The sequence below is a fragment of the Triticum aestivum genome, chromosome 4A, assembly GCF_018294505.1.
Source record: "Triticum aestivum cultivar Chinese Spring chromosome 4A, IWGSC CS RefSeq v2.1, whole genome shotgun sequence".
Taxonomy (NCBI): domain Eukaryota; kingdom Viridiplantae; phylum Streptophyta; class Magnoliopsida; order Poales; family Poaceae; genus Triticum; species Triticum aestivum.
Window position 1 is genome coordinate 132099000 of NC_057803.1, and position 72089 is coordinate 132171088.

A 72089-nucleotide genomic window follows, 5' to 3' on the forward strand; every position below is an offset into this window, starting at 1 on the left:
TTGCCGGCGCCGCTCCTGCGACCGTCTCGTCCACCGCGCCCTACCGACACCGTCTACCCTCCTAGATCTGCTTCCACGCCACCGATAGCCATCACTACCGTAGCACCGTCAAATTCTCAGCAGATGCGTACACGGCGCCGCACAAGAGGTGGTACTCTATCGTATCTGCTCAACTTATTTATCGGATCAAGAAACTAGATCGCCACTGCTTTACTCTGATTTCTTGTCTTGGTTGCGAAGTTGTCTTTGTCCAGTTTGCACCTTCAGATCCGCCATGGCACGCTCAAAACCATACTCGCAATGCTTATGGTTTTCCCCTTTTATATTCCACAATAGTTAAATCACAGTAGACTAAATTTCAAAATTGGGTCAGTCGATTTTCCAGAGCTCACCGGAGTTCGCCGGTGCAATCGAAGGGGCTCGGGTGGGGATGGTGGTTGTTGGGGGGGCGGTGGTGGGGCCTCGTCGAACGAAGAAAACTCAACGCGGGTGGGGCGGGGGTGGGGGTGACGGAGGAACACAGGCGGTGGGGCCGGTGGTTCGGCCGGCGGCCCGTGCGGTGTTCTGTATGGGAAGCATAGTATGTTCCTTGTTAGGAAGGGGAGCAGGGACATCTGCAGTCAACAGCTGATAGAGCTAGCCTGTACGTGATCGATAGGCTTTTAATTACTAGCGGCAATACAACACCGTAATTTCCAGCCAGTTCCACTTTCCCGATTTATATATCCTGGTTATGGTGTACCCCTGTTATGTACACTATGATCTGCCTAGTTGTTGTGTGCTCTTGTTATCATGGTTTGGCAATAAACTCTCTATATAGTATATTATGAACCTATCACCTGCCAGGTATCCTTACTTCTGGAGCCTATTTTTTGTGTACTTGTGCCAGATTATATAAATGCACGCACCATATTACACCACACATGAGCTCTCTCATCAGAATCCAGTGATAGCACACAAGTGTTTATAGGGGCGCCCCTATATTAGAATATCATCTGCATTACAAAGATAATCTCACAACTATTTATGTTTTCATGGTTCTTAGATATTATACGCAATTACAGTGAATATCAGAATCCGCGCATCAGAAGAATATTGTGGAATACTGCAATGACTTACAAAATTGGCAGCAAGGCATTGAGTGCCATTCTGGAAGTAATGAAACTCGTACGCTCCCCACCTGTTGATTCTTGTTCAGAATATCATCCTAATGACTATTCTAACCTCGAGGAGTCAAAGGCAGATGGCCTATCCTATTCACCCATCAAGGTGCATGTTCTAATTTGGCAAGGTTTTATTGATTGCACGTATCTTGCATATGTTGTCTTGCATTTCTTCTACTTTGTTGCACCGCCATCTGCTTAGTTTACTCATCATATATGTCGAGATGCCATGCCCATCCATTATCAATACATATTCCATCTGTCATCATACCATGTTTTTCCACTCAAATGTTGTTCTTGTGCATCAGACATCAAAAAGAAGAGGGTGATTGCCGAACCTGAAGGAGCACCAGCAAAGTCCTTGAAAAACATGGTGGTGCCGGTGAAATCAGACAGCACCCCACTTATATTGGCTGTACAACCAGTGACACAAAATGTAGGACCGACTCCAGCAGAATGTACCCATACTTCATTGGCCACACCACTAGCCCCACCACACAGGACTTGCACTCCAGCAAAAGGTATACCGATTTAATTTGCCATAGCACCAGCTGTACCACAAAAAAATCCCACTCCAGCAAAAAGTACAGCAAGTCCACCGGCCAAAGACCTATCCCAACTGCAGAGACGGCCAATTCCTGCAGATTGGAACCCCATTCCATTTATTCCCAGTTTAAAAGACAATGCTTTCAATGTTGTTAGGGACTACATGCATATATTCCCAGCATGGGAAGATTATTGTGAAGACAAACACCATTTTCACATCTTCCTGTCCAACTTACGTGTAAGTGCCATTATTCATGGTTATTATTTTCCTGTTTTCTGCTGATTGAACACATCAATGATTTACATTACATTGTTGTAACTAGGAGAGGGTTAATCTGGATAGTCATGACGAGAAAAGCTTGCTTGTGCTTTTCAAGGAGGCATTGTAGCAGTATCGGTGTTACCTGAGGAAATCACACTTTGTTGGCAAGTCTATAAACGAATTTGCGGTGAAGTCTCCTGTGCTAAATTTAGAAGACATTGAATGGAAAAACCTTGTTATGCACTTGTCTCATTCCCAGGATGAGGTACTGTCTATGAAATCACATGACAATTTGAACTTCTACTTTTCCGCATGTGCCTTATGGATCTTTTTTTGCAGGAAATCTGCTCGAAGAAGAATTCCGGTTTGATAAGAACGACATGATATCGCAAATATGTTGCCCGCTGCTTTGCTCTTGTTAGTACCTGTTGTCCTGTATCACTGTACTTGCATACATACCTGGTTCATTATGTGACAGCAGTATGCATGATAGCTTGCTTATCAATTGTTCGCTCCAAATTATCTGATCTGTATGAATGGTTATATTAGTGTAGAATATATCCAATGCCAATGTTTTTTTAGCTCTGCATTGTTCTTGTAAGTACATGTTGTCCTTTATCAGTGTACTTATAATGACAGGTAGTTGTTCATGTACCATCACTCTGCAGCTTATTTTCCTTTGCCCTCCATTTTCTACACATCAGATCTATATTTACTCTAACCACAAGGTTGGTACTGAAGAAGTTTAGCTGTGCATTGCTCTTGGTTGTACCTTTTGCCTGTATCGCTGCACTTACATTTATAGCTACTTGGTTATGTAGCATCACTCTTCATCTTATCTTAAATATTCTCCATTTTTTCGTATATTATCACATCTATATTTACTGTTAACAAAATGTAGAATAAAGGAAATGCTTTTGAAGAAGATTCTGTGGTAAACTTCTTGAATTGCCCCCCTCCCCCATCAGCATGGACAAGGCCTTTATAGAGCCTGTCTTCACCAATAATGTAAGTTTGTCCATCTCAAGCCTTCAAACTTTTTTGTATATATATTTGGTTAGGCATGACTGCAACAGTTGTTTATTTTTGGTGTTTGCATCAAATTGCTTGTTTAAAGTTTATTATATGTAGTTCATAAACAAAAGTTCGTCCTTACTCAATTTAAGTTTTCAGTTGTACAACAAAGTTTCTTCTTCATACCATGTAAATTAAACTATACAGAGCAAGTGATCTTCTTTTGCACTGCATGTATGCTTCTGTTCTTCATCTGTAATCCAGTGGTGTGGTGAACCTACCCACTATAGCACAATGTCATATTCTACAATGTCTTCACTATGAACAATGTCATATCATTCTACTATTATTTAAACCATCTCTTTATTTGCCAATCTGAAATGGTATAAATTGACAGCACACTAACCATTGATACTTATGAGTTCTTGATCTGTAATCCAGTGGTGTCGTGAAGCTGCCAACTCCTTCACAATGTCATTTCCTGCCATGTCTTGACCTGAACAATACCATATTGTGTTAATGCAAATTTAAACTATGTCACTTTATTCGTCAGTAAGAAATGTGATGAATTGTCAGCACTGATACTTTTATGTGCAAAACCTGTCATCTGTCTGCTTGTTTATCTTTCAGAGTGAGGAAGATATAAGTGTTGAACAAGCGCAGTCTCATCATCTTGCTCAGCTGCTTGCGCTGCAGCTCCCCAGCAAGGCTAACCTTTCTTGAACTCTATTGAAGTGATGTCGGTTTTGTATATTATTTTGTCGGCGTGTTTATTTGCACTGGTGGCGATCTTTGATGCCCAGTGTATGTAATCTGCTGCCTGCTTGTGCTTTATTATCATAGTGGTGAACTTTGATGCCCAGTGGATGTAATATGTCGTAATTTCTTTATTGTATAGTATAGGTTTTTTCTTATTCATGATGTTGCAGTTATTTTACTGTATATATATCATGTCTTCGCAATAAACCGGCGAAACCATAAAATTACGGTACATAATCGGGCCGTGATGCAATCACGATGTAGGTTGGGCCTGAAATGTGCTGATCAGCTCACGGGCCAGCGGCAGCCCGAAATGAACCCCGACCCATGATTGTGCGAATCAAATCACGGGCTTTTAACAGGCCGAAAAATTGTCTCGGTCCTTGTTTGGCCCAATCAGATATCGGCTGCGAGCAGGCCGGATGCAAACCGGGCCATAGTTAGGCCCAACTATATGACGGGCTTTTAACAGGCTGAAATTAATATAGGGCCGAAATGTTGAATGGGCCCTTAACAGGCCAAAACTAATATCAGGCTGAATTACTAAGTGGACCTTTAGCAAGTGGGCCGAAAAGCATAGTGTCCAGTTGACGGGCTGAATCTGATATGGGCCATAATTAGGCCCAAAACCTCTTAAAGGGTCGGACGTGATCTGGGCCATAATTTGGCCTATAACATGGTAGGCTTTTAACGGGCCGGATCTCATATGGGCCACTATTAGGCCCGGAGCATGGCAGGCCATTAATGGACCGGATCAAATATGGGTCGGCATTTGGCCCAAAACATGGCAGCCAGTTAACGGGCCAGCCTACTAGTGTCCTCAAAATCTTGTGGGCCTACAGCTGGGCTGGCCCATTAATGTCGGCGAAATCTCGTTGGCCTTTAGCTGGGCCGGCCCATTATGATCCGCAAGAATTTTGTGGGCCTTTACCTGGGCCGGCCTATTATGGCACACAAAAATCTTGTGGGCCTTTACCTGGGCCGGCCCATTATGGCCCACGAAATCTTGTGGGCCTTTAGCTGGGCCAGCCCATTATGGTCCACAAAATCTCGTGGGCCTTTAGCTGGGCCAGCCCATTATGGTCCGCAAAATCTTGTGGGCCTTTACTTGGGCCAGCCCATTTAAACTTGTTGGGTCGTGCCATGTGTCGACGTATGATAGGCGCCTTCTGTCCAGTGAGTGGATGACATCTGTCCCGATGATGAGCCGACACGTGTTTCCTCTAGCCAATGATGATTTTACACGTGGAAAATCCCCATTGGTTGGGGCTGTTAAGGGGTTATCAGATCCAAAACCCGACCTAATAGCTTAACAGCATTCCGTTACGGTGGATGCCACATGTCGGTCACCCTTGACGAAAGCACTTCTGTGACGCGCGATTTATCATCATGGAAGTGGACACTTCTGTGATGATAATTTTGGTAATGTCATGGAACACTTCTACGACAGCACAGGCATGACTATCTTGATTTTGTCATAAATTTGTCATGGATGTACATGCATGACAAAAAAAGCGACCTACTGTGACAAACACGTATCATCACAGAAGTGTATTTTTTTGTAGTGCATCACCGGGAGTGGTCCCGATTATTGTCACTTCGGGGTTGCCGGATCATAACACATAGTAGGTGACTATAGACTTGCAAGATAGGATCAAGAACACTCATATATTGATGAAAACATAATAGGTTCAGATCTGAAATCATGGCACTCGGGCCTAGTGAAAAGCATTAAGCATAGCAAAGTCATAGCAACATCAATCTCAGAACATAGTGGATACTAGGGATCAAACCCTAACAAAACTAACTCGATTACATGATAAATCTCATCCAACCCATCACCGTCCAGCAAGCCTACGATGGAATTACTCACGCACGGCGGTGAGCATCATGAAATCGGTGATGGAGGATGGTTGATGATGACGATGGCGACGGATTCCCCTCTCCGGAGCCCCGAACGGACTCCAGATCAACCCTCCCGAGAGGTTTTAGGGCTTGGCAGCGGCTCTGTATCGTAAAACGTGATAAATCCTTGTCTCTAATTTTTTTTCTCCCCGAAAGCAAATATATAGAGTTGGGGTTGAGGTCAGAGGATCTCCAGGGGGCCCACGAGGTAGGGGGGCATGCCTTGGGGGGCAAGCGCACCCCCACCCTCATGTCTAGGGTGTGGGCCCCGTGGTCTTCATCTTTTGCAAGGATTTTTATTATTTCCAAATATACGTTCCGTGAAGTTTCAGGTCATTCTGAGAACATTTGTTTCTGCACATAAAAAACACCATGGCAATTGTGCTGAAAACAACGTCAGTCCGGGTTAGTTCCATTCAAATCATGCAAGTTAGAGTCCAAAACAAGGGCAAAAGTGTTTGAAACAGTAGATACGACGGAGACGTATCAAGCATCAACACTCATCGGATCGCATACATCAGTATGTATTATTTCCAATAAGTCTGTTGCTCCCTCCGTTGTTGAGGAGAACAGAGTCTTAGTCATCTTGCCCATGAGGCATGGTTCGCAAGCATCAAGTGATTCATAACCAAGTGATTCCAAAAGCCCATCAGTATGGAGTTTCTTCATGCGCTTTACACCAATATGACCTAAAGGGCAGTGGCACGAATAAGTTGCACTATCATTATTAAACTTATATCTTTTGGCTTCAATACTATGAATATGTGTGTCACTACTACCGAGATTCAATAAAAATAGACCACTCATCAAGGGTGCATGTCCATAAAAGATATTACTCATATAAATAGAACAACCATTATTCTCTGATTTAAATGAATAACCGTCTCGCATCAAACAAGATCCAGATATAATGTTCATGCTCAACGTTGGCACCAAATAACAATTATTCAGGTCTAAAACTAACCCCGAAGGTAGATGTAGAGGTAGCGTGCCGACCACGATCACATCGACTTTGGAACTATTTCCCACGCGCATCATCACCTCGTCCTTAGCCAATCTTCGCTTAATCCGTAGCCCTTGTTTCGAGTTGCAAATATGAGAAACAGAACCAGTATCAAATACCCAGGCGCTACTACGAGCATTAGTAAGGTACACATTAATAACATGTATATCAAATATACCTTTCACTTTGCCATCCTTCTTATCCGCCAAATACTTGGGGAAGTTACGCTTCCAGTGACCAGTCCCTTTGCAGTAGAAGCACTCAGTCTCAGGCTTAGGTCCAGACTTGGGCTTCTTCACTTGAGCAGCAACTTGCTTGTCGTTCTTATTGAAGTTCCCCTTCTTCCCTTTGCCCTTCTTCTTGAAACTAGTGGTCTTCTTGACCATCAACACTTGATGCTCCTTCTTGATTTCTACCTCCGTAACCTTTAGCATTGCGAAGAGCTCGGGAATTGTCTTATCCATCCCTTGCATATTATAATTCATCACGAAGCTTTTGTAGCTTAGTGCCAGTGATTGAAGAACTCTGTCAATGACACTATCATCAGGAAGATTAACTCCCAGTTGAGCCAAGTGGTTATGGTACCCAGACATTCTGAGTATATGTTCACTGACAGAACTATTCTCCTCCATCTTGCAGCTATAGAACTTATTGGAGACTTCATATCTCTCAATCCGGGCATTTGCTTGAAATATTAACATCAACTCCTGGAACATCTCATATGCTCCATGACGTTCAAAACGTCGTTGAAGTCCCGATTCTAAGCCGTAAAGCATGGCACACTGAACTATCGAGTAGTCATCAGCTTTGCTCTGCCAGACATTCATAACATTTGGAGTTGCTCCTGCAGCGGGCTTTGCACTTAGCGGTGCTTCCAGGACGTAATTCTTCTGTGCGGCAATGAGGATAATCCTCAAGTTATGGACCCAGTCCATGTAGTTGCTACCATCATCTTTCAACTTAGCTTTCTCTAGGAATGCATTAAAATTCAAAGGAAAAGTAGCACGTGCCATTTATCTACAACAACACAAACATGCAAAATACTATCAGGTACTAAGTTCATGATAAATTAAAGTTCAATTAACCATATTACTTAAGAACTCCCACTTAGATAAACATCCCTGTAGTCATCTAAATGATCACGTGATCCATATCAACTAAACCATGTCCGATCATCATGTGAGATGGAGAAGTTTTCAATGGTGAACATCACTATGTTGATCATATCTACTATATGATTCACGATCGACCTTTCGGTCTCCGTGTTCCGAGGCCATATCTGCATATGCTAGGCTCGTCAAGTTTAACCTGAGTATTCCGCTTGTGCAAAACTGGCTTGCACCCGTTGTATGTGAAGGTAGAGCTTATCACACCCGATCATCATGTGGTGTCTTGGCACGACGAACTGTAGCAACGGTGCATACTCAGGGAGAACACTTATACCTTGAAATTTAGTGAGAGATCATCTTATAATGCTATCGCCGTACTAAGCAAAATAAGATGCATAAAGGATAAACATCACATGCAATCAATATAAGTGATATGATATGGCCATCATCATCTTGTGCCTTTGATCTCCATCTTCGAAGCACTGTCATGATCACCATCGTGACCGGTTTGACACCTTGATCTCCATCGTAGCATCGTTGTCGTCTCGCCAACTATTGCTTCTATGAATATCGCTACCGCTTAGTGATAAAGTAAATAAATTACATGGTGATTGCATTTCATACAATAAAGCAACAGCCATATGGCTCCTGCTAGTTGCCGATAACTTTTACAAAACATGATCATCTCATACAACAATTTATATCATCACGTCTTGACCATATCACATCACAACATGGCCTACAAAAACTATTGGGGAACATAGTATTTAAAAAAAATTGCCTACGCACACACAAGATCCATCTAGGTGATGCATAGTAATGAGCGGGGAGAGTGTGTCCATGTACCCTCGTAGACCGAAAGCGGAAGCGTTTAGTAAAGTGGTTGATGTAGTCAAACGTCTTCGCGATCCAACTGATCCAAGTACCGAACGCATGGCCCCTCCGTGATCTGCACACGTTCAGCTCCGTGACGTCCCTCGTACTCTTGATCCAGCTGAGGCCGAGGGAGAGTTTCGTCAGCATGATGGCATGACGACGGTTGATACGTCTCCAACGTATCTATAATTTTTTATTGTTCCATGCTATATTATATCCTGTTTTGGACATTATTGGGTTTTATTATACACTTTTATATTATTTTTGGGACTAACCTATTAACTGGAGGCCCAGCCCAGAATTGCTGTTTTTTGCCTATTTTAGGGTTTCACAGAAAAATAATATCAAACGGAGTCCAAACGGAATGAAACCTTCGGGAACGTGATTTTCGGAACGAACATGATCCAGAGGACTTGGACCCTACGTCAAGCAATCAACCAGGAAGGCACAAGGTAGGGGGCACGCCCACCCCCCAGGCACGCCCTCCACCCTCGTGGGGCCCATGTTTCTCCACCGACGTACTCCTTCCTACGTACCCCCAAACTACCAGATACGGAGCCAAAACCCTAATTCCACCGCTGTAACTTTCTGTATCCATGAAATCCCATCTTGGAGCCTTTTCCAGAGCTCCACCGGAGGGGGTATCGATCATGGAGGGCTTCTACATCAACACCATAGCCCCTCCGATGAAGTGTGAGTAGTTTACTTCACACCTACGGGTCCATAGTTATGAGATAGATGGCTTCTTCTATCTTTTCGGATCTCAATACAAAGTTCCCCCCTCTCTTGTGGAGATCTATTCGATGTAAACTTCTTTTGCGGTGTGTTTGTTGAGATCGATGAATTGTGGGTTTATGATCAAGTTTATCTATGAACAATATTTGAATCTTCTTTGAATTCTTTTATGTATGATTGGTTATCTTTGCAAATCTCTTCGAATTATCAGTTTGGTTTGGCCTACTAGATTGATATTTCTTGCAATGGGAGAAGTGCTTAGCTTTGGGTTCAATCTTGCGGTGTCCTTTCCCAGTGACAGTAGGGGCAGCAAGGCACGTATTGTATTGTTGCCATAGAGGATAACAAGATGGGGTTTATATCATATTGCATGAGTTTATCCCTCTACATCATGTCATCTTGCTTAAACCGTTACTCTGTTCTCTTGAACTTAATACTCTAGATGCATGCTGTATAGCGGTCGATGTGTGGAGTAATAGTAGTAGATGCAGGCAGGAGTCGGTCTACTTGTCTCGGACGTGATGCCTATATACATGATCATACCTAGATGTTCTCATAACTATGCTCAATTCTGTCAATTGCTCAACAGTAATTTGTTCACCCACCGTAATACTTATGCTCTCAAGAGAAGCCTCTAGTGAAACCTATGGCCCCAGGGTCTAATTTCCATCATATTAATCTTCCAATACTTAGTTATTTCCTTTGCCATTTATTTTACTTGCATCTTTATCTCTCTTTATCATAAAAATACCAAAAATAGTATCTTATCATATCTATCAAATCTCACTCTCGTAGGTGACCGTGAAGGGATTGACAACCCCTTTATCGCTTTGGTTGCGAGGAGTTTATTTGTTTGTGTAGGTGCGAGGGACTCATGCGTAGCCTCCTACTGATTGATACCTTGGTTCTCAAAAAATGAGGGAAATACTTATGCTGCTCTGCTGCATCACCCTTTCCTCTTCAAGGGAAAACCAACGCAGTGCTCAAGAGGTAGCAAGAAGGATTTATGGCGCCGTTGCCGGGGAGTATACGCAAAAGTCAACATACCAACTACCCATCACAAACCTTTATCTCCCGAATTACATTATTTGCCATTTGCCTCTTGTTTTCCTCTCCCCTCTTCACCCTTGTCATTTTATTCGCCCTCTCTCCCTCCTATCTTTCTCTTTTTGCCTCTTTTTGCCCGTCTCTTGTTTGCTTGTGTGTCAGATTGCTTGCTTGTCACGATGGCTCAAGATAATACCAAATTGTGTGACTTTAGCAATACCAACAATAATTATTTTATTAGCACTCCGATTGCTCCTCTTACCGATGCCGAATCTTGTGAAATAAATGCTGCTTTGTTGAATCTTGTCATGAAAGATCCGTTTTCCGACCTTCCTAGTGAAGATGCCGCTACCCATCTAAACAACATTGTTGATTTGTGTGATATGCAAAAGAAGAAAGATGTGGACAATGATATTGTTAAATTGAAGCTATTTCCTTTTTCTCTTAGAGATTGTGCTCAAGCTTGGTTTTCGTCTTTGCCTAAAAATAATATTGATTCATGGAATAAGTGCAAAGAAACTTTTATCTCTAAGTATTTTCCTCCCGCTAAGATCATCTCTCTTAGAAACGATATTATGAATTTTAAGCAACTTGATCATGAACATGTTGCACAAGCTTGGGAGAGGGTGAAATTAATGATACGTAATTGCCCTACACATGGTTTGAATTTGTGGATGATTATACAAAAAATTTATGCTGGATTGAATATTGCTTCTAGAAATCTTTTAGATTCGGCCACGGGAAGCACTTTTATGGAAATCACTTTAGGAGAATCTACTAAGCTCCTAGATAATATTACGGTTAATTATTCTCAATGGCACACTGAAAGATCTACTAATAAGAAAGTGCATGCGATAGAAGAAATTAATGTTTTGAGTGGTAAGATGGATGAACTTATGAAATTATTTGCTAATAAAAGTGTTTCTTCTGATCCTAATGATATGCCTTTGTCTACCTTGATTGAGAATAATAATGAATCTTTGGATGTGAATTTTGTTGGTAGGAATAATTTTGGTAACAACGCGTATAGAGGAAACTTTAATCCGAGGCCGCATCCTAGTAATTCCTCTAAGAATTATGGTAATTCCTACAACAATTCTTATGGAAATTTTAGTAAGGTACCCTCTGATTTTGAATCTAATATTAAAGAATTTATTACCTCGCAAAAGAATTTCAATGCTTTGATTGAAGAAAAAATGCTTAAGATTGATGAGTTGGCTAGGAACGTTGATAGAATTTCTCTTGATGTTGATTCTTTCAAACTTAGATCTATTCCAGCTAAGCATTATATCAATGAGTCTCTCAAAGCTATGAGGATTTCCATTGATGAGTGCAAAGAAAGATCCGCTAGGATGCGTGCTAAAAAGATTTATTTTATAAAAGCATGTTCTTCTAGTTTCCATGATAATAAAGATGAAGATCTAAAAGTTATTGATGTGTCCCATATTAAATCTTTGTTTTGTAATATGAATCTTGATAATGATGGGACTGAATATGATCCACCTTTACCTAGAAAGCGTTCCAAAAATTCGGAGTCTTTAGATCTTGATGCTAAAATTGTTAAAAGTGGGATTGAAGAAGTCAAAACTTTAAATATTAATAAACCCACTATTTTGGATTTCAAGAAATTTAATTCTGATAATTTCTCTTTGATAGATTGTCTTTCCTTGTTGCAATCCTTGCAAAATTCTCCTCATGCTTATAGTCAAAATAAAGCCTTTACCAAACATATCATTGATGCTTTGATACAATCTTATGAAGAAAAACTTGAGTTGGAAGTTTCTATCCCTAGAAAACTTTATGATGAGAGGGAACCTACTATTATTATTAAGATTAAAGATCATGAATGCTATGCTTTGTGTGATTTGGGTTCTAGTGTTTCCACAATTCCAAAGACTTTGTGTGATTTGCTAGGTTTCCGTGATTTTGATGATTGCTCTTTAAACTTGCACCTTGCGGATTCCACTATTAAGAAACCTATGGGAAGAATTAATGTTGTTCTTATTGTTGCAAATAGGAATTATGTGCCCATGGATTTTATTGTTCTTGACATAGATTGCAATCCTTCATGTCCTATTATTCTTGGTAGACCTTTCCTTAGAACGATTGGTGCAATTATTGATATGCAGGAAGGGAATATTAGATTCCAATTAAGAAAATTAAATTACCTTATGAATCTATTATGAGAGCCACTTATGGATTGCCTTCCAAAGATGGGAATACCTAGATCTATCCTTGCTTTCATGCTTAGCTAGGGGCGTTAAACGATAGCGCTTGTTGGGAGGCAATCCAATTTATTTTTATTCCTTGCTTTTTTCTCATGTTTAATAATAAATAATTTATCTAGCCTCTGTTTTGGTTGTGTTTTTTGTGTTTAATTAGTGCTTGTGCCAAGTAGAACCGTTGGGAAGACTTGGGGAAAGTCTTTTTAATCTTGCTGTAAAAAACACAAACTTTAGCGCTCACGAGAACTGCTGCCATTTTATTTGAAAAGTTCTACTTAGTTAATTATTTTTGCATATGATTAACAGATAAATTCCTCACGTCCAGCAATTTATTTTAGAATTTTTGGGGTTCCAGAACTTGCGTTAGATGCAGATTAATACAGACTGTTCTGTTTTTGACAGATTCTGTTTTCCGTGTGTTGTTTGCTTATTTTGATGAATCTATGGCTAGTAAAATAGTTTATAAACCATAGAGAAGTTGGAATACAGTAGGTTTAACACAAATATAAATAAAGAATGAGTTCATTACAGTACCTTGAAGTGGTGTTTTGTTTTCTTTCGCTAACGGAGCTCACGAGATTTTCTACTTTTAGTTTTGTGTTGTGAAGTTTTCAAGTTTTGGGTAAACGATTTGATGGATTATGGAACAAGGAATGGCAAGAGCCTAAGCTTGTGGATGCCCATGGCACCCCAAGATAATCTAAGGACACCTAAAATCCAAAGCTTGGGGATTCCCCAAAAGGCATCCCCTCTTTCATCTACTTCTATCGGTAACTTTACATGGAGCTATATTTTTATTTACCACATGATATGTGTTTTGCTTGGAGCGTCTTGTATTATTTGAGTCTTTATTTGTTAGTTTTCCAAAATCATCCTTGCTGCACACACCTTTTTGAGAGAGACACACATGATTCGGAAATTGTTAGAATACTCTATGTGCTTCACTTATATCTTTTGAGTTATATAGTTTTTGCTCTAGTGCTTCACTTATATCTTTCAGAGCACGATGGTGGATTTGTTTTATAGAAAATTTTGTTCTCTCATGCTTCACTTAGATTATTTTGGGAGTCCTAAAAACAGCATGGTAATTTCCTTCAATTATTTTAGGCATTCAAGATTAATAAAAAAATTTCTTATGAGTGTGTTGAATACTATGAGAAGTTTGAAACTTGATAATTGTTTTGAGATATGGAGATGGTGATATTAGAGTCGTGCTAGTTGAGTAGTTGTGAATTTGAAAAATGCTTGTGTTGAAGTTTGTGATTCCCGTAGCATGCACGTATGGTGAACCATTATGTTAAGAAGTTGGAGCATGATGTATTTATTGATTGTCCTCCTTATGAGTGGCGGTCGGGGACGAGCGATGGTCTTTTCCTACCAATCTATCCCCCTAGGAGCATGCGTGTAGTTTTTTTCTTTGATAAATAATAGATTTTTGCAATAAGTATTTGAGTTCTTTATGACTAATGTTGAGTCCATGGATTATACGCACTCTCACCCTTCCACCATTGCTAGCCTCTCTAATACCGTGCACCTTTCGCCGGTATCATACACCCACCATATACCTTCCTCAAAACAGCCACCATACCTACCTATCATGGCATTTCCATAGCCATTCCGAGATATATTGCCATGCAACTTTCCACCGTTCCATTTACTATGACACGCTCCATCATTGTCATATTGCTTCACATGATCATGTAGTTGACATTTTAGTTGTGGCAAAGCCATCATTTATAATTCTTTCATATAAGTCACTCATGCATCATTGCTATCCTGGTATACCGTCGGAGGCATTCATATAGAATCACACTTTCTTCTAGTATCGAGTAGTAATCATTGAGTTGTAAATAGATATAAGTGTGATGATCATCATTCATAGAGTATTATCCCAATAAAAAAAGAAGGCCCAAAAAAAGAATAAATAAATAAATAAAAAGGGGCAATACTACTATCTTTTTTTCCACACTTGTTGTTGGTGTCAAAACCGGTGGATCTCGGGTAGGGGGTCCCGAACTGTGCGTCTAAGGCGGATGGTAACAGGAGGTAGGGGACACAATGTTTTACCCAGGTTCGGGCCCTCTTGATGGAGGTAAAACCCCACGTCCTGCTTGATTAATATTGATGATATAGGTAGTACAAGAGTAGATCTAGCACAAGATCGGAGAGGCTAAACCCTAGAAGCTAGCCTATGGTCTGATTGTATGTTGTCCTACGGACTAAAACCCTCCGGTTTATATAGACACCGGAGTGGTTAGGGTTACACAAGGTCGGTTACAAAGGAGGAGATATACATATCCGTATTGCCTAGCTTGCCTTCCACGCCAAGTAGAGTCCCATCCGGACATGAGACGAAGTCTTCAATCATGTATCTTCATAGTCTAACAGTCCAGCCAATGGATATAGTTCGGCTGTCTGGAGACCCCATTATCCAGGAATCCCACAGTAGCCCCTGAAGCAGGCTTTCAATGACGATGAGTCCGGCGCACAGTATTGTCTTCGGCATTGCAAGGCGGGTTCCTGCTCTGAATATACCACGGAAGAATTTGAATATAAGGATAGTGTCCGACCCTGCAAAATTAGTTCCACATACCACCATAGAGAGAATAATATTTCCACATATCCAATTTGCTGACTTGTTTTGGCAACACGATATTATGTCACGGCCCCGTGATTATTCGAACCGTTTCCTTTAACTAGCCCCGCACATAACGTGAGGCAGTTTTTTGACACGTCTTGTCAAAGCAGAGATCGTGTCCCCTTATCACGGGTTTCTCATCAATACGGGTGTGGGTAACCCAACCATGCCATTGATTACGGCGCTTAGGGGAGAAGCGAGTTTTACCAGGTTAGTGGGGACGCATAGTTTCGTCCGCCCATATAAAGGGATAAGGATTTACCTTTTCATCCACGCCTTCTTCCTCCTTTTCTCATCCACCTTTGCACACTCGAGCTCCAGCGCCCAAGTTCGCATTTCCCATCTCGACCTTCTCCAACCATGTCCGGAGCGGGAGGCAGGTGGATGGTCTCCTCCGTCACGGAGGGACACGTCAAGAAGCTGAGGAGAGCCAGATACTTGCCCGACGACATCGCGCACCGGCTCCCAGAGGAGGGGCAGCTCATCCCCACCCCCAGGCCCCATGAGAGGGTAGTGTTCCTCACCCATTTCCTCTGCGGACTGGGATTTCCTCTCCACCCATTTGTCCGGTGCCTCATGTTCTACTACGTCCTAGATTTCCACAATCTGGCCCCGAACTTCATCCTCAACATCTCGGCGTTTATCGTCGTGTGCGAGGCTTTCCTTCGCATCAAGCCCCACTTCGGCTTATGGCTGAAGACTTTCAACGTCAAGCCGAAGGTAGTGAGCAGCCGCTAGGCGGAGTGCGGAGGTGCCATGGTGGGCAAGATGCCCAACGTCACATGGCTCGAGGGCTCCTTCATGGAGACCATAAAGGGGTGGCAATCGGGGTGGTTCTACATCACCGAGCCGCGTGACCCTACATGGGTAGCGGCCCCCGAGTTCCGATCTGGCTTCCCCACACGGCTTACCTCCTGGCAAGAGAAGGGCCTATCCTGGGGTACTTCGGGAGAGCTGACCGGACTCCAAACATGTATTCAAAACATGGTGAACAAGAAGCTCAAACTTGTCAACGTAGTCCAGGTCATGCTCTGATACGTCTCCAACGTATCTATATTTTTTGATTGCTCCATGCTATATTATCTACTGTTTTGGACTATATTGGGCTTTATTTTCCACTTTTATATTATTTTTGGGACTAACCTATTAACCAGAGGCCTAGCCCAGAATTGTTGTTTTTTGCCTATTTCAGTGTTTTGAAGAAACGGAATATCAAACGGAGTCCAAACGGAATAAAATCTTCGGGAACGTGATTTTCTCACCGAACGTGATCTAGTAGACCTGGACCCTGCTCCAAGCAACAAAAGAGGCGGTCATGAGGGTGGGGGCGACTATTGGGTTTCGTAGTAATTTCAAAAAAATTCCTACGCACACGCAAGATCATGGTGATGCATAGCAATGAGAGGGGGAGTATGATCTACATACCTAGTAGATCGACAACATAAGCGTTTGGTTGATGTAGTCGTACGTCTCCACGATCCGACCGATCAAGCAACGAAACTACGGCACCTCCGAGTTCTAGCACACGTTCAGCTCGATGACGATCCCCGGACTCCGATCCAGCAAAGTGTCAGGGAAGAGTTCCGTCAGCACAACGGCGTGGTGATGATCTTGACGTACTACTGCTGCAGGGCTTCGCCTAAGCACCGCTACAATATTATCGAGGACTATGGTGGCTGGGGGCGCCGCACACAGCTAAGGAATAAGATCACGTGGATCAACTTGTGTTCATGGGGTGCCCCTTGCCTCAGTATATAAAGGATGGAGGAGGAGGAGGCCGGCCAAGGCAATTGGTGCGGCCAGGATGTGGAGTCCTACTAGGACTCCAAGTCCTAGTAGGAGTCCACCAAGAGGGGAGGAAGGGAGAAGGAAGTGGAGGAGAAGGAAAGGTGGCCGGCCCCCTTTTCCCTAGTCCAATTCGGACCAGAGGGGAGGGGGGGTGCAGCAGCCCCTTGGCCCTTTCTCCTCTTCCCACTAAAGCCCATCAAGGCCCATTGCTTCTCCCATAACTACCCGGTACTCCGAAAAATACCCGAATCACTCGGAACCTTTCTGATGTCCAAATATAGTCGTCCAATATATCGATCTTTATGTCTCGACCATTTCGAGACTCCTCGTCATGTCCCCGATCTCATCCGGGACTCCGAACTCCTTCGGTACATCAAAACTTATAAACTCATAATATAACTGTCATCGAAACCTTAAGCGTGCGGACCCTACGGGTTCGAGAACGATGTAGACATGACCGAGACATGTCTCCGGTCAATAACCAATAGTGGGACCTGGATGGCCATATTGGCTCCTACATATTCTACGAAGATCTTTATCGGTCAGACCGCATAACAACATACGTTGTTCCCTTTGTCATCGGTATGTTACTTGCCCGAGATTCGATCGTCGGTATCCAATACCTAGTTCAATATCGTTACCGACAAGTCTCTTTACTCGTTCTGTAATACATCATCCTGCAACTAACTCATTAGTTGCAATGCTTGCAAGGCTTAAGTGATGTGCATTACCGAGAGGGCCCAAAGATACCTCTCCGACAATCGGAGTGACAAATCCTAATCTCGAAATACGCCAACCCAACATGTACCTTTGGAGACACCTATAGAGCTCCTTTATAATCACCCAGTTATGTTGTGATGTTTGGTAGCACACAAAGTGTTCCTCCGACAAACGGGAGTTGCATAATCTCATAGTCATAGGAACATGTATAAGTCATGAAGAAAGCAATAGCAACATACTAAACGATCGGGTGCTAAGCTAATGGAATGGGTCATGTCAATCAGATCATTCATCTAATGATGTGATCCCGTTAATCAAATAACAACTCTTTGTCCATGGTTAGGAAACATAACCATCTTTGATTAACAAGCTAGTCAAGTAGAGGCATACTAGTGACACTCTGTTTGTCTATGTATTCACACATGTATTATGTTTCCGGTTAATACAATTCTAGCATGAATAATAAACATTTATCATGATATAAGGAAATAAATAATAACTTTATTATTGCCTCTAGGGCATATTTCCTTCAGTCTCCCACTTGCACTAGAGTCAATAATCTAGATCACATCACCATGTGATTAACATCGATAGTTCACATCATCATGTGATTAACACCCATAGTTCACATCGCCATGTGACCAACACCCAAAGGGTTTACTAGATTCAGTAATCTAGTTCAAATCGCTATGTGATTAACACCCAAAGAGTACTAAGGTGTGATCATGTTTTGCTTGTGAGAGAATCTTAGTCAATGGGTCTGCCATATTCAGATCCACATGTATTTTACAAATTTCTATGTCAACAATGCTCTGCATGGAGCTACTCTAGCTAATTGCTCCCACTTTCAATATGTATCTAGACCGAGACTTAGAGTCATCTAGATTAGTGTCAAAACTTGCATCGGCGTAACCCTTTACGACGAACCTTTTTGTCATGTCCATAATCGAGAAACATATCCTTATTTCACTAAGGATAATTCTGACCGCTGTCCAGTGATCTACTCCTAGATCACTATTGTACTCCCTTGCCAAATCAGTGCAGGGTATACAATAGATCTGGTATACAGCATGACATACTTTATAGAACCTATGGCCAAGGCATAGGGAATGACTTTCATTCTCTTTCTATCTTCTGCCGTGGTCGGGCTTTGAGTCTTACTCAACTTCACACCTTGTAATACAGGCAAGAACTCTTTCTTTGACTGCTCCATTTTGAACTACTTCAAAATCTTGTCAAGGTATGTACTCATTGAAAAAACTTATCAAGCGTCTTGATCTATCTCTATAGATCTTGGAGCTCAATATGTAAGCAGCTTCACCGAAGTCTTTCTTTGAAAAACTCCTTTCAAACACTCCTTTATGCTTTACAGAATAATTCTACATTATTTCCGATCAACAATATGTCATTCACATATACTTATGAGAAATGATGTAGTGCTCCCACTCACTTTCTTGTAAATACAGGCTTCACCGCAAGTCTTTATAAAACTATATGCTTTGATCAACTCATCAAAGCGTATATTCCAACTCCGAGATGCTTGCACCAGTCCACAGATGGATCGCTGGAGCTTGCGCATTTTGTTAGCACCTTTCGGATTGACAAAACCTTCTGGTTGCATCATATACAACTCTTCTTTAATAAATCCATTAAGGAATGCAGTTTTGTTTATCCATTTGCCAGATTTCATAAAATGCGGCAATTACTAACATGATTCGGACAGACTCAAGCATAGATACGAGTGAGAAGCTCTCATCGTAGTCAACACCTTGAACTTGTCGAAAACCTTTTGCGACAATTCTAGCTTTGTAGATAGTAACACTACTATCAGCGTCCGTCTTCCTCTTGAAGATCCATTTATTCTCAATTGCTTGCCGATCATCGGGCAAGTCAACCAAAGTCCAAACTTTGTTCTCATACATGGATCATATCTCAGATTTCATGGCCTCTAACCATTTCGCGGAATCTGGGCTCATCATCGCTTCCTCATAGTTCATAGATTCGTCATGGTCAAGTAACATGACCTCCAGAATAGGATTACCATACCACTCTGGTGCGGATCTCACTCTGGTTTACCTACGAGATTCGGTAGTAACTTGATCTAAAGTTACATGATCATCATCATTAGCTTCCTCACTAATTGGTGTAGTAGTCACAAGAACAGATTTTTGTGATGAAGTACTTTCCAATAAGGGAGAAGGTACAATTACCTTATCAAGTTTTCTACTTTCTTCCCACTCACTTCTTTCGAGAGAAACTCCTTCTCTAGAAAGTTTCCGAATTTAGCAACAAAAGTCTTGCCTTCGGATCTGTGATAGAAGGTGTATCCAATAGTTTCCTTTGGATATCCTATGAAGACACATTTCTCCGATTTGGGTTTGAGCTTATCAGGTTGAAACTTTTTCACATAAGCATTGCAACCTCAAACTTTAAGAAACGACAGCTTAGGTTTCTTGCCAAACCATAGTTCATACGGTGTCGTCTCAACGGATTTAGATGGTGCCCTATTTAACGTGAATGCAGCTGTCTCTAATGCATAACCCCAAAACAATAGTGGTAGATCTGTAAGATACATCATAGATCGCACCATATCTAATAAAGTACGGTTATGACGTTCAGACACACCATTACATTGTGGTGTTCCAGGTGGCGTGAGTAGTGAAACTATTTCACATTGTTTTTAACTGAAGGCCAAACTCGTAACTCAAATACTCTTCTCTACGATCAGGTCGTAGAAACTTTATTTTCTTGTTACGATGATTTTTCACTTCACTCTGAAATTCTTTGAACTTTTCAAATGTTTCAGACTCATGTTTCATCAAGTAGATATACTCATATCTACTCAAATCATCTGTGAAGATCAGAAAATAATGATACCTGTCGCGAGCCTCAATATTCATCGGACCACATACATCAGTATGTATGATTTCCAACAAATCTGTTGCTTGCTCCATTGTTCCAAAGAACGGAGTCTTAGTCATCTTGCCCATGAGGCATGGTTCGCAAGCATCAACTGATTCATAATCAAGTGATTCCAAAAGTCCATCAGCATGGAGTTTCTTCATGTGCTTTACACCAATATGACCTAAACGGCAGTGACACAAATAAGTTGCACTATCATTATTAACTTTGCATCTTTTGGTTTCAATACTATGATTATGTGTATCACTACGATCGAGATCCAACAAACTATTTTCATTGGGTGTGTAACCATATAAGGTTTTATTCATGTAAACAGAACAACAATTTATTCTCTTACTTAAATGAATAACCTTATTACAATAAACATGATCAAATCATATTCATGCTGAACGCAAACACCAAATAACACTTATTTAGGTTCAATACTAATCCCGAAATTATAGGGAGTGTGCAATGATGATCATATCAATCTTGGAACCACTTCCAACACACATCGTCACTTCACCCTTAACTAGTCTCTGTTTATTCTGCAACTCCCGTTTCGAGTTACTAATCTTAGCAACTGAACTAGTATCAAATACTGAGGGGTTGCTATAAACACTAGTAAAGTACACATCAATAAGATGTATATCAAATATACTTATGTTCACTTTTCCATCCTGCTCATCCGCCAATCACTTGGGGTAGTTCCGCTTCTAGTGACCAGTCCCTTTGCAGTAGAAGCACTTAGTCTCAGGCTTAGGACCAGACTTGGGCTTCTTCACTTGCGCAGCAACTTGCTTGCCGTTCTTCTTGAAGTTCCCCTTGTTCCCTTTGCCCTTTTCTTGAAACTAGTGGTCTTGTTAACCATCAACACTTGATGTTTTTCTTGATTTCTACCTTCGTCGATTTCAGCATCACGAAGAGCTTGGGAATTACTTTTGTCATCCCTTGCATATTATAGTTCATCACGAAGTTCTACTAACTTGGTGATGGTGACTAGAGAATTCTGTCAATCACTATTTTATCTGGAAGATTAACTCCCACTTGATTCAAGCGATTGTAGTACCCAGACAATCTGAGCACATGCTCACTAGTTGAGCGATTCTCCTCCATCTTTTAGCTATAGAACTTGTTGGAGACTTCATATCTCTCAACTCGGGTATTTTCTTGAAATATTAACTTCAACTCCTGGAACATCTCATATGGTCCATGACGTTCAAAACGTCATTTAAGTCCCGATTCTAAGCTGTTAAGCATGGTGCACTAAACTATCAAGTAGTCATCAGCTAGCCAAACGTTCATAACGTCTGCATCTGCTCCTGCAATAGGCCCATCACCTAGCGGTGCATCAAGGACATAATTATTCTGTGCAGCAATGAGGATAAACCTCAGATCACAGATCCAATCTGCATCATTGCTACTAACATCTTTCAACACAATTTTCTCTAGGAACATATCAAAATAAACATATGAAAGCAACAATGCAAGCTATTGATCCACAACATAGATATGCTAATACTACCAGGACTAAGTTCATGATAAATTAAAGTTCAATTAATCATATTACTTAAGAACTCCCACTTAGATAGACATCCCTCTAATCTTCTAAGTGATCACGTGATCCAAATCAACTAAACCATAACCGATCATCACGTGAAATGGATTAGTCTTCAATGGTGAACATCATTATGTTGATCATATCTACTATATGATTCACGCTCGACCTTTCGGTCTCTGTGTTCCGAGGCCATATCTGCATATGCTAGGCTCGTCAGGTATAACCCGAGTATTCTGCGTGTGCAAAACTGGCTTGCACCCGTTGTAGATGGACGTAGAGCTTATCACACCCGATCATCACGTGGTGTCTGGGAACGACGAACTTTGGCAACGGTGCATACTCAGGGAGAACACTTCTTGATAATTAGTGAGAGATCATCTTATAATGCTACTGTCAAACAAAGCAAGATAAGATGCATAAAAAAGATAAACATCACACGCAATCAATATAAGTGATATGATATGGCCATCATCATCTTGTGCTTGTGATCTCCATCTTCGAAGCACCGTCATGATCACCATCATCACCGGCGCGACACCTTGATCTCCATCGTAGCATCATTGTTGTCTCGCTAATCTTATGCTTCTACGACTATCGCTACCGCTTAGTGATAAAGTAAAGCATTACAGGGCGATTGCATTGCATACAATAAAGCGACAACCATATGGCTCCTGCCAGTTGCCGATAACTCGGTTACAAAACATGATCATCTCATACAATAAAATTTAGCATCATGTCTTGACCATATCACATCACAACATGCCCTGCAAAAACAAGTTAGACGTCCTCTACTTTGTTGTTGCAAGTTTTATGTGGCTGCTACGGGCTTAAGCAAGAACCAATCTTACCTACGCATCAAAACCACAACGATAGTTTGTCAAGTTGGTGCTGTTTTAACCTTCACAAGGACCGGGCGTAGCCACACTCGGTTCAACTAAAGTTGGAGAAACTGTCACCCGCAAGCCACCTCTGTGCAAAAGCACGTCGGGAGAACCGGTCTCGCGTAAGCGTACGCATAATGTTGGTCCGGGCCGCTTCGTCCAACAATACCGCCGAACCAAAGTATGACATGCTGGTAAGCAGTATGACTTATATCGCCCACAACTCACTTGTGTTCTACTCGTGCATATAACATCAACACATAAAACCTAGGCTCTGATACCACTATTGGGGAACGTAGTAATTTCAAAAAAAATCCTACGCACACGCAAGATCATGGTGATGCATAGCAACGAGAGGGGGAGTATGATCTACATACCTAGTAGATCGACAACGGAAGCGTTTGGTTGATGTAGTCGTACGTCTCCACGATCCGACCGATCAAGCACCAAAACTACGACACCTCCGAGTTCTAGCACACGTTCAGCTCAATGACGATCCCCGGACTCCGATCCAGCAAAGTGTCGGGGAAGAGTTTTGTCAGCACGACGGCGTGGTGACGATCTTGACGTACTACTGCTGCAGGGCTTCGCCTAAGCACCGCTGCAATATTATCGAGGACTATGGTGGCTGGGGGCGCCGCACACGGCTAAGGAATAAGATCACATGGATCAACTTGTGTTCATGGGGTGCCCCTTGCCTCAGTATATAAAGGATGGAGGAGGATGAGGCCAGCCAAGGCAATTGATGCGGCCAGGATGTGGAGTCCTACTAGGACTCCAAGTCCTAGTAGGAGTCCACCAAGAGGGGAGGAAGGGAGAAGGAAGTGGAGGAGAAGGAAAGGTGGCCGGCCCCCTTTTCCCTAGTCCAATTCGGACCAGAGGGGAGGGGGGCGCAGCAGCCCCTTGGCCCTTTCTCCTCTTCCCACTAAAGCCCATCAAGGCCCATTGCTTCTCCCGTAACTACCCGGTACCCCGAAAAATACCCGAATCACTCGGAACCTTTCCGATGTCCGAATATAGTCGTCCAATATATCGATCTTTACGTCTCGACCATTTCGAGACTCCTCGTCATGTCCCCGATCTCATCCGGGACTCCGAACTCCTTCGGTACATCAAAACTTATAAACTCATAATATAACTGTCATCGAAACCTTAAGCGTGCGGACCCTACGGGTTCGAGAACGATTAGACATTACCGAGACATGTCTCCGGTCAATAACCAATAGCGGGACCTGGATGGCCATATTGGCTCCTACATATTCTACGAAGATCTTTATCGGTCAGACCGCATAACAACATACATTGTTCCCTTTGTCATCGGTATGTTACTTGCCCGAGATTCGATCATCGGTATCCAATACCTAGTTCAATCTCGTTACCGGCAAGTCTCTTTACTCGTTCTGTAATACATCATCCTGCAACTAACTCATTAGTTGCAATGCTTGCAAGGCTTAAGTGATGTGCATTACCGAGAGGGCCCAGAGATACCTCTCCGACAATCGGAGTGACAAATCCTAATCTTGAAATACGCCAACCCAACATGTACCTTTGGAGACACCTGTAGAGCTCCTTTATAATCACCCAGTTACATTGTGACGTTTGGTAGCACACAAAGTGTTCCTCCGGCAAACGGGAGTTGCATAATCTCATAGTCATAGGAACATGTATAAGTCATGAAGAAAGCAATAGCAACATACTAAACGATCGGGTGCTAAGCTAATGGAATGGGTCATGTCAATCAGATCATTCATCTAATGATGTGATCCCGTTCATCAAATAACAACTCTTTTGTCCATGGTTAGGAAACATAACCATCTTTGATTAACAAGCTAGTCAAGTAGAGGCATACTAGTGACACTCTGTTTGTCTATGTATTCACACATGTATTATGTTTCTGGTTAATACAATTCTAGCATGAATAATAAACATTTATCATGATATAAAGAAATAAATAATAACTTTATTATTGCCTCTAGGGCATATTTCCTTCAGCGACCCCCCCCTACGGTGCGCCCCCTGCCTCATGGGCCCCTCGTTGCTCCTCCGGCGTACTTCTTCCTCCTATATATACACACGCACCCCCAAACGATCAGAACAGGAGCCAAAAGCCTAATTCCACCACCGCAACTTTCTGTATCCACGAGATCCCATCTTGGGGCCTGTTCCGGAGCTCCGCCGGAAGAGGGCCATCATCATGGGGGGCTTGTACATCATCCTAGCCCCTCCGATGAAGTGTGAGTAGTTTACCTCAGACCTTCGGGTCCATAGTTAGAAGCTAGACGGCTTCTTCTCTCTCTTTGAATCTCAATACAAAGTTCTCCCCCTCTCTTGTGGAGATCTGTTCGATGTAATCTTCTTTTTGCGGTGTGTTTGTTGAGACCGATGAATTGTGGGTTTATGATCAAGTCTATCTATGAATAATATTTGAATCTTCTCTGAATTCTTTTATGTATGATTGGTTATCTTTGCAAGTTTCTTCGAATTATCCATTTGGTTTGGCCAACTAGATTGGTAGTTCTTGCCATGGGAGAAGTACTTAGCTTTGGGTTCGATCTTGCGGTGTCCTTACCCAGTGACAGAAGGGGCAGCAAGGCACGTATTGCATCGTTGCCATCGAGGATAACAATATGGGGTTTATTTCATATTGCATGAATTTATCTCTCTACATCATGTCATCTTGCTTAAGGCATTACCCTGTTTTCAACTTAATACTCTAGATGCATGCTGGATAGCGGTCGATGAGTGGAGTAACAGTAGTAGATGCAGAATCGTTTCGATCTACTTGTCACGGACGTGATGCCTATATACATGTTCATGCCTAGATATTCTCATAACTATGCTCAATTCTGTCAATTGCTCAACAGTAATTTGTTCACCCACCGTAGAATACTTATGCTCTTGAGAGAAGCCACTAGTGAAACCTATGGCCCCCGGGTCTATTCTCATCATATCAATCTCCATCACTTTAATCTTGCTTTGCTTTTTTACTTTGCATTTACTTTTTACTTTGCATATTTATACCAAAAATACCAAAATATTATATCTATCAGATCTCACTCTCGTGAGTGACCGTGAAGGGATTGACAACCCCTAATCGTGTTGGTTGCGAGTAGCTATCGCTTTGTGCAGGTACGAGGGACTTGAGCGTGGGCTCCTACTGGATTCATACCTTGGTTCTCAAAAACTAAGGGAAATACTTACGCTACTCTGCTGCATCATCCCTTCCTCTTCGGGGAAAACCAACGCAAGCTCAAGACGTAGCAAGAAGGATTTCTGGCGCCGTTGCCGGGGAGTCTACGCAAAAAGTCAACATACCAAGTACCCATCACAATCCCTATGTCTCGCATTACATTATTTGCCATTTGCCTCTCGTTTTCCTCTCCCCCCAATTCACCCTTGCCATTTTATTCGCCCTCTCTCTCTATCCTCCCTCTCTATTTGCCTCTTTTTGCCCGTTGCTTTTGTTTGCTCGTGTGTTAGATTGCTTGCTTGTCGCGATGGCTCAAGATACTACCAAATTGCGTGACTTCACCAATACCAATAATAATGATTTCCTTAGCACTCCGATTGCTCCTCTTACTGATGCTGAATCTTGTGAAATTAATACTGCTTTGTTGAATCTTGTTATGAAAGATCAACTCGCCGGCCTTCCTAGTGAAGATGCCGCTACTCATCTGAATAGCTTCGTTGATTTATGTGATATGCAAAAGAAAAAAGATGTCAATAATGATGTCGTTAAATTGAAGCTATTTCCTTTTTCACTTAGAGATCGTGCTAAAGCTTGGTTTTCGTCTTTGCCTAAGAATATTATTGATTCATGGAACAAGTGCAAAGATGCTTTTATCTCTAAGTATTTTCCCTCCCGCTAAGATCATCTCTCTTAGAAACGATATTATGAACTTTAAACAACTTGATCATGAACATGTTGCACAAGCTTGGGAGAGAATGAAATTAATGATACGTAATTTCCCTACTCATGGTTTGAATTTGTGGATGATCATACAAATTTTTGATGCCGGATTGAATTTTGCTTCTAGAAATCTTTTTGATTCGGCCGCGGGAGGCACTTTTATGGAAATCACTTTAGGAGATGCTACTAAACTCCTAGATAATATTATGGTTAATTATTCTCAATGGCATACTGAAAGATCTTCTAATAAAAAAGTGCATGCGATAGAAGAAATCAACGTGTTGAGTGGAAAGATGGATGGACTTATGAAATTATTTGCTACTAAGAGTGTTTCTTATGATCCTAATGATATGCCTTTGTCTACTATGATTGAGAATAACAATGAATCTATGGATGTGAATTTTGTTGGTAGGAATAATTTTGGTAACAATGCTTATAGAGGGAATTTTAATCCTAGGCCATATCCTAGTAATCCTTCTAATGATTATGGTAATTCCTAAAACAAATCTTATGGAAATTATAATAAGATGCCCTCTGAATTTGAGAATAGTGTTAAAGAGTTTATGAATTCACAAAATAATTTTAATGCTTTGCTTGAGGAGAAATTGCTTAAAGTTGATGATTTGGCTAGAAACGTTGATATAATTTCTCTTGAGGTTGATTCTTTAAAGCTTAGATCTATTCCTCCTAAACATGATATCAATGAGTCTCTCAAAGCCATGAGAATTTCCATTTATGAGTGCAAAGAATGAACCGCTAGGATGTGTGCTTCCAAAGATGCCTTTATTAAAGCGTGTTCCTCCAATTCCTATGAAAATTAAGATGAAGATCTAAAAGTTATTGATGTGTCCCCTATTAAATCTTTGTTTTGCAATATGAATCTTGATGAAACTGAATATGATCTTCCTTTACCTAGAAGGCGTTCTAAAAATTCGGAGTGTTTAGATCTTAATGATGAAATTGATGAAAGTGTGATTGAAAGAAATAAAAATCTAGATGTTGCTAAACCCACTATATAGGATTTCAAGGAATTTAATTATGAAAGTTTCTCTTTAATTGATTGTATTTCCTTGTTGCAATCCGTGCTAAATTCTCCACATGCTTATAGTCAAAATCAAGCCTTCACCGAACATATTGTTGATGCCTTGATGAAATCTTATGAAAAAAAACTTGAGTTAAAAGTTTCTATCCCTAGAAAACTCTATGATGAGTGGGAACCAACTATTAAAATTAAAATTAAAGATCATGAGTTTTATGCTTTGTGTGATTTGGGTGCTAGTGTCTCTACTATTCCCAAGACTTTGTGTGATTTGCTAGATTTCCGTAATTTTGATGATTGCTCTCTAAACTTGCATCTTGCGGATTCCATTATTAAGAAAACTATGGGAAGTATTAATTATGTTCTGATTGTTGCAAATAGGAATTATGTGCCCATAGATTTCATTGTTCTTGATATAGATTGCAATCCTTCTTGCCCTATTATTCTTGGTAGACCTTTCCTTAGAACAGTTGGTGCGATTATTGATATGAAGGAAGGGAATATTAGATTTCAATTTCCATTAAAAAAGGGCATGGAACACTTTCCAAGAAATAAAATAAAGTTGCCATATGAAACTATCATGAGAGCCACTTATGGATTGCCTACCAAAGATGGCAATACCTAGATATATCCTCGCTTTTATGCCTAGCTAGGGGCGTTAAACGATACCGCTTGTTGGGAGGCAACCCGATTTTATTTTTATTCCTTGCTTTTTTATCCTGCTTAGTAATAAATAAATTATTTATCCACTGTTTTAGTTGTGTTTTTTGTGTTTAATTAGTGTTTGTGCCAAGTAGAACCGTTGTGAAGACTTGGGGAAAGTCTTGTTGAACTTGCTGTAAAAAACAGAAACTTTAGCGCTCACGAGAACTGCTGTCATTTTTATTTGAAAAGTACTATTTAGTTAATTATTTTTGAAGATGATTAATAGGTAAATTACTCACGTCCATAAATTTATTTTAGAATTTTTGGGATTACAGATCTTGCGCTAGCTACACATGACTACAGACTGTTCTGTTTTTGACAGATTCGGTTTTTCGTGTGTTGTTTGCTTATTTTGATGAATCTATGGCTAGTAAAATAGTTTATAATCCATAGAGAAGTTGGAATACAGTAGGTTTAACACCAATATAAATAAAGAATTAGTTCATTACAGTACCTTGAAGTGGTCTTTTGTTTTCTTTCGCTAACGGAGCTCACGAGTTTTCTATTTTGAGTTTTGTGTTGTGAAGTTTTCAAGTTTTGGGTGAATTCTTTTGATGGATAATGGAACAAGGAGTGGCAAGAGCCTAAGCTTGGGGATGCCCAAGGCACCCCCAAGATAATCCAAGGACACCAAAAAGTCAAAAGCTTGGGGATGCCCCGGAAGGCATCCCCTCTTTCGTCCACTTCCATCGGTAATTTACTTGGAGCTATATTTTTATTCACCAACATGATATGTGTTTTGCTTGGAGCGTCTTGTATTATTTGTGTCGTTGTGTCTTAGTATTCCACAATAATCCTTGCTGTACACACCTTTTGAGAGAGCCATACATGGATTAAAATTTGATAGAATACTCTATGTGCTTCACTTATATCTTTTGAGCTAAGTAGTTTTGCTCTATGTGCTTCACTTATATCTTTTGAGCTAAGTAGTTTTTATCTATGTGCTTCACTTATATCTTTTGAGCTAGATAATTTTTCTCTATGTGCTTCACTTATATCTTTTGAGCGTTATAATTTTGCTCTATGTGCTTCACTTAGATCTTTTGGAGCACGGTGGTGGATTTGTTTTAAAGAAACTATTGATCTCTCATGCTTCACTTAAATTATTTTGAGAGTCTCTTAAATAGAATGGTAATTTGCTTAATAATAATATGCTTGGTATTCAAGATTTGTGAAACTTTCTTTTTAGTGTGTTGAATACTAAGAAAAGATTGAAGCATGATAATTGTTTTGAGATATGGAGGTGATAATATTAAAGTCATGCTAGTTGAGTAGTTGTGAATTTGAAGAATACTTGTGTTAGAGTTTGTGATTCCCGTAGCATGCACGTATGGTGAACCGTTACGTAACAAAGTCAGAGCATGATTTGTTATTGATTGTCTTCCTTATGAGTGGCGGTCGGAGACGAGCGATGGCCTTTTCCTACCAATCTATCCCCCTAGGAGCATGCGCGTAATACTTTGCTTTGATAAATTCTATATTTTTGCAATAAGTATATGAGTTCTTTATGACTAGTGTTGAGTCCATGGATTATACGCACTCTCACCCTTCCACCTTTGCTAGCCTCTCTAATACCGCACACTTTTCGCCGGTATCATACACCTACCATATACCTTCCTCAAAACATCCACCATACCTACCTATTATGGAATTTCCATAGCCATTCTGAGATATATTGCCATGCAACTTTCCACCATCTAGTTCATCATGACACATTCATCATTGTCATATTGCTTAGCATGATCATGTAGTTGACATAGTATTTATGGCAAAGCCACCTTTCATAATTTCTTCATACTTGTCACTCTTGATTCATTGCATATCCCGGAACACCGCCGGAGGCATCCATATAGAGTCATACTTTGTTTTAGAATTGAGTTGTAATCATTGAGTTGTAAATAAATAGAAGTGTGATGATCATCATTCAATAGAGCATTGTCCCAATAAAAAAAAGAGAAAGGCCAAAGAAAAAAAGAAGGCCCAAAAAAAAGGAAAATAAATAAAAAGGGGCAATGCTACTATCCTTTTTCCACACTTGTGCTTCCATGTAGAACCATGATATAGCGAGTCTCATATATTATGCTTCAAAGTATCACCATGTTCTTCATATAGAGAGTATCATATGTTGTCACTTTAATATACTAGTGGGAATTTTACATTATAGAACTTAGCTTGTATATTCCAATGATGGGCTTCCTCAAAAATTGCCCTAGGTCTTCGTGAGCAAGCAAGTTGGATGCACACCCACTAGTTTCTTTTGTTGAGCTTTCATACATTTATAGCTCCAGTGCATCCGTTGCATGGCAATCCCTACTCACTCACATTGATATCTATTGATGGGCATCTCCATAGCCCGTTGAGACGCCTAGTTGATGTGAGACTATCTTCCCCTCCTTTTTGTCTTCTCCATAACCACCATTCTATTCCACCTATAGTGCTATATCCATGGCTCACGCTCATGTATTGCGTGAAGATTGAAAAAGTTTTGAAAAAGTTAGAGTATGAAACAATCGTTTGGCTTGTCATCGGGGTTGTGCATGATTTAAATACTTTGTGTGGTGAAGATGGAGCATAGCCAGACTATATGATTTTGTAGGGATAACTTTCCTTGGCCATGTTATTTTGAGAAGACATAATTGCTTTGTTAGTTTGCTTGAAGTATTATTATTTTTATGTCAATATAAAATTTTGTCTTGAATCTTTCTAATCTGAATATTCATACCACAGTTAAGAAGATTTACATTGAAATTATGCCAAGTAGCAATCCGCATCAAAAATTCTCTTTTTATCATTTACCTCCTCGAGGACAAGCAGGAATTAAGCTTGGGGATACCTGATACGTCTCCAACGTATATATAATTTTTGATTGCTCCATGCTATATTATCTACTGTTTTGGACTATATTGGGCTTTATTTTCCACTTTTATATTATTTTTGAGACTAACCTATTAACAGGAGGCCCAGCCCAGAAATGCTGTTTTTTTGCCTATTTCAGTGTTTCGAAGAAACAGAATATCAAACGGAGTCCAAACGGAATAAAATCTTCGGGAACGTGATGTTCTCACCGAACGTGATCCAGGAGACTTGGACCCTGCTCCAAGGGACAAAAGAGGCGGTCACGAGGGTGGGGGCGCCCCCCTAGGGCGCGCCCCCTGCCTCATGGGCCCCTCGTTGCTCCTCCGACGTACTTCTTCCTCCTATATATACACACGTACCCCCAAACGATTAGAAGAGGAGCCAAAAACCTAATTCCACCGCCGCAACTTTCTGTATCCATGAGATCCCATCTTGGGGCCTATTCAGGAGCTCCGCCGGAAGAGGGCCGTTATCGCGGAGGGCTTCTACATCATCCTAGCCCCTCCGATGAAGTGTGAGTAGTTTACCTTAGACCTTCGGATCCATAGTTAGTAGCTAGATGGCTTCTTCTCTCTGTTTGAATCTCAATACAAAGTTCTCCCCCTCTCTTGTGGAGATCTATTCGATGTAATCTTCTTTTTGCGGTGTGTTTGTTGAGATCGATGAATTTTGGGTTTATGATCAAGTCTATCTATGAATAATATTTGAATCTTCTCTGAATTCTTTTATGTATGATTGGTTATCTTTGCAAGTCTCTTCGAATTATCCGTTTGGTTTGGTCAACTAGATTGGTAGTTCTTGCCATGGGAGAAGTGCTTAGCTTTGGGTTCGATCTTGCGGTGTCCTTACCCAGCGACAGAAGGGGTAGCAAGGCACGTATTGCATCATTTCCATTGAGGATAACAAGATGGGGTTTATTTCATATTGCATGAATTTATCTCTCTACATCATGTCATCTTGCTTAAGGCGTTACTCTGTTTTTGACTTAATACTCTAGATGCATGCTGGATAGCGGTCGATGAGTGGAGTAATAGTAGTAGATGCAGAATCATTTCGATCTACTTGTCATGGACGTGATGCCTATATACATGATCATGCCTAGATATTCTCATAACTATGCTCAATTCTGTTAATTTCTCAACAGTAATTTGTTCACCCACCATAGAATACTTATGCTCTTGAGAGAAGCCACTAGTGAAACCTATGGCCCCCGGGTCTATTCTCATCATATCAATCTCCATCACTTTAATCTTGCTTTGCTTTTTACTTTGCCTTTACTTTTTACTTTGCATCTTTATACCAAAAATACCAAAAATATTATATCTATCAGATATCACTCTCGTAAATGACCGTGAAGGGATTGACAACCCCTAATCGCGTTGGTAGCGAGTAGCTATCGCTTTGTGCAGGTACGAGGGACTTGAGCATGGGCTCCTACTGGATTGATACCTTGGTTCTCAAAAACTGAGGGAAATACTTACGCTACTCTGCTGCATCATCCCTTCCTCTTCGGGGAAAACCAACGCAAGCTCAAGACATAGCATGCTCCACCGCCGGATCCTCCCGTGCCAACAACGGGCCTTCAACTTGTGGGAGTTCGACCCGGCGCAACACCGAACGCTGAACAGGCTCTTCGACACAACTCATGAAGATGCCTGGAGGGTGCTGTTCAAGAGCGCCGAGGTCCCCCCTCCCATTATTGAGGATCGCGGATTCAGCGCGAAGCGCCAAGCCAGTGCGGTAAGCTGCTTTACCTCTTACAGGATACTTATTTTTCATAGATTGACTCCATGCGGGATCTAAACTCCCGTACCTTTGACAGGACTGGCAGGTGACGGCCGGACAGATCGACTGTCCGGCTCCTTTGCCCGAAGGCCCAGCAGACGCTCTTCTGGAGAAGATGCTGACTCCGACTCCTTATACGGTGCCGGAGAAGACCAAGAAGGCCAAGGGAACCTGAAAGAGTTCCCGATGCCAGGCGTCATCAGACTCACCGTCCGAGGACACTACGGCGCAATCCTCCCCCGAAGACAAGGAGGCAGAAGAAGATGCTCCCCTCTAGACGGGGGAGACAAGAAAAGGAAGGCCGCCCCAACTGGGGAGGCCGAAGGGTCCAAGAAGGGGAGGACTCTCCTTCCGGACAGCTCTACCACCGCCCCCGACGGCGAAGACGAGTGGCTGCCTAGGGCCACGCCCCTGGGGAAGTTGTAAGTATTCAGATACCAGAGTAACTCATAGTATTCCTTTGTCGCACTACTTCACCTAACACCGAAATATGATTATGCAGGCTGCCCCGAGCCCGTATTGATGTATCATCGGACGGCTCCCTGGGCTCGTCGGATATGGATAGGGATCCAGTCCCGACCGCCACCTCCCCTCATCCTGCGGACGACGCCGAGGTGCTGTCTCACGAGGCACCGGGTCGAGGGGAGACAGTCCCGGAGGCGCCTCAAGGTGGCCTCCCGGACTCCGGGAGCCGAGGGGACAAGGCCCCTGAGAGCTCAGAGTTCAGCCCTCAGCCTTCTAAGAGGGGCGAGACACCTGTGCCGGTGACCTCTGTCCATCCAGAGGCCACGGACAATCTGCTGGAAGCGCTTCGCAACGCTTCCATCGACAAGGAGCACCGCACTATCATGAGTGCGGTGATCTAGAAGGTTCAGTCCGCCAAGAGCGGATTGACTGAAGCCTATGCCAGCCTTCTAACCAGCTTTCAGGTAAGTGTTTAAAATATAGGAAAATATTACCGCATAGATAGTAGCCCCTGATGCTCTGTTCGGTGTTCACAAAGAAAAGCCGAACAGAGGATCAAACAATATCGCAAGAGTCTAATATGAGTATGTCAATATGCATATGCAGGCTTCGCTGCTGGCATCCGCCGCACTGACTGCAGAGGTCGCCGTACTGAAGCAAGACCTTAAAGGGTCCCAGGACGAGCTCGGTTTTGCCAAGAGGCAGCTTGAGGAGAACAAAGGTAAGTAGTACCTAGTCTGTGGATATGTACAAAAAGAGTGCGATGGCAAAATGACAGGATCATAATGAATTTGCCAGGGGCCACGACCGAAGTGGCGACCCTAAAGCAAGCGCTATCCGAGGCCAAAGATAAAGTGGCCAAGGAGCGCACTGAGTGAGAAAAGCAAGAGGCTCGGGTGGGCGAGGTGCAGCAAGAGCTCCAGGCTCTCGTGATGAAGCACGAGGCATTGGAGCTTGACTTGAAGACGCGAGAGTCTGAGCTTGCCGCGGCCCTCGAGAGCGCAAAAAGTGCCAAGGCCGAAGCCCAAAAGGCCCTCCAGGAGATCGACGCAATGAAGAAGATAGCGGCGGGTAAGGCATTCTATATGCAGAACAAGCATGTAAAAGTAAATTACCGATTACTTACCCGAATTCGGAGCTCTCCAGGAGCATTCGTAGATTTGCCCCGCAGCGTGTCGGGTGCCACACAGTTTTACCAGGCCGAGGAGGGAAGCTCAACGGAGAAGCTATTATAGTCTCAATATACTGGGACTGAACACCCGATGCCTCTGAGCGACCAGCTAAAGCAGATGGTCGAGCTGCACAAGGCGGCCGAACAGACCATGAAGGGCCTTATAGTCCGGCTGTGGCCTGGCGACGCCCTTCCGAACAGCTACTTCGGCCTGGTGAGGCGGCTTGTGGATGCCTGCCCACGGCAGGAGGTCGTCAAGCGGTCCATCTGTATCAAAGGTGCACGCCGGGCGTTCGCCCGTGTGAAGGTGTAGTGGGCCAAGCTAGACGCCGTGAAGCTGATCAAGGAAGGGCCACCGCAGGGCAAGGAGCATCGCACCCCTGAAATTTATTATGAGGGTGTCCTGAAGGGTGCCCGTCTTGTAGCTGACGAATGTTCAAAAGATGTAATATTTGAGTAAACTTGCTCGTGTGATCCTGTATGATGAAAACCTGTTTCATATGCGCTATACAACGCTTGTGTGAATTTAAAATATTACCTTCTGTTTGGCTGTTTATCCAGTCTGAGAGATGGCTAGTCCTCGGCTTCTGCCCCCATGCTACGAGTGCTGGGGTGTTTGGCATAAACCTGAGCACTCTTGTTCGCATATTTGGGTCCTTCGAGGGAGGTGCTCAGCACAACGAACAATGCTTTATCACTCTCACTTAGCTATAGAATTCTATAATATTAAATTTTGGCGAAGCCCCTGGTATTCGGAAGGCCGAATTCGGGGCGCGATACACGCCTTTAAGCCGGACAGGGCCGGCCCCTCGCTCTAAGCGGCATAAGTCTTTAGGGACTCGAAAACCTCGCCGAACAGCGACCAGTCTCTCGCCTTATCATGACAGTCAGTTTTAGCTTTCTCTACTGAGGTGCTTTAGCGCAGCAGAATCGGGGCACAATCGCAGTAGTTCTCCTAGCGCTACCTTAGCCGATAGAGCGGAACGTAAGGTACCAAAACATAGGAGCCGGGCAAACCCAACATTTGACCAAAGACATGATTCGGAGCTGATGCATATAATGCTATAAGTTCGGGGTGCCGCACTTGTGTAAGTGTTCGGACTTTTCACACCATATTGTGGGGTACGTAAGCCCCTGGTGTATTGGTCGTACCAAAGTGTACGGTTGCAAGGCGTCATTAATGAACACACATATATATAACAAGAATGCAATAATAGTCGTAATGTTATGCATTGTTTATTCAAAAAGGTGCGTTAAAGAAGAATGATACATATGGTGCGATAAGCAAAGAGTAGGACTATGTCCCTTCCAAGGGCAAGCTGAGGAATAGTATTAAATCAAATATTTCGCTCGTTATTGTAATCCACCTGGGAATTCCGTGGTGTGACGTAGCTTTCTATCTCCTTCGTCGATGCATCATGTGTTCGGCAATAGTGCTGCCGGACAGGGTTTCCAGAGATTAAGGTCCTGAAAAAGAGAAAAATAACCAAACGGGAAGCCCCTAGTGCGGTTTAAGCCGCGTCTTGGGGCGTGCCGCAGTTGTGCCCCCCTCCCCACCTGTTCCCATGGTATTTTTAATGCGTAATTATGTACGCGTGGCACGAATTTCGCCGTTTGGCTGGGGCTAGGGTGGGGGCCGCATTGCTACGCGGGCTCAGATCGTGCCAGGCGGTCTAGTTGCCGATTGCTCCGAGCGTGCTTGAAGGTGTCCGGGTCTTGAAACGCCAAACTGGTGGATTGCCTTGAGAGGCTGCTTTGTGCTTCTACTGTGAGGGCCGCGGTGTGCTCCTCCGTTCGGAGAGAGCACTCTGTGTTTCCATTGACTGCAATAACCCCGCGAGGTCCTGGCATCTTGAGCTTGAGGTATGCATAATGCGGAATAGGACTATATCGAAGATTAACTCTTCACTTCAGAAGTTATCCGGGGATCCGAAGATCACTTCCAGTGTAATTGAGCCTGTGCAATGGGCCTCTACGCCTGGAATGACGCCTTTAAAGGTTGTTTTTGTGGGTTTGATCCTCGAGGGGTCTATACCCATTTTGCGCACTGTGTCCTGATAAAGCAGGTTCAGGCTGCTGCCGCCATCCATAAGGACTCGAGTGAGGTGAAATCCGTCAATGATTGGGTCCAAAACCAGTGCGGAGAATCCGCCATGAGGGATACTAGTGGGATGGTCCCTGCGATCGAAAGTGATCGGATAGGAGGACCATGGGTTGAACTTTGGGGCGACTGGCTCCAACGCTTATACGTCCCTGAGCGCACGCTTCCGCTCCCTCTTGGGGATGTGGGTTGCGTATATCATGTTCACCGTCCGCACTTGCGGGGGAAATCTCTTCTATCCTCCGATGTGTGGGTGCCGGGGCTCCTCCTCATCATCGCTATGTGGCCCCTTGTCCTTGTTTTCGGCAATTAACTTGCCGGCCTGCTTGAACACCCAACAATCCCTGTTGGTGTGATTGGCTGGCTTTTATGGGGTGTCGTGTATTTGACACGAGTGATCAAGTATATGATCCAAGATGGACGGACCCGGCGTACTTTGTTTGAATGGCTTTTTCCACTGATCGGGTTTAGACCCTTTGAATCCGACATTGTCTGCCGTATCCTCGGTATTATCGCTGTTAATGCGGCGCTTATGCTTGTTGCAACGTGACCTGCTATTGCCGTCCTTGGTATCTGAAGTACCATGGTTCTTTGATATGTTATTACTGCGAGCCAGCCAGCTGTCTTCTCCCGCACAAAAGCGGGTCATGAGGGTCGTGAGGGCTGCCATAGATTTCGGCTTTTCCTGACCAAGGTGCCGGGATAGCCATTTGTCGCGGATGTTGTGTTTGAAAGCCGCTAGGGCCTCTGCATCCGGACAATCGATGATTTGATTTTTCTTTGTTAGGAACTGAGTCCAGAATTGCCTGGCCGATTCTTCTGGCTGCTGAATTATGTGGTTCAAGTCATCGGCATCTGGTGGCCGCACATAAGTGCCCTGAAAGCTGTCGAGGAATGCGGCTTCCAGATCTTCCCAACAGCTAATGGACTCTGCTGGCAAGCTGTTAAGCCAATGCCGTGCTGGTCCCTTGAGCTTTAGTGGGAGGTATTTGATGGCGTGTAAGTCATCACCGCGGGCCATGTGGATGTGGAGGAGGAAATCCTCGATCCATACCGCGGGATCTGTTGTGCCATCGTATGATTCAATATTTACATGTTTGAAACCTTCTGGGATTTGTGCCGTCGCATAAGGGGTCTGCGGCACCTCTGTATTGGGCTATATCGCGACGCAGCTCGAATGGGTCTTGCCCGCTGTGTTCGGCCTGACCGGATTTACATTTATTGTATCCGGCGTGACGTTTATCGTCTCGCATAGTGGTGGGCCCTCGTGATCCGTAGATCGATCTTGCATGCTTTGCTTTGTCCTCCAATATGTCTCGCAGGTCTGGCGTATCTCCCCATGCCTTTTTATTTGAATGGCGTCGGGGTGCAGGCTGAGTTTTTGGCTGGAATGCCTCTTTATCACGGCCAAAAGGTGGCCGATCAGCTGCGACATACGCTTCTTCCTCCAGTCGGGGTAGCAACCTGCATTTTGGGTAACTCTTGGAGGGGCGCTCAAGTTTATATTCCTCGGCCGCGAGGACTTCAGTCCATCTGTCAGCTAGCAGATCTTGATCAGCTTGAAGCTGCTGCTGCTTTTTCTAAATGCTATTTGTCATGGCTATAAGCCGGCATTTGAAGCGCTTTTGTTCGACGGGATCCTCTGGCACGGCGAATTCGGAGGGGGGCATGTGATTATCATCCTCCGCCTCTCCATCTGCCGCTCTCTCAGGAGGGCTGGCTCCTCCATCCTCCTGCTCTAAATCTTGCTGGAGGGGATTGTTGTTGTCTTCGGCACTATCCGGAGTGTTATTATCTCCTGTGCCGGTATCACCACTTTTTCTTTGGCGAGACTTAGAGCGGCGCCGCTGACGTTGGCGCTTGGGTTGCTTCTTGGAGGGGTCATCCTCCGCTATCTCGTCGCCATTGCCTTCTTTGGGTGTATCCACCATGTATATATCGTATGATGAGGTGGCTGTCCAGTGCCCTGTGGGCAGTGGTTCCTCTTTGTTTCCCACATCGTCGTCCATACCATCGATGTCTTCGGAGTAGAAGTCGAGCATGTCGGTTAAGTCATCGACAATGGCTACCAAGTGGGTGGTGGGTGGGCCGCGAATTTCTTCGTCGTCCACATCCCAGTCCTGTCGAACATAGTTCGGCCAGGATCCTCCTGACAAGGAGAGAGACCTTAATGAGTTCAGTATGTCGCCAAAGGGCGAGTGCTGAAAAATATTCGCAGAGGTAAACTCCATGATCAGCGCCCAATCGGATGCGATAGGAACGGGCGCAGGCGGCTCGCAGTCCGTGGCCGGAGAAGGATCCGACAGTGTAACAACACGGCTCTCGTGCAAGGTAAGGTCGATGTTTGGCTCGATCGCCAGTGAGGGTAAGGCCTCTGTGGCGGGGTCCATCCACCCGTCCATGGACGGCGCAACTGGCTCCAAATTGAGGCTCGGAGCGGCTGCCTGTGTGATCTCCTGAACACTGTCCGATGGTAGAGCTAAATCGTACTCATTGTGACCGCGTGACGCACAAGGCAGAGGCTCGAATCCGTCGAAGATCGAGTCTCCACGGATATCAGCCGTGTAGTTTAAGCTTCCAAACCTGGCCTGGTGGCCAGGGGCGTAACTTTCAATCTGCTCCAGATGGCCGAGCGAATTGGCCCGCAGTGCAAAACCGCCGAACACGAAGGTCTGTCCGGGGAGAAAAGTCTCACCCTGGACTGCATCGCTATCGATGATAGTAGGAGCCATCAAGCCTAACAGCGACGACATAGAGGAACTCTCAATGAAAGCACCAATGTCGGTGTCAAAACCGACGGATCTCGGGTAGGGGGTCCCGAACTATGCGTCTAAGGCGGATGGTAACGGGAGGCAGGGGACACAATGTTTTACCCAGGTTCGGTCCCTCTTGATGGAGGTAAAACCCTACGTCCTGCTTGATTATTATTGATGATATAGGTAGTACAAGAGTAGATCTACCACGAGATCGGAGAGGCTAAACCCTAGAAGCTAGCCTATGGTCTGATTGTATGTTGTCCTACGGACTAAAACCCTCCGGTTTATATAGACACCGGAGAGGTTAGGGTTACACAAGGTCGGTTACAAAGGAGGAGATATACATATCCTTATTGCCTAGCTTGCCTTCCACGCCAAGTAGAGTCCCATCCGGACACGAGACAAAGTTTTCAATCATGTATCTTCATAGTCTAACTGTCCGTCCAATGGATATAGTCCGGCTGTCCGGAGAACCCCTTATCTAGGACTCCCACACTTGTGCTTCAAAGTAGCACCATGATCTTCATGATAGAGAGTCTCCTATGCTATCATTTTCATATACTAGTGGGAATTTTTCATTATAAAACTTGGCTTGTATATTCCAACGATGGGCTTCCTCAAAATGCCCTAGGTCTTCGTGAGCAAGCAAGTTGGATGCACACCCACTTAGTTCTTTTTGAGCTTTCATATACTTATAGCTCTAGTGCATCCGTTGCATGGTAATCCCTACTCACTAACATTGATATCTATTAATGGGCATCTCCATAGCTCGTTGATATGCCTAGTTGATGTGAGACTATCTTCTCCCTTTTTGTCTTCTCCACAACCACCATTCTATTCCACATATAGTGCTATGTCCATGGCTCACGCTCATGTATTGCATAAAGATTGAAAAAGTTTGAGAACACCAAAAGTATGAAACAATTGCTTGGCTTGTCATCGGGGTTGTGCATGATTTAAATACTTCGTGTGGTGAAGAAGGAGCATAGCGAGACTATATGATTTTGTAGGGAGAACCTTCTTTGGACATGTTATTTTAAAGAGACATAATTGCTTAGTTAGTATGCTTGAAGTATTATTATTTCTATGTCAATATTAAATTTTTGTCTTGAATCTTTCGGATCTGAATATTCATACCACAATTAAGAGAATTACATTGAAATTATGACAAGTAGCATTCCACATCAAAAATTCTGTTTTTATCATTTACCTACTTGAGGACGAGCAGGAATTAAGCTTGGGGATGCTTGATACGTCTCCAACGTATCTATAATTTTTTATTGTTCCATGCTATATTATATCCTATTTTGGACATTATTAGGCTTTATTATACACTTTTATATTATTTTTTGGACTAACCTATTAACCGGAGGCCCAGCCCAGAATTGCTGTTTTTTTGCCTGTTTTAGGGTTTCGCAGAAAAAGAATATCAAATGGAGTCCAAACGGAATGAAATCTTTGGGAACGTGATTTTCGGAACGAATATTATCCAGAGGACTTGGACCCTACGTCAAGCAATCAACCAGGAAGGCACGAGGTAGGGGGCGCGCCTACACCCCCCCCAGGTGCACCCTCCACCCTCGTGGGGACCACGTTGCTTCACCGACATACTCCTTCCTCCTATATATACCTACGTACCCCCAAACTACCAGATACGGAGCCAAAACCCTAATTCCACCACCGTAACTTTCTGTATCCACGAGATCCCATCTTGAGGCCTTTTCCGGAGCTCCGCCGGAGGGGGTATCGATCACGGAGGGATTCTACATCAACACCATAGCCCCTCCGATGAAGTGTGAGTAGTTTAATTCAGACCTACAGGTCCATAGTTATGAGCTAGATGGTTTCTTCTCTCTTTTTGGATCTCAATACAAAGTTCTCCCCCTCTCTCGTGGAGATCTATTCGATGTAATATTCTTTGGCGGTGTGTTTGTTGAGACCGATGAATTGTGATTTTATGATCAAGTTTATCTATGAACAATATTTGAATCTTCTTTGAATTCTTTTATGTATGATTGGTTATCTTTGCAAGTCTCTTCGAATTATCAGTTTGGTTTGGCCTACTAGATTGATATTTCTTGCAATAGGAGAAGTGCTTAGCTTCGGGTTCAATCTTGCGGTGTCCTTTCCCAGTGACACTTGGGGCAGCAAGGCACGTATTGTATTGTTGCCATAAAGGATAACAAGATGGGGTTTATATCATATTGCATGAGTTTGTCCCTCTACATCATGTCATCTTGCTTAAAGTGTTACTCTGTTCTCTTGAACTAAATACTCTAGATGCATGCTGGATAGCGGTTGATGTGTGGAGTAATAGTAGTAGACGCAGGCAGGAGTCGGTCTACTTGTCTCGGATGTGATGCCTATATACATGATCATACCTAGATTTTCTCATAACTATGCTCAATTCTGTCAATTGCTCAACAGTAATTTGTTCACCCACCGTAATACTTATGCTCTCGAGAGAAGCCTCTAGTGAAACCTATGGCCCCGGGTCTATTTTCCATCATATTAATCTTACAATACTTAGTTATTTCCTTTGCCATTTATTTTACTTGCATCTTTATATCTCTTTATCATAAAAAAACCAAAAATATTATCTTATCATATCTATCAGATCTCACTCTCCTAGGTGACCGTGAAGGGATTGACAACCCCTTTATCGCATTGGTTGCGAGGAGTTTATTTGTTTGTGTAGGTGCGAGGGACTCGTGCGTGGCATCCTACTGGATTGATACCTTGGTTCTCAAAAACTGAGGGAAATACTTACACTGCTCTGCTGCAACACCCTTTCCTCTTCAAGGGAAAACCAACGCAGTGCTCAAGAGGTAGCAACGGTGATGATGAAGTTACCGACGCAGGGCTTCGCCTAAGCACAACAACAACATGACGGAGGTGGAAATCTGTGGAGGGGGGCACCGCACACGGCTAAGACAACTATCAACTTGTGAGGCTACGAGGTGCTTGTCGGTGTCAAAACCGGCAGATCTCGGGGTAGCGGGTCCCGAGCTGTGGATTCTCGGATCAATGGTAATAGGAACGAAGGAGACAATGTTTTACCCAGGTTCGGGCCCTCTTGATGGAGGTGAAACCCTACGTCCTGCTCTTGTTTATATTGATGGAGTATCAAGTACAGAGTTGATCTACCTCAAGATCATATGGTGTGGTTTAAACTTGAGGGTATGATGAATAATGTCATAATAATCTAGCGACAAGCCTGGCCTCGGCTTATATAATGTACCGGAGGCCTAGGATAACAAGAGTCCTAGTCGAATACATTGGTGGAGAGGAGTCCTTGTCTTGATCATCAAGTCTTGTGGAATCTTCCTCATGTGCGACATGGACTGCGTGGCCCATGAGTGAACCGCCATGGGGGTCCTCGGCCCGATCCAACTGGTCGGGAGATGATTTGGTGATTACCCCCTAGTCTAGGACACCGTCAGTAGCCCCTGAACCGGTCTTCAAGTTGGGGATGCTCCTCGATTCTTCCGAATTGTTCTTCATCTTCGGTCGTCGGTCTTGAAAATTGGTTCAACAAATCTTCCTATCTTCGATCTTGAGGATCGCTGAAGTAAATCCAAAGAGTTTACACGTCGAGTATCCTGAGGAGCCCCTTTAAGTTATCGGCCATTATCAATGCCATGTTATTTTTACGCCCACCTCGGGTTTGAAGTGTTTCCCATGCAGTGGTGTCCTCTTGCATCCGAGCTCCAACGCCGGACTGCATTTGAGGTATCTTTTGCAGCCGAGCACCAATGCCGGACCGCTTCCGAGCTTCAACGCCGGAATGTATCCGAGCTCCAACGCTGCACTATATCCGAGGTGTCATTGATTACCTTGGTCTTGAAAAAGTTTTAGCGGAGCTTAATGCCGGAAATGCCCTCTGATACATCTCCAACGTCTCTATAATTTTTGATTGCTCCATGCTATATTATCTACTATTTTGGACATTATTGGGCTTTATTATCCACTTTTATATTATTTTTGGGAATAACCTATTAACTGGAGGCCTAGCCCAGAATTTCTGTTTTTTTGCCTATTTCAGAGTTTCGCAGAAAAGGTATATCAAACGGAGTCCAAACGGAATGAAACCTTCGGGAACGTGATTTTCAGAACGAACATGATCCAGGAGACTTGGACCCTACGTCAAGAAATAAAGGAGGAAGCCACGAGGTAGGGGGTGTGCCTACGCCCCCCAGGCGCACTGTTGGTGTCAAAACCGGCGGATCTCGTGTAGGGGGTCCCGAACTGTGCGTCTAAGGCGGATGGAAACATGAGGCAAGGGACACGATGTTTTACCCAGGTTCCGGCCCTCTTGATGGAGGTAAAACCCTACGTCCTGCTTGATTTATTCTTGATAATATGAGTATTACAAGAGTTGATCTACCACGAGATCGGAGAGGCTAAACCCTAGAAGCTAGCCTATGGTATGATTGTATGTTGTTCTACGGACTAAAACCCTCCGCTTTATATAGACACCGGAGGGGGTTAGGGTTACACAAGGTCGGTTACAAAGGAGGAGATATCCATATCCGTACTGCCTAGCTTGCCTTCCACGCCAAGTAGAGTCGCATCCGGACACGAGACGAAGTCTTCAATCTTGTATCTTCATAGTCCAACAGTCCGGCCAAAGGATATAGTCCGGCTGTCCGGAGACCCCCAAATCCAGGACTCCCTCAGTAGCCCTTGAACCAGGCTTCAATGACGATGAGTCCGGCGCGCAGTGTTGTCTTCGGCATTGCAAGGCGGGTTCCTCCTCCGAATACACCACGGAAGAATCTGAATACAAGGATAGTGTCTGACCCTGCAAAATAAGTTCCACATTCCACCGTAGAGAGAATAATATTTCCACAAATCTAATCTGCTGACACGTTTTGGCAACATGACATTATGCTATGGCCCGGTGATTATTCGAACCATTTTTCTTTAACTAGCCCCGCACATAACGCGAGGCAGTTTCTTGACACGTCTTGTCAAAGCAGAGATAGTGTCTCCCTTATTACGCGATTCTCATCAACAGGGTGTGGGTAACCCAACCGCGCCATCAATTATGGTGCTTGGGGGATAAGCGAGTTTTACTAGGCTAGTGGGGGGCGCATAGTTTGGGCCGCCCTTATAAAGGGATAAGGTTTAACCTTTTTCTACCCACGCCTTCTTCCTCCTTGCTCATCCATTATTGCGCACTCGAGCTCCAACGCCCAAGTCCACATCCTTCCCCTCAACCTTCTCCAAACATGTCCGGAGCGGGAGGCAAATGGATGGCTTCCTCCGTTACGGAGGGACACATCAAGAAGCTGCGCAGAGCCGGATACTTAGCCGCGAATATCGCGCATCGGCTTCTCGCTGCGGGGCAGATCGTTCCTACCCCTGAACCTCACGAGAGGGTAGTTTTCCTCCACCACTTCCTCCACGGACTAGGGTTTCCCCTCCATCCATTCGTCCGTGGTCTCATGTTCTACTACGGGCTGGACTTCCATGATCTGGCCCCGAACTTCATCCTCAACATTTCAGCGTTCATCGTCGTGTGTGAGGCTTTCCTCCGCACCCGGTGCCACTTTGGCCTATGGTTAAAGACCTTCAATATCAAGCCGAAGGTGGTGGAAGGCCAACAAGCAGAATGCGGCGGAGCCATGGTGGGAAAGATGCCCAATGTTATATGGCTTGAAGGCTCCTTCGTGGAGACCATAAAGGGGTGGCAATCGGCGTGGTTCTACATCACGGAGCCGCGTGACACCAATTGGGTGGTGGCCCCAGAGTTTCGATCTAGAATCCCCACGCGGCTCACCTCCTGGAAAGAGAAGGGCCTATCCTGGGGTTCATCGGTGGAGCTGGACGGACTCCAGAAATGTATCCGGAATATGGCAAGCAAGAAGCTCAAGCTTGTCAACATAGTCCCGGTCATGCTCATCCACCGGATCCTCCCGTGTCAACAACGGGATTTCAAATTGTGGGAGTTCGACCCGGCCCAGCACCAGACTCTGAGCGAGCTCTTCTACACGATGCACAAGGACGTTTGGAGGGTGTTATTCAAGGGCGCCGAGGTCCCTCCCTCTCTAACCGAGGATGCCTAGCGCATTCGGTGAGTTCTATACATCTGGTAGGATATTTATTTCCCCTAGCTTAACCATGTGCAGGGTCTGAGCTCCATGCCTTTGACAGGACTGGGTGGAGACATCGGGGTAGATTAATTGTTCGTCCCCTCTGCCCGAAGACACTGTGGACGCTCTCCCGACGGAGATGCTGACTCCGGCTCCTTACAAGGTGTCGGAGAAGACCAAGAAGGCCAAGGGAACACGAAAGAGTTCCCGACACCATGTGTTATCGGACTCATCGTCCGATAACTCCGCGACGCAATCCTCCCCCGAAGACGAGGTGGAAGATGAAGATGCTCCCCCTCCAGTCGGGGAAGACAAGAAAAGGAAGGCCGCCCCGACCGGGGGGGGGGGGGGGAAGGGTCCAAGAAGGAGAGAACCCTCCTTCCGGACTACTCCACCACCGCCGCCGAAGGCGAAGACGAGTGGCTGCTCAGGGCCAAGCCCCTGGCGAAGTCGTAAGTATTCGGATACCAGAGTAACTCATAGCATACCTTCGTCGCACTGCTTTCCCTAACGCCGAATATGATTATGCAGACCGCCCCAAGCCCGTATCAACGTATCTTCATCGGGAGGCTCATTGGACTCGTCGGATATGGATAGCGTTCCACATCCGACCGCCACCTCCCCGTGCCCTACGGACAATGTCGAGGTATTGTCTAAAGAGGCACCAGGTCGAGGGGAGACAATCCCGGAGGCGCCTCAAGGCGACCTTCCGGACTCCAGGAGCAAAGGGAGTAAGGCTCCTGAGGGCTCCGAGTTCGGCCCTCAGCCGAACACTGCGCCGGACCCCCCAGTGGTTCCGGACTCGGGCAGGCAGCCTCCTTCCAAAAGGGGCAAGACGCCTGTGCCGGTGACCTCTTCCCATCCAGGGGCACCGGACAATCTGCTGGGAGCGCTTCGCTGCGCTTCCATCAACGAAGAGCACCGCACTATTATGAGTGCGGTGATCCAGAAGGTTCAATCCGCCAAGAGCGGACTGACTAAAGCCTCTGTCAGCCTTCTAACAGGCTTTGAGGTAAGTATTTGAAATATAGGAAAAATATTACCGCATAGATAGTAGCCCCTGATGCTATGTTCGGTGTTCACAAAGAAAAGCCGAACAGAGGATCAAACAATATCACAGGAGTCTAATATAAGTATGTCTATATGCGTATGCAGGCTTCGCTGCTAGCCTCTGCCGCACTGACTGAGGAGGTCGCCGCACTGAAGCAGGACTTCGAAGGGTCCAAGGAAGAGCTCGGTCTTGCCAAGAGGCAGCTCAAGGAGAACAAAGGTAAGTAGTACCTAGTCTATGGATATATATAAAAAGAATGTGATTGCAAAATGACAGGATGATCGTAAATTTGCCAGGGGCCACGACCGAGGTGGTGACCCTAAAGCAAGTGCTATCCGAGGCCGATAACAATGCGGCCCAAGAGCGCACCGAGCGGGAAAAACAAGAGGCACGGGTGGGCGAGGTGCAGCAGGAGCTCCATGCTCTCGTGATGAAGCACTAGGCGTTGGAGCTTGACTTGAAGACGCGAGAGTCCGAGCTTGCCGCGGCCCTCGAGAGCGCAACAAATGCCAAGGCCGAAGCCCACCTCCAGGAGATTGATGCGATGAAGAAGATGGCGGCGGGTAAGGCATTCTATATGCAAAGCAAGCATGTGAAAGTAAATTACTTGTTACTTACCCGAATCCGGAGCTCTCTAGGAGCATTTGCAGATTTGCCCCGCAGCGTGTCGGATGCCCCACAGTTTTACCAGGCCGAGGAGGGAAGCTCAGCGGAGAAGCTGTTCTGGTCTCAGTATACTGGGACCGAACACCCTATGCCTCTGAGCGACCAGCTGAAGCAACTGGTCGAGCTGCACAAGGCGACCGAGCAGCCATGAAGGGCTTTATAGTCCGAATGTGGCCTGGCGATGCCCTTCCCAACAACTACTTCGGCCTGGTGAGGCGGCTTGTGGATGCCTGCCCACGACTGGAAGTCATTAAGCGGTCCGACTGCATTGAAGGTGCGCGCCGGGCTTTCACCCGTGTCAAGGTGCAATGGGCCAAGATGGACGCCGTGAAGCTGGTGAAGGAGGGGCCGCCGCAGGGCAAGGAGCATCGCCACCCCGAGATGTACTATGACGGTGTCCTGAAGGGTGCCCGTCTTGTAGCGGACGAGTGTGCGAAAGATATAATATTTGAATAAACTTGCTCGTGTAATCCTGTATTATGAAAACTTGTTCATATGCGCTATGCAACGCTTGTCTGAATTTAAAATATTACCTTCTGTTCGGCTGTTTATCAAATCTGACGGAGCGGCCGCCGGTGCGATCTCCTGAATACGGTCTGATGGTAGAGCTAAATCGTACTCACCGTGACCGCGTGGTGCACAAGGCAGGGGCTCGAATCCGTCCAAGATCAAGTCTCTGCGGATATCGGCCATGTGATTTAAGCTTCCAAACCTGACCTGGTGGCCAGGGGCATAACTTTTGATCTGCTCCAGATGGCCAAGTGAGTTGGCCCGCAGTGCAAAGCCGCCAAACACAAAGACCTGTCTGGGGATAAAAGTCTCACCCTAGACTGCGTCTCTATCGATGATAGTAGGAGCATTGAAGCCTAACGGCGACGACACAGAGGAACTCTGAATGAAAGCAACAATGTTGATGTCAAAACCGGTGGATCTCGGGTAGGGGGTCCCGAACTGTGCGTCTAAGGCGGATGGTAACAGGAGGCAAGGGACACGATGTTTTACCCAGGTTCGGGCCATCTTGATGGAGGTAAAACCCTACGTCATGCTTGATTTATTCTTGATAATATGAGTATTACAAGAGTTGATCTACCACGAGATCGGAGAGGCTAAACCCTAGAAGCTAGCCTATGGTATGATTGTATGTTGTTCTACGGACTAAAACCCTCCGGTTTATATAGACACCGGAGGGGGTTAGGGTTACACGAGGTCGGTTACAAAGGAGGAGATATCTATATCCGTACTGCCTAGCTTGCCTTCCACGCCAAGTAGAGTCCCATCCAGACACGAGACGAAGTCTTCAATCTTGTATCTTCATAGTCCAACAGTCCGGCCAAAGGATATAGTCCGGCTGTCCGGAGACCCCCTAATCCGGGACTCCCTCACGCGCCCTCCTCCCTTGCGGGCCCCCTGTTGCTCCACCGACGTACTCCTTCCTCCTATATATACCTATGTACCCCCAATAGATAAAAAACGGAGCCAAAAACCTAATTCCACTGCCGCAACCTTCTGTATCCACGAGATCCCATCTTGGGGCATGTTCCTGAGCTCCGCCGGAGCGGGCATCCATCACGGAGGGCTTCTACATCAACACCATAGCCTCTCCGATGAAGTGTGAGTAGTTTACCTCAGACCTTCGGTTCCATAGTTATTAGCTAGATGGCTTCTTCTCTCTTTTTGGATCTCAATACAATGTTCTCCCCCTCTCTTGTGGAGATCTATTCGATGTAATCTTCTTTTTGCGGTGTGTTTGTTGAGACTGATTAATTGCGGGTTTATGATCAAGATTATCTATGAACAATATTTGAATCTTCTCTGAATTCTTTTATGTATGATTGTTTATCTTTGCAAGTCTCTTAGAATTATCAGTTTGGTTTGGCCTACTAGATTGATCTTTCTTGCCATGGGAGAAGTGCTTAGCTTTGGGTTCAATCTTGCGGTGTCCTTTCCTAGTGATAGTAGGGGAAGCAAGGCACGTATTGTATTGTTGCCATCGAGGATAACAAGATGGGGTTTTTATCATATTGCCTGAGTTTATCCCTCTACATCATGTCATCTTGCTTAAAGTGTTACTCTGTACTCTTGAACTTAATACTCTAGATGCATGCTGGATAGCGGTCGATGTGTGGAGTAATAGTAGTGGATGCAGGTAGGAGTCGGTCTACTTGTCTCAGACGTGATGCCTATATACATGATCATACTTAGATATTCTCATAACTACGCTCAATTCTGTCAATTGCTCAACAGTAATTTGTTCACCCACCGTAATACTTTTTCTCTCGACAGAAGCCTCTAGTGAAACCTATGGCCCCGGGGTCTATTTTCCATCATATTAATCTTACAATACTTAGTTATTTACTTTGCCATTTATTTTACTTGCATCTTTATTTCTCTTTATCATAAAAATACCAAAAATATTATCTTATCATATCTATCAGATCTCACTCTCGTAGGTGACCGTGAAGGGATTGACAACCCCTTTATCCGTTGGTTGTGAGGAGTTTATTTGTTTGTGTAGGTCCGAGGGACTCGTCCGTGCCATCCTACTAGATTGATACCTTGGTTCTCAAAAACTGAGGGAAATACTTACGCTGCTCTGCTGCATCACCCTTTCCTCTTCAAGGGAAAACCAACGCAGTGCTCAAGAGGTAGCAATGGTGATGATGAAGTTACCGACGCAGGGCTTCGCCTAAGCACTACAACAATATGACCGAGGTGGAAATCCATGGAGGGGGGCACCACACACGGCTAAGACAACTATCAACTTGTGTGGCTACGGGGTGCGTGTCGGTGTCAAAACTGGCAATTCTCGGGGTAGGGGGTCCCGAGCTATGGATTCTCGGATCAATGGTAACAGGAACGAAGGAGACAATGTTTTACCCAGGTTCGGGCCCTCTTGATGGAGGTGAAACCCTACGTCCTCCTCTTGTTATATTGATGGAGTATCAAGTACATAGTTGATCTACCTCGAAATCATATGTTGTGGTCTAAACCTGAGGGTATGATGAATAATGTCATAATAATCTAGTGACAAGTCTGTCCTCGGATTACATAATGTACCAGAGGCCTAGGATAACAATAGTCCTAGTCGAATACATTGGTGGAGAGGAGTCCTTCTCTTGATCATCAAGTCTTGTGGAATCTTCCTCGTGTGCGGCATGGGCTGCCTGAAGTGGCCCATGAGTGAACCGCCATGGGGGTCCTCGGCCCGATCCAACTGGTCGGGAGATGACATGGTGAGTACCCCCTAGTCCAGGACACCGTCGGTAGCCCCCTGAACCGGTCTTCAAGTTGGGGATGCTCCTCGATTCTTTCGAACTGTTCTTCATCTTCGGTTGTCGGTCTTGAAAACTGGTTCAACAAATCTTCTTATCTTCGATCTTGAGGATCGCCGAAGTAAATCCAAAGAGTTTACACGTCGAGTATCCTGAGGAGCCCCTTTAAGTTATCGGCCGTTATCAATGCCATGTTATTTTTACGCCCACCTCGGGTTTGAAGTGTTTCCCGTGCGGTGGTGTCCTCTTGCGTCCGAGCTCCAACGCCGGACTGCATTTGAGGTATCTTTTGCAGCCGAGCACCAATGTCGGACCGCTTCCGAGCTTCAACGCTGGAATGTATCCGAGCTCCAACACTGCATTGTATCCGAGTTGTCATAGATTACCTTGGTCTTGAAAAAGTTTTAACCGAGCTTAATGCCGGAAAAGCCCTCTGATACGTCTCCAACGTCTCTATAATTTCTGATTGCTCCATGCTATATTATCTACTGTTTTGGACATTATTGGGATTTATTATCCACTTCTATATTATTTTTGGGAATAACCTATTAACCAAAGGCCCAGCCCAGAATTGCTGTTTTTTTGCCTATTTCAGAGTTCCGCAGAAAAGAAATATCAAACGGAGTCCAAACGGAATGAAACCTTCGGGAACGTGATTTTCGGAACGAACATGATCCAGGAGACTTGGACCCTACGTGAAGAAATAAAGGAGTAAGCCATGAGGTAGGGGGCATGCCTACCCCCCAGGCACGCCCTCCACCCTCGTGGGCCCCCTGTTGCTCCACCGACATACTCCTTCCTCCTATATATACCTACGTACCCCCAAACGATCAAAGACGGAGCCAAAAACCTAATTCCACCGCCGCAACCTTCTGTATCCACGAGATCCCATCTTGGGCCTGTTTCGGAGCTCCGCCGGAGGGGGTATTCATCATGGAGTGCTTCTACATCAACACTATAGCCTCTCCGATGAAGTGTGAGTAGTTTACCTCAGACCTTCGAGTCCATAGTTATTAGCTAGATGGCTTCTTCTCTCTTTTTGGATCTCAATACAATGTTCTCCCCCTCTCTTGTGGAGATCTATTCGATGTAATCTTCTTTTTGCGGTGTGTTTGTTGAGACCAATGAATTGTGGGATTATGATCAAGATTATCTATGAACAATATTTGAATCTTCTCTGAATTCTTTTATGTATGATTGGTTATATTTGCAAGTCTCTTCGAATTATCGGTTTGGTTTGGCCTACTAGATTGATCTTTCTTGCAATGGGAGAAGTGCTTATGAGGCAGTCCTGGATTAGGGGGTATCCGGACAGCCGGATTATATCCTTTTGCCGGACTGTTGGACTATGAAGATACAAGATTGAAGACATCGTCTCGTGTCCGGATGGGACTCTACTTGGCGTGGAAGGCAAGCTAGGCAATACGGATGTGTATATCTCCTCCTTTGTAACCGACCTTGTGTAACCCTAGCCCCCTCTGGTGTCTATATAAACCAGAGGGTTTTATTCCGTAGGACAACATACAATCATACCATAGCTAGCTTCTAGGGTTTAGCCTCTCCGATCTTGTGGTAGATCAACTCTTGTAATACCCATATCATCAAGAATAAATCGAGCAGGATGTAGGGTTTTACCTCCATCAAGAGGGCCCAAACCTGGGTAAAACATTGTGTCCCCTGCCTCCTGTTACCATCCGCCTTAGACGCATAGTTCGGGACCCCCTACCCAAGATCCGCCGGTTTTGACACCGGCATTGCTGCTTCCATTGAGAGTTCCACTGTGTCGTCGCAATAAGGAAGGATGTCTCCTCTCGTCTTTAAAGACGGTACTACTATTGGGGGAGCTTTGGCTGTCGGCCAAACTCTCCGGCTAGGCGGTTTCGTCATGACCGCCTGTTCGGCCGCCGCGCCAACGATGACTTCTCAGGTCATCGAAAACAGCCTCCACGTCAAATCGGCACTCGCTGAACAGATGGATCCAATGGAGCTCGCCTCCCTAAATGAGCTCTTGGATCCCATCGCCGCCCTGGGAGTCGCAGCGGTCTATGATCAGATTGGGCTTAAACCCGATCAAAGGGAGATTAACTCTCCCCCGGTCACCCATCATATTGGAGTGGTGGAGGAACAATGCGGCGACCTCTCCTCCATATTGAGGACAAACTATGTCTGGATTCCTATGCTCTCCGATCCGGATACCCATTCACGGGAGGACAGCATCCAATCCCTGAACTTAGAGTTAGACAGCGGGCTAGGATTATCGGGCAACACCTCGGAACCAGAATTTCCAAAATTGGAAATTCCTCGGCCCCTGGATCCCAGATCGGGTAAGGGTTCGGATTCAATTCCACCCACCCAAACATAAGCGATCTTTCCCACATTAGGCAAGAGCCCCAGGAAACAGTACATCACTATTGAGATGGATACCTCCTTGCGATGAACAAGGTTAAGGACTGTCGTGAGGAAGACACAATCTTATTTTTCTGCAATAATTGCATGTACAAGGGAATCCTTAACACCATAAATAGCCGTGAGATATCACGCTTCACTGACTTGGCATCAATAGTACGAAAGTACTATGCGATGGAAAGTGCCTGGAAAACTGAAACAAACTTTTGGGATAATCCCGCCCTAAATACGAACCCAGTCCCAAATAAAAGGGTGCACTATCAAAAGACACCCGGGTCAACTACCAAAAAGCAAAAACCCTCTATAGGGCATGGAACCGTACTTGACGGATGGCTCAATGGACCCTGTAAAATTCACAGTACAGAGGGCGCCATACCAACACATAGCCTTAGAGCATGTTGGGTACTCCGGCAGGTAGCCAAAAGTGGCGAGGATCTCCTAATTCCAGAAGCCACAGAGCACCATCCCAGAAATACTAGTACGGTATTAACGGTCTTCAAGACCTTCGCATCAAATAATAGGCGAAAGCGAACACTCCGCAGCCTTGCCGAAATCTACCACATGGCGACAATAAACCCATGGAGTGACACGGCTATTACTTTCAATGCCAGTGACGAACCTAAATTCTGAACAGCCCGAGCACCAGCCGCATTGGTCCTCAGTCCAATTGTGGACGGCTTTTGACTCACCAAGGTACTCATGGACGGCGGCAGCGAATTAAACCTCATCTATGAGGAAACCCTTAAAAAAATGGAAATAGACTGAAACCGCATCGAGCGAAGCAGCACAACCTTTAGAGGAATAATCCCCAGTCAGGAAGCGCGCTGTACAGGCAAAATCACACTAGATGTGGTGTTCGGCACGCCGGAGAATTATAGGTCCGAAGAGATTACGTTCCAAGTGGCCCCGTTCAGTAGCGGTTACCACGCCATGTTAGGGCGGGAGGCGTTCACAATCTTCCAAGCCATACCCCATTACGGGTACGTGAAGCTCAAAATGCCCAGGTCCAACGGGATTATCACTCTTGCTAGTGATCCGGACATAGCACTCCGCGCCGTAAACAAGACAGCCGCACTGGCCGTCGAGGCATTATCCGAAGCCCTAGCGGCTGAGGAACTGACTGCGTTGCGCTCCATGGTGAATAGGGACGATGTGATACTCGATAAGAGATCCAAGTCCACCTCCTTTAAACCGGCGGATGAAATAGTCAAATTCCAAGTCCATCCAACGGACCCTACAGAAACAGCTTCCATCGGGGCACAATTAAACCCTGACGTAGATGCCGCACTACGAGAGTTCCTACGCGAGAACTGGGACATTTTTGCCTGGCACCCTTCAGACATGCCAGGAATCCCACGCAGGCTGGCCGAGCATAGCCTCAATATTCTAAAGGGATTCAAGCCGGTCAAGCAGGCTCTTCGGTGTTTCTCTGAACCTAAGAGACAAGCCATGGGAGAGGAACTAGCCAAGTTATTAGAGGTCGGATTCATTAGAGAAATAAAACATCCGGACTGGCTAGCAAACCTGGTGATGGTACCAAAGAAGGACAAATCCTGGCGCCTGTGCGTCGATTTTAAGGACCTCAACAAGGCTTGCCCAAAGGATCCCTTCCCCCTCCCCCGCATCGATCAAATTATCGACGCTACCGCAGGACACGATTCATTGTGTTTCCTCGACGCATACTCCGGCTACCACCAAATTAAGAAGGCGGAGCCCGACCAAGCCGCAACGGCATTCAACACACCATTCGGTCCCTTCTGTTTCAACACAATGCCTTTTGGGCTCAAAAACGCCGGTGCAACATATCAGCGCATGGCTCCTCCCACCTCCCACCTCGGCGCTCCCACCACCCCTCCGGCGATCTTCACCTCTCTCCACTGATTTCTTGATCCTCTCCGGCCATCTTGTCCGGCGTCTTCTCTGGATCAAGGCAATACCCATCTCCTTTGGGTTCTTCTGGTGGATCTACCCTTGGCTTGGATTTCTCCAAGGGTAGGGTTTTCGCTGATGAAGTTTTCAGATCTACTAGTCGCACAATTCATCTGATGGGAAGAGGGAGGGCTTTCATTGTGATCGTGTCTTTCAGTAGGCACGCCTTTCGTCTGTCAGAAGATTCTGTGGCGGCGGCACTGGAAGCTGTGCTTGGTGGATCGACAATTGATCTTCGGGTTTGTCATGTTAAGGACAAGGTTTTTTCTTTCCAAGTCTCATGCAAGAAGGTTGGCTTTCTTATCATGGATCTACGCTCATTTGCTTGTGATTTGTTCAAGTGTTATTTCCATCTTTGGGGTAATGGAGGACCCAATTGGGTTCGTGAACTTAAGATCTGGCAAAAGGAATGTGATGCTGAATGGATTCTGATTAGTCCTACTAAGTGTAGGTCCTCGTTAGGTTTAATGGCAATGCATAAGCCCCCGGTTCGGTCATCTCTCAAATCCTCAAATTCAACTAGTAAGAAGCTATCTTTTGCCACGTTTGAAAGGTATTCTGCTTGCAAGGGCTATAGTTACCCAGCTACTCAGAATTGCATTGATAATATAGTTGATGGAGGATATAATCTTTCTGCTCATGAGCGTGTAGTCATTCGGCAACCTCCTGCTCTTGATCTGCATTGGACGGTGACAAGGCCACCCATTGTGTTTGGTACAATTAAGTTGTCGCCAGAGTTGCGCCGGCCGGCCGTTCTGCCTCATTATGGTCTGGTTTCTGTGGATCAGCAGCCCTTGATTTCTGGTAATCTCTCGGCGCAATTTGAGGAAGCGGGAACCGCTTTAATTCAAAATGGGTGTTTAGAATCGGGCCCTTCACAATTGGTCAGCCCACAAAGTGAGAGTTCAGCGAGTCAGGGTTCTATTGCATATGTTGGGCTTGAAGCTGGCCCATCTGCATCTGTTGGTTTCATCTGTGTGCCAGAGCCTGGAGGGCGTTACGCTAGAAATCCCTTCTACACAAGAGGCAGCCAGGCAGTTTGATGCTATGGTCGATGACATGGTGGACCGAGTTTTAACATGTACGGTATGCGCTCAGAAGGGCCACATGGCAGTCTCTTGTGGAATGCGAGCGGTCTGCTCGGCTTGCTCCCGTGTGGGTCACTCTAGGCATGAGTGTAATGATTTTGCTCAGGCTCATGGATTGGTTTGGAGGCAGAGCTCACTGCAACAAAACACGAGTATTTCGGAATCCTCAGCTGATCAGGGGAAGGGATCCGGAGTTATTGGGATATCTAGTCCTATCACATCGCCACCTCTCACATTGCTCCAATCTCCTCCCCTCCTTGCCAAAGAAACCACCTGCCCTTCCAAAGAAAACCTCTGCTCGTCGCTGCTTTAGCCGGCCATGGAGAACTTTGAGCTCGATCCGCATCGTCTGGTGCCGCCGGGCCATCACATCATTGATGGTGGGGATCGGCGTCTGCCCCGCACCTTCTTCACGCCTGCGACTCGCCCGCCTCGACGCCATGAAGATTACATGGTGGCTGAGGTTATGCCTGCTCCGAATGGACCTCTCGGGCCTGTCAGAGAGGAAGTGGTTCAGTTTCTTCAGAATAGAGGTATACTTGTTCGTTCTGCTCAGCCATGGTTTCATGGGGTTAGTCTGTTTCAAGTTTGGGATCCGTCTGTTAGATACACTTTGATTCAGCATCCGCCATTTGCCTTGGGAAATGATCGATTTGTTAGATTCATGAAGCATGATGAGGGGGAAAACTTCAAAGGAAATCATGGTTTTCATAAGGGCTGGCTCATGTTCGTTGGGATTCCACTTGATTATCGTACGACAGAGTATATTTCTCAAGCAGTAGGTACTTTTGGAAAGTTTCATTCTTGGGATAGTGAAGATCCGTACCTGGTCCGTACTGTTGTGGAGGCAAGCTTTCCTGATACGCCTCTGGTGCCAAGGGATGTGGTTTTTGGGGATTATGCTGAATGGGGGGTGCACAAGTTTCCTGGACTGCTGCATGTTATGTTCTTGGGGCAGACTTTGCCGACCAGATGCCGAATGATGAGGATCTAATGCCTTTGGATGGTAATCCTCATCCAATGCCTGGACACCTAATTCCAGACAACATACCATTTGTTCTCCCGCCTTACCCAATGCTTGGATGGAATGACGCGCCTCTTGCACCCCCTCCCCCTCCTGATAACCTAGTGGATGCTGGTTGGGGCAATGCTCAGTGGGGAGATGATGAGGACAATAATCAGCCCTCGCAGCCCGCTATGCCATAACAAGATCAAGACTCCATTGTCATTGATCAACCTGAGGAATCTGAGTCTGTTGAGCAGCTTCTGCAGGTCGTTGAGCCGCAGCATCCACCATTGTTCGATCTGATTGCTCAAGTTCAGGATCAACCTGCAGTTGTGGTGGAAAATCCATTGGCTATTGTCCCCTATCAGCCACCAGTAATTCAGCATCATCAGATCTTCATTGGGATGGCTCGGATTGTGGTTGGACCACCTCTTCCGCCTGAAATGCCTTGGAAGTGTTCGTTTGAGAATTTGATGTTTGACTTTTCAGTGAAGGAGGTGCCCAGGTCCATTTTCTTCAAGCCCTTGGGGACAGTCACCTATTCCAAGCGTAAATGGTCGATTGCATTTGATGACTCTCAGAGGATGTCCATGTTGGTCCCAAGTTTGCCCAGTACCCTGCCTAGCAATATTTCAACTATCACTAGGCGCCCAGTTGCTCGATCCTTGTTTGGTGACTTGTCTAGCACTAGATCTTCTGTCTCAAGTGATGGGCATTCTGCTACTGTGGGTTCTGATGGGCTGTTGATTTCTGATGTTGCGATTGCTATGGATTCTGGGACTGTGGGGCTCTCTGGCCAGGAGGAGGTTTCCTCTCCAGTCGTTTTTGCTACGGAGTCCATGACTCGACAGAAAAACCAGCGTGGTAGGCGGAAGATATCTGCTCCCTTGGTGGACACTTCAGTTAGAAGGTGTACGAGAAGCGCGGCAAAGTTGGATGGTTTCAAACCAGTGGTTTTTAAGCAACTTTCACTTCAGCCTGCTAAAAGACGTCCTAGGTCCAAGCCCATGGAAGAGAAGGCCCGGCCCAATTCGGAAGCTGCTACTGGCATGGACAACAACACTGAAGATGTGGGCAACGACAAGTCTGTGGATGTCCCTCCGCTGACGCCGCTCGTGGTGCTGCAGGCAATTGGAGCAGAGCTGGAAATTGATTCCAAGCTGCTATCATGGGAGAAGCTTATGGCTAATCCTAAGGACGACTCCTCCTCCGGCAGTTCTTAAATGTTAAAGTTTAATGTTTTATCTAGGTGTAGCGAGCCTGTCAAATTTGTTGTCTGTTATGTCCTCTCTAAACTTATGCACTATGGTCGAGACTTGGCACTTTTGGTTTTCTATGGTCTGGGTTATGTGGCACTAGGTGCCACACTGTTTTTTCTATGTTCTTATATATTATCCTATGAATCAAATGTCAATGCGTAGCTGGAAGGTTCTTTGTTGGAATGTCCGTGGGTTGAATTCTGAAACAAGGCAGCGTGCAGTTAGGCAGAAAGTAACTAAAAGTTAATGTGCGGTTTTGTGTCTGCAGGAAACTAAGCTCCTTGAGTGCCCTCAAAATTTAATTAAGAGCATTTGTCCTGTGGATTTCGATCAGTTTATTGAATCTCCTTCAAGGGGAGCTTCTGGTGGCATTTTAATTGTGTGGCGATCAGATGTTTTTTCAGGGACCTTAATTGAAGTTAAACCATATGGGGTTGTGATTAGTTTCAAGTCTGTGCATAATGATGACATATGGTACCTGGTCAATGTTTATGGACCTTGTCAAGGTGTCTTAAGGGATGAATTTGTCAGTTGGCTTTATAATTTAAAGGTGGAACCTGAACAGAAATGGTTGTTGCTGGGAGACTTTAACTTCATTAGATCTCTAGACAATAGAAATCTTCTTGGTGGAGATGTCAATGATACTTTTATTTTCAATGAGATCATAGGTCATTTGGAACTGCTTGAATTACCTCTAAAGGGAAGAAGGTTCACATGGTCTAATATGCAGGATTTCCCTCTTCTTGAGCAGTTGGATTGGTTTTTTACCTGTGCCAGCTGGATTGACCAATACCCAAATACTCAAGTCACTCCTCTTGCCAAAACTGCGTCAGATCATATTCCATGTGTGATTTCTATCTGCTCCAACATCCCAAAGGCTCACATATTCAGATTTGAAAACTATTGGGTCCATCAACCTAGTTTTATGGAGTGCGTTCAAGAGGTTTGGCACAAACATTCTCATAAAACACACATATCAGCAATTATTATGGACAAACTAAAATCTTTGAGGTTTGCTCTTAAGAAATGGCAGACGGGTTTGTCACATATTAAAATACTGATTGAAAAGTGTAACTGGGTGATTTTTTTGGTTAGATGATTTGGAAGACTCCAGACCTTTGTTCTTAACTGAATCCAATTTCAGAAAACTGGTGAAGATGCACCATGAACATCTTCTTCATTTGCAATTTCTATACTGGAAGAAGAGATGCACTATTAGATACATCAAAGTGGGTGAGGAAAATTCCAAATTCTTCCAAGCAATGGCAATTGAGAGAGATAGAAAAAATTCAATTGCCTCCCTACAGTTGTCTGATGGAACAGTTTCTTCAGACCATTACACAATTGCTAAGGAATTTCTAGAGATTTTTAAGGGCAGAATGGGAACAGTGAAACCAATCTTTCTGGGCAATGACATCCTTACTATTATCCCTAGCGTGCAGGGGCTAGATGTCCTCACTAGACCTTTTGAGGTCAAAGAAATCGAACAGGTTATCAAGGAATTGCCCACTGACAAAGCTCCTGGACCAGATGGATTTAATGGTCTTTTTATGAAGAAGTGTTGGCCAATCATTTCAGTAGATTTTATTGCACTAGTCAATGAGTTCCATGCTGGAACTGCTCAGCTTGAAAATCTCAGTGAGGCCTTCATAACTCTGATCCCTAAAAAGTTGTCACCTGAAACTGCTTGAGATTTTAGGCCAATTTCTTTGACAAGTGTGGGGTTGAAATTCCTCACTAAGCTTGCTGCCAATAGGTTCCAAGATGAAATAACCAAATGTGTGCATAAGAATCAATATGGCTTTATCAAGTCAAGAACCATTCAGGATTGTATAGCATGGACTTTTGAGTACATTCACCAGTGCAATCAGTCAAAAAAGCCAATCATGTTACTCAAACTTGATTTTGAAAAGGCCTTTGATTCTATTCAGCATGAGGCAATTATAAAGATCTTGGTGGCAAAGGGTTTTGATAATAAATGGATATCCTGGATACAACAATTGTTGTCCTCAACAACATCCTCAATCTTACTCAATGGGGTACGAGGAAATCATTTTAAGTGCAAGTGTGGGGTAAAGCAAGGTGATCCTATTTCACCTTTGCTGTTTGTGATTGCTGCTGATCTGTTGCAGACTATGACTAATGATCTTCTCATGAAAGGACTTCTCTCTTTGCCCCTAGTAACTCATGATCCTGATTACCCAGTGGTTCAATATGCTGATACACACTTCTGTTTGTGAATGCTGATTCTGCTCAGTTGGAGGTGCTTAAGTCTGGTCTAAAGTCTTTCTCCCTGGCAACTGGACTGCAAATTAATTACCACAAATCATCAATGTACCAAATCAATGTGGATGCCAATTCTGCCAATGTACTTGTTGCATAGTTTGGGTGCCAACTGGGGGTTATGCCATTCACATATTTGGGTCTACCAGTGGGCACAACTAGGCCCAAAATTGTTGATCTGCTTCCACTACTTGACTGTATGGAAAGAAGATTAACTGCTAGCTCATGGTTTCTGCCCTAAGGTAGTAGGCTGCAGTTGGTAAACTCTGTTATCTCTTCATTGCCAATCTTTTTCCTTCATAGTTTATCAATACCACAAGAGATTTTAAAGCAACTGGAAAGAATACAGAGACAATGTCTATGGAGAAAGTATGGTCAGGAGAAGGGGAATTCTCTGGCTGCTTGGCCTTTGGTCTGCAGGCCCAAACTTAAGGCTGGGCTTGGCATACTTAATCTGGGCCTGCAAAATGAAGCTTTGTTAATGAAATTCCTCAATAGGTTCTATAACAAAGTAGATGTGCCATGGGTTCATTTGATCTGGGATAGTTACTATTATCAGAGAGTTCCTCATGACACTGCTTTGTGTGGCTCCTTTTGGTGGAGGGACATCTGTAAACTAATGAATAAATTCAGGGCTGTTTCTTCAATATCTGTTGGAAGAGGGGACTCTTTGCTATTCTGGTCTGATTCTTGGGAAATTGATAACTCATGCATACCACTCCAAGACAGATTCCCCAGGCTTTTTTCCTTCTAATTGCAAAAGAATTCCTCTGTTATGGAAGTGTTGTAGACCAGTGAGTTTCATAGGATGTTCTCCTTGCCATTATCTGAATTGGCCTATAGGGAGTTTAATCAAATGTCTGGAATTATGGCTGGGATTTCCTTCGATGTTGCTACTAATGATTCCTGGCAATGGAAACATGGGAAGAAAGCTGGGTTTACAGCAAAGAAATACTATAACTTTGTTCATGAGCCAATTCCTGTCAGCCCTCTTCTCTGTTGGATATGGAAATCCTGCTGTACTATGACAATTAAAGTGTTTGCCTGGCTTGTCATTATGGACAGAGTAGACACCAAAGATATGATTCAACGCAGGAAGTGGAAGATTAATGATGGGCCTGAGTGTGTACTTTGTCACACAGGAGCACTTGAAGACAGAAATCATTTATTCTTCCAGTGCAACTTCAGCATGAGAGTATGGAACTATCTATAAATTTCATGGCTCAATAGCCAGGATATGGTGCATATTGCACACCATGCTAGGAAGGATTTCAATAAGCCTTTCTTTTCTGAAGTGTTCTTCCTCACTTGGTGGAATATTTGGAAAGTCAGCAATGACAAAGTCTTCAGGTATCTTAGACCTACCTTCAGGCAGTGGAGGAATGGCTTTGTCCAAGACATCTCTCTCTTGGCTCACAGAATCAAGTCAACACATAGGGATGCTTTGATCAAATGGATTGATTTCCTGCCGCCTTGAGAGGCCCTGCATTTGTAATTTTTCTAGTTAAACTTTTTTTTTTTTTCTAGACTAGTTTGTTCAGTTTTCTTTTTCTTTCCTTTCCTGCCCATTTCCTTTCCTTAAGGAACTATTTGCTGTACTTACTATCTTAAGTTTTAATAAATTGCTGTGGGGTGTAAACCCTCCAGTATTCAAGGTCAAAAAAACATATCAGCGCATGATTCAGACATGTCTGGAGAAACAAATCAGCAAAACAGTAGAGGCATACTTAGACGATGTCATCGTCAAAACCAAACACGTTGACTCTTTGATAAACGACTTGAGGCTCACATTCGACAACCTCCGAACATACGACATTAAGCTCAATCCGGAAAAATGCGTTTTCGATGTACCAGCCGGAAAGCTCCTGGGTTTCATTGTCTCTAGTAGAGGTATTGAAGCTAACCTGGCCAAAATCCGAGCTTTATCACAGTTGGCTACCCCAACAGACCTCAAACAAATCCAAAAGTTAACACGATGCATGGCGGCTCTAAGCCGCTTTATCTCCCGCTTAGGAGAAAAGGCTTTACCCCTTTATCGCCTCCTCAGCGCACCGAACACTTTGAGTGGACGGACGCTGCCATAGCGGATTGGAAGAAATAAAGGGCATTTTGGCAACCAACCCAATCCTGGCCGCGCCAAACATCGGCGAACCAATGTTGTTGTACATTGCGGCAACCCATCAAGTTGTAAGCGCAGTGCTCGTCGTTGAACGAGAAGCTGACGGACATAAATTCCCTCTTCAAAAGTCGGTATACTATGTATCCACTGTCCTCACTCCATGCAAATCATGGTACCCACATTATCAAAAGATAGCCTATGCGGTATTCATGGCATCCCGAAAGCTGCGACACTACTTTCAACAGTGTTCGATTACAGTAGCCTCGGAAGTGCCACTTAATGATATTATAAACAACCGCGACACTACGGGCCGGATTGCCAAATGGGCTATTGAGCTCCTCCAGTTCGACATAACATGCAAATCTCGACGAGCCATTAAGTCGCAAGTATTGGCCGACTTTGTCACCGAATGGACAGAGGACGAACTCCCTAAAGAGTATGGCGCATACTCCAATTGGATCATGCACTTCGACGGTTCTAAAATGCTGGTTGGTCTAGCTGCTAGCGTCGTCCTGACGTCCCCAACCGGAGATACCGTTCAGTACGTACTGCAAATATTGTACACAGACTCCAACAACACAACCGAATACGAAGCCCTATTGCACGGTCTTCGGATGGCAGTCTCCATGGGCATTCAACGCCTGGAGGTGCGTGGGGATTCAAACCTTGCAATATCCCAAATAAATGGAGACTTTGACGCCAAGGATCTGAAAATGGCAGCCTACCGAAGCGCCATCCTAAAAATATCAGCTCGGTTCGAGGGGCTCGAATTTCACCACGTGGCTCGGGAAAACAATCAGGCGGCGGATATCCTTGCCCGCATCGGCGCAAGACGCGATGCGGTCCCCCCAACATCTTTCTGGAAAGGCTGTTCAAGCCATCCATAGTATGGGAAGGGGACACCGGTAACCATAGTCCGGACCCGGCCAAAATGCCCGATACCGAATACTCTGACACAATCGGAGGCCTCGCCACTGAAATCACACTTCAGCCCACGTAATAATGGCCATTATAGCCCCGTGGACAGAACCATTCCTGGCCTACCTAACTAGGCAGGAACTTCTGGAGGACCAAAATGAGGCACGCTGCATAGTGCGGCGATCTAAGGCCTACAGGGTCCACGAGGGAGAATTGTATAAAAAAAGCACTACCGGAGTCCTTCGAAGGTGCATCTCCGAAGAGGAAGGGCGAAACCTTTTGGCAGAAATCCACGCCGGACTCGGCGGTCACCATGCCGCAGCCCGGGCTCTTGTAAGCAAGGCCTTCCGTACAGGATTCTATTGGCCAACGGCCCGGGCAGATGCACAGGACTTGGTCCAACGTTGCCTCGGTTGCCAACTCTTTGCAAATCAAAGCCACATGCCACCCACCGCCCTTCAAACAATCCTCATTATGTGGCCCTTCGCAGTCTGGGGGCTTGACATGGTTGGACCCCTTAAAGGGGAACCCACAAGAAAAAATACTTACTGGTCATGGTGGATAAATTCACCAAATGGATAGAGGCCAAGCCTATTAAAACAGCCGAATCCGGACCAGTGATAGACTTCATATCTGGGGTCATACACCGTTATGGCGTCCCCCACAGCATCATCACTGACAACGGCACAAACTTCACAACCGATGAGGTAAAACTCTAGTGCAGCAAAATGGGCATCAAGCTCGATTATGCTTCAGTCTATCACCCACAAACCAACGGCCAAGTCGAGCGAGCAAATGGTCTTATAATGAGCGGCATTAAACCCAGATTAGTGCATTCCTTAATGGAGTCTAACACGCACTGGGTAGAGGAGCTCGACTCCGTACTCTGGGGGCTGCGGACCACGCCGAATCGTAGTACCGGATACACACCCTTCTTTATGGTGTACGGCGCAGAGGCAGTCTTTCCCTATGACATAATTCATGACTCACGTCGAGTGCGCATGTACAAAGAAAGAGAAGCCGAGCTCGATCAGTAGGATAGTCTGGACACTCTGGAGGAGGAGCGCGACGTAGCCAAAGCCCGTTCCGCATTTTATCAGCAATAGGCTCGCAGATACCAAAGCAGAGAAGTACGGGCCAAAACTTATAACATTGGAGAACTAGTTCTACGCCTGCCGGATAAGAAAAAGAACAAGCTCGAGCCCAAATGGGAAGGTCCCTTCATTATTGACCAAGTTCTGACATGTGGAGCGTACCGACTATGGGATGCATCGAGTAGTCGACTCGAGCCGAACCCATAGAACACGGCCAGGCTCCGAAGATGATTTTTATTATCCATATCTACCCCCAGATGTTTTTCCTGCGTTTCCTATCGCGGTCCGGACATGCAATTTAGGGCATGCTTACCCAGGGAAAGGAACCCTTAATGGAACTATTCTCCCTGGAAGATGTTTCTTACTACCCATGTAATATAACATAACTAGATGGGCACTTGTCTGTTCAGGCACTTATGACCCCTACGTCTGGTCTCCACGGATGCCCCGGTTCTTATATAACTGCGCGGGTATTCGGATACACTCCGGACTATCGGGTCCCGAGGTTGAAGCGAAAAGGTACGCCAAGACAAATGATCTACAATCCGGCTAGAAGGCATTATACATGTCACTTTCATTACATAGTCATGCAGACTGACTAAATTCCTCTTCTATACCATCCAACAGGCGGTCTAGCTTACAATCCTGTTGGGAATACTTTGCGGCTAATTCTACTTGCCCATAAACTAAGCTAACAGGGATCTCTTTTCCATCGGGCCCCACAGGTCCGACCTCGGCCATGTGATTTGGTTCTGCCTTGGTATACCGCGTCTTCACCATGGCCTAGGCTTCTCTGGCACCCTGTCGGCAGGCTGATATCTTCCATAATCGGAAGCGCTGCCGTGCTCCCTTGAGCTTCTCCGCAAGCTCTGCAACGCCCTCTGGCAGGGAGACGGACGGCCACAAGGCCTGGGCAACACCCTGCATCACCTGCCGAACTTGTTCGTGCAGATGTGACAGCTTGGATAGAAGATCACCCGCAGACCCGGGCATTTCCTCCGTGGGACGACCCGCCAACATACCTATAGACATAACGCTGTTAGTCGGCTTCTTCGCCGAACTCCTTTAAAAGGATTCATTCAAGCACTTACTGAAAATGCCGTGCCGAAGCTGCTTATTCTCCTTCTCGGAGTTTGCAAGATGGCCCCGAACGTCTTTTAGTTCCATGCTCAGCTTAATATTGGCGTCTTGGAGATTGTTTTTCTCCCGCCTAACCTCAGTCAGCACACGTTTGCCAGCCTCTAGCTGTCGCATAACATGCTGGTCCTCCGGATTTTCTCCAGATTCATTAGCAACATCTGTTGTTAGATCTGCAGTCATGTGATACGTCTCCAACGTATGTATAATTTTTGATTGCTCCATGCTATATTATCTATTGTTTTGGACTATATTGGGCTTTATTTTCCACTTTTATATTATTTTTGGGACTAACCTATTAACCGGAGGCCCAGCCCAGAATTGCTATTTTCTGCCTATTTCAGTGTTTCGAAGAAACGGAATATCAAACGGAGTCCAAACGGAATAAAATCTTCGGGAACGTGATTTTCTCACCGAACGTGATCCACGAGACATGGACCCTGCTCGAAGGAACAAAAGAGGCGGTCACGAGACTCTATTTGATGTAATCTTCTTTTTGCGGTGTGTTTGTTGAGACCGATGAATTGTGGGTTTATGATCAAGTCTATCTATGAATAATATTTGAATCTTCTCTTAATTCTTTTATGTATGATTGGTTATCATTGCAAGTCTCTTCGAATTATCCGTTTGGTTTGGCCAACTAGATTGGTAGTTTTTGCCATGGGAGAAGTGCTTAGCTTTGGGTTCGATCTTGCGGTGTCCTTACCCAATGACAGAAGGGGCAGCAAGGCATGTATTGCATCGTTGCCATCGAGGATAACAGGATGGGGTTTATTTCATATTGCATGAATTTATCTCTCTACATCGTGTCATCTTGCTTAAGGCGTTACTCTGTTTTTAATATAATACTCTAGATGCATGCTGGATAGCGGTCGATGACTGGAGTAATAGTAGTAGATGCAGAATCGTTTCGATCTACTTGTCACGGACGTGATGCCTATATACATGATCATGCCTAGATATTCTCATAACTATGCTCAATTCTGTCAATTGCTCAACAGTAATTTGTTCACCCACCATAAAATACTTATGCTCTTGAGAGAAGCCACTAGTGAAACCTATGGCCCCTGGGTCTATTCTCATCATATCAATCTCCATCACTTTAATCTTGCTTTGCTTTTTTACTTTTCTTTTACTTTTTACTTTGCATCTTTATACCAAAAATACCAAAAATATTATATCTATCAGATCTCACTCTTGTAAGTCACCGTGAAGGGATTGACAGCCCTAATCGCGTTGGTTGCGAGTAGCTATCGCTTTGTGCAGGTACAAGGGACTTGAGAGTGGCCTCCTACTGGATTGATACCTTGGTTCTCAAAAACTGAGGGAAATACTTACGCTACTCTGCTGCATCATCCCTTCCTCTTCGGGGAAAACCAACGCAAGCTCAAGACGTAGCACCATGCCGCACATTATATGGTAACCATCATTCTTTAAAGTAAATGTTACCAGCAGGTGACTTTTTGGTTCCTGCAATGCGGCCACAGCAGCCCGCAGTTGGGTCTTGCATTCCTCTAGCTCCTGTGACAGCCTAGTATTCTTCTCTGTAAGAACCTGCATAATAAAGATGATGCTTAAATCAGTTCTGCTAACTATTTCAAGTCTCAGGGGCTATAGATACATATAAATCATCAGATTTACTTACCCGTACATCCTTTACATACCGATCGTGGCTCTGGCTAGACCATCTTGAGCAGCTCGGAGGTACGCCTCTCTAGAATTGAAGGCATCAAATACCTCCGATGAGAAACAAGCGTCACGGAGTACGGCTCGGTGGCGCCTATGATTCATGGCGCTTTCCACCTCTTAGTTTGTAGTGGATAATCTATCTACATCCTCTGTAGGGGGATTATCCGGTGCCCGCCCCATATCGGCTTCCGCCTCTATGTCCGGTCCTAGCGCCCGGCTGGTGGAAGCATGATTAGTAACATCGTCGGACATATTCCAACGAGCGTTTTTTCTGCTAAAGAAACACGGGCGTCATTATATTTCGAGAAAGACGACAACCACGGAGCGGGGTTTGTTATACCTTTGCGCCGGTGTCTCCGTCCTGACCGCCTTCCTTTTTGGCCTACCCGGCCTCGGTGCCTCCTATTGGTGCGTTGCTGCGGGTTCGGCAGGGCGTCCTGAATGCCTTCCCTGTAAAAATGCCATGTGTATATGGTGGGTGAAGTGTCACAAAGGGGATCCTAGTTTTGGAGTTGGGATTTTTGGTTTTCTTACGTGCGATGCAGGGAGTAGTCTGGGATAGTCGGCCATAATGGCCACCATGGCATCGTCGCAGCTTAACTGATAGAACTGCTGGTCTATCAGCTCCACGAATATAACCGAATCTTCTTCAAGTTCGGAGTCGAGGGCCCGGTCAGGGTCCTCTGGTTGTGGAGAAGGGTTGCTAACCTCCTTTATGGCTTTTCGCAGTTCCCGCCGCAAAGTGGCAAGGTGAATACTTACGACAAAGAATGCGGGAAAATGGGAGCAGGGAGATATAACTTACCCAACTTGGAGGATTGTACATGGAGAATCCATCCCGTGGCTTGATGCGGGTGAATTCCTCTTCCTCACCCTTGAACAATTCGGACAGAATTTTTGCTAAAGCGGCAGCATTGTCCGGACCCTTACACCCGCAGCGGGTGGCGTCATCCGCCTGTCACGACCGGTTTTCCAATAAAAAGGTTTATTGAGAAACCAATCTTTTGAATCCAGTATGAGATAAATCCTCCTTACTGGTAGACAAATTCTTGATACAATAAGCCAGTAGCATAAAATATATTACAGGGTCGAGCTACGGTTGCTCAACAAAATTATTACAAGCACGCCAATAATTATACATAATGGCGGAAATGACACAGTGGTGTGGAGGCATACTACTGACTCGAGGATAGGGTGGTGGTGGAAAATCACAGTGGGGAGTGTGATACATGACTCTAAAACTGGCACCTCATCGAGCGTCGAGGCGAGGCTCGATGAATTTATTTGGTAGCGGAAGCGGATATAATACAGTGACCAAATCCAGGGTCGCGCGAGACTGACTGGGATTCCTCTAGGCGTCAGACTCGCTATCAAATTCTTCATCCATGAGATCGCCTTCGTCAGCATCTGGCCAAATCAACAAGCCAGGTGAGTACTTTGAAAGTACTCGCAAGACAGTTCGGACGTAAGATATAAGAAATGCATGCATGGATGTGTCATGATTAATTTATCAATGCACATTTAAAATTTAGCAAAGCAAGGTAAGTAAAAAGGGAATCGGCGGTAGTCCGCCTGAAAACCCAACAAAAAGAAATAAAAGGAAACCGATCGGGTGTCTGAAGCGACGCCTCGAAGGGTGAACAACTAAATAAAGATCATGCCGCAGTCGGGCGTCTAAGCGACACCACGTAAAGGGCCTAAACTGAAAATAAAAGACATGCGTGCCACAGTCGGATGTCGGGGCGACATCACAGAAAGGGCTTATATTGGAAGTAAATAACAGTACTGCCACAGTCGGACGTCTGAGCGACATCACAGAAAGGGCTTTTATTGAAAGTAAATAATAACAGTGCCACAGTCGGACGTCTGAGCGACATCGCAGAAAGGGCTTTCATTGAAAGTAAATAATAACAATGCCACAGTTGGGCGTCTGAGCGACATCGCAGAAAGGGCTTTTATTGAAAGTAAATAATAACAATGCCACAGTCGGACGTCTGAGCGACATCGCAGAAAGGGCTTTTATTCACAAGTAAGTAATACTCATAATAAATATTCAATTCATGATAATAAACGGGTTAGTCCATCCACAGGAATAAACATTTAACCGGACTTAGCACTCATGTGATTCACCGGAGTCTCTGTCATCAAAACTGACATTTGTCAGGATAAGATAATACCGAACTTGGACATGGAATAGACGATTCAAAGGAATATATGACTCTGTAGAGTTTGTACGAAAATTTTTCCCACAGCCAACGGATTTCCGTAGTCACGAAGGACTAGTTCCATTTACGGTATTTCGGAAGAAAACACAGCTAACCAGTACATACCCATCCTACCTCTTGATGCCAGGAATCACCCTAGACATCGTCCAAGAAAAACTTTTGAGACGGGGAGATCACAATCTTGAATAGCATGGGATCAAATTTATATACGCGCGCTCTAAGGGGTGCCCCCCTCTCGGTCCCAACCGGAAACACCCATGCCCCCTGACCGGATGACTGGCTTTAATCCATGGCCATGGAAACATCATCACGGCCTCTCCTTTTGGTGTGTACCAAGAAAGCGGTTTGCAACTTACTAAGCCATATTCCTTGCGGAAAACATGTGGTAGTACAGGGAAGGAAAAGTGGAAGGAACTGGATCGATACGGGTTGACACTGAAGTCATATAGTCTGGCATAAGACTGGCATGCTGCAACACTGCCATCTTACCCATCCTCATGCCAACACATGGCCATGCATACTCACATCCATCCACTTATGGATTTTCGAAACTCACTTGCCTCATCGTTGCATGTAACACGACATTCGTCGGTATGCTCATCAACATGCCATGAAACTACTTAATGCAACATGCCAAAACAATCATCATATCAAAAGTTCAAACATGCTTGCCTGGTTCAGAGTAGTCGGAGCCTAGCTCGGTGAAGTTCGCGGTCCCGTCACCTCCTTCGGTATCTACGGCATAAAGAAAATATACGCGCTATCGTGAATACCGTGAGGTGCAAAAAAATTTCTCCAAATATTTTTCAAATAAATCTGGTAAAAAACTAGACAAAATTTTAAGGAGGACAGAAAAAGAATCAATCAAAAATACTTTTCTAATAAAAAGTTATAAGGGTTTTAGTCCAGGGACTCATCTGTAATGAAACAGAAAGTTCCCAGGGGATAACTTATAAAAACAAAAAACGATTCGATAAAGAATATGCCGGCCCAGTGGGAAAACGCATTTGGCAGAAGACGCTTTCAGAAAACGGTTCGTTTAGAAAGGACAGAGAGGTTGACAGGCGGGTCCCGCCCGTCAGGTTTGAATTTTCAAAAAGAGGCGACAGAGCTCGACGGTGCCCGAGAGCCGCGGTGGTCGCCGGCGGCGATCCACGGCGAGGCAGGGGGATCGGGTGGTACCTCTGTGTTCAGTGCATCCTTCCGCGTCGGTGGGTGGTGGTGGTGGTCGCCGGCGAGTACCACGTCGGCGGCGACGCTGGCTCCGGCGGATGGCGATTCGGGTGGTTGTGGACCTCATCGGAGAGAGCTGTGAAGATCAAATTGGAGTGGGGGTTAGACTCTTGGGTGCTCGATGAGGCTACTGACGAGGTTTGGGCGTCGGGGATGGCCTCACCGGAGTGAATCGAGTTGGTGGCCGAGGCGGAACGAGGCGTCCGGAGTTGGGGGAGGAGACGTCCTCGAGGTCCTCCTAGTGGCCTGGCGGGGTGTCTGTGGGGTGTAGTGAGGGTGTGTGCTCGAGGGCGAGCTCGGGGTCCCCTTTTATAGGCGATCTGAGGCAGTGGCCCTGAACGGGGTTCTCCGGCGATGGATTACGGTGGCGCAGTGCTCGGTCGGGGAGTTTAGGAGGTTGGGCATCAACGTGGAGGTCCACTGGTTCCATTCAGACGCTAAACTGACTTGGATTAGGAGCTTGGGGTGGGTTTCGACGGAACGGGGCGGCGCGGGTCCGTCGGCGGTAGAGAGCATGCCCAGTGCTTGCCGGGCCACGGCGACGGTACAACAGGGTGTGCTGGCGTGCATGAGGCCACGCGGAGCTACCAGGAGGATTGGGCGGCACCGAACAGCGTTGAGCCGCCGTTCTGCTCCCTGTCGGCCGCTACGGTGGTTCGACCGCCGCAAGACACGCCGGCGTAGGCGGGCCAGGG